Source organism: Aotus nancymaae, unplaced genomic scaffold, assembly GCF_030222135.1.
Source record: "Aotus nancymaae isolate 86718 unplaced genomic scaffold, 86718_ANA_hifiasm-v0.15.2.pri h1tg000062l, whole genome shotgun sequence".
Lineage (NCBI taxonomy): Eukaryota > Metazoa > Chordata > Mammalia > Primates > Aotidae > Aotus > Aotus nancymaae.
Genome location: NW_026988476.1, coordinates 22,197,422 through 22,269,510, shown reverse-complemented (window position 1 = coordinate 22,269,510; position 72,089 = coordinate 22,197,422).

The window sequence follows — 72,089 nt, the reverse complement described above, 5'->3', positions numbered from 1 at the left end:
TTAGCCAGGTTTGGTCGAAGCTATTCAGGAGGCTAAGGTGGGAGAATCACCCTAGCCCAGGTGTTGGAGGCTGCAGTGAGCTATGATTGCACCGCTGGACTCTAGCCTAGGCAACAGAGAGAGACCCTATCTCAAAAAAACTTAAAAATTAGCTGGGCATGGTGACACACACCTGTAGTCCCAGCTACTCAGGAGGTTGAGGAGAGATTGTCCTAGCCTAGGTGTTGGAGGCTGCAGTGAGCTATTATTATACCACTGCACACCAGCCTAGGCAATAGAGCGAGGCTCTGTCTCTAAAAAAAAAAAAATTAGGGGACATGGTGGCACAAACCTGTGGTTCCAGCTACTCAGAAGGCTGAGGCAGGAAGACCACTCTAGCCAAGAAGTTCGAGGCTACAGTGATCTATGATTACACCTAGGCAACAGAGTGAGACCCTGTCTTGAAAAAAGAAAGTTTATTTATCAAGGAATTTTGGGACTTACCAAGGTCAAATGTAAATCACAGAAAATGTCCAAAGTTAATCATTTTAATTCTTCTCTTAAGGCAGAAAATTGTGCTTTTTTTTTTTTTTTTTTTTTTCCCAGAAAAATGCCAAGTAGTTCTTAAAATAAATGAACAACATGAAATGTGAAAAAAATTAAAAGCTTAATAAAACGATGTAAAATTTTTCTCTTGGTCACTTTGCAAACCAGGGACCTCCAGTCGGTGACACCATGCCTGGGCCTTGCTTGGCCATGCTACCTGCTTCAGGAGACAGCCAACACATTTGGCCCACCCCAGTCGAGTCTGGCTTGTGCACTGGTTCCTGAGTTCTCTTCTAGCATCCAAGAAGAATGAGGATGCTGACAATCAAAGAGTATGCAAGGTGAGAAGTTTTATTGAATGATGAAACAGCTTTCAGCAGGAAGGGGATGTGGGAGTGGTTCCCCTACCCTAAGGCAGGAAAAGTTCCCTAATATGGCTGAGCCTGGGGCTTTTATGGCTTTGAAATAGGGAGTGCATGCTGATTGGTTTGTGAGTATGCAAAAAAGGTTAAGGGGAAGACACCACTCAAAGGTGAGCATGACAGTGTGGAAAATCAATTAGGCAAGGATAGGTATATGTAAAATAGGTGAAGGGTGGGGATTGATCAGAGTAAAGTGCTCCAGATGAGAAGACAGGTTCTCAATGTGGTCCGAGAATTTACCCAGAACTGTCTTTGGCTTGAAGGTGGGGTTTCACTGGGGACATGTTCTTATCTGCCTAGGCATTTGGCTGCCTCCTGCCTCTATCAAAAGGACAATATTATATCAAGTATATGTTCAACAAAGGAAAATATTTTCTATAGCTGTGCTCTACCTGGCTAGAAAACATAAATTCAGAAATAGGCCAGTGAGCATCTTTAATAGTCTTTACAGATGTCCCACGGTTATGAGCCACTTAGGTTCAAGTGAGCTATCCAAGCAGCAAATGAACCTGGTATAACACAAAAGGCAGGCCAGAAAATGTGGAGGGTGGCTGAGCACAAGCCATATTACATGTGTCTGCTGATAACTTCTCAGATTTTTTTAATGTGTGTGCGACTGCGTATTCTTAATCTGGTCCATTATGTAATGATATTCCTGTCTTTCCCTATAGTTAGACTTACAATGGTATTTTGATTTGTTTGTGGAAACTAAGAGCTAAAATACTTAGAAATTTAATTTGGCTCTCAGAATCTTCCATACAGGCATAGCAGTGAAATGCAAAGCACAATTTAAGCATCACAGACACTTGGCAGTTTGAATTACACCTCTGCTCAGCACTCACTAAGTTTAAGGAAGCACCTTGACCTGTCTAGGTATCTATGAAAGGAAAATTAAAACTCAGGATTCCAATTCACTGTGCAAAAGGAAAAAGATTAAACTGAAAGATGAGCCATGCAAGAAGCTGCCTTTTGTTTTGTTCCTAAGCAGATAGCTACAGATAAAAGATTAAATATATCCACAGGTAGTTACTCTATACTCATCTTTTCTTATGCAAAGTGCTGATTTACTGAGTGTGAGATGAATACATAGTTGACTCTTCTCCTGCCTGCTCCTTTTATCTTGCAACATGTGGATGACCATACCCTCCATCTTTCCCCTTCAGCCTGCTTTTCCCCTTCAAATACTGAAACCCTCAAAACCATCTTTGAAGAAAAGTGCGGACCACAGGTTGTTTCTGTGATTCGATGTTTTCTTCTGGGGATGTCCTTAACCTTGGCAAAATAAACTTCTTAATCGATTGCGACCTGTCTCAAATACTTTTTGGTTTACTGATACATAAAACTTGACATTGTCTATGTTTACACATCATCCACCTGGAAGAGATAACATACGTTGGTTAGTTGAACTTTTCAGAAAAAAAAAAACGTGCTGGTTCAATATAAAATAAAGTTGGGCGAATAGTAAATATTGCCCTGTTTACAGCCATGTCTGTAATCATGCAATGTGTACTTTTCATCCAGACTCCTAAAAAATGTCTAAGTGAATGTATTAGTCTTTATCTCATAATAGTAAATTTACTGTGGCAAAGGAATACTTTTTAAAATTAGCTTGTTAGTATTTCATTAGTATTTTAAAACTTCTTTGGCTTTTAAAAAATTAAATGATCCAAATATTATAATATTAAAAGCAAAATGCAAGAATTTTCGTGCTTTCCCTCCAAGTTTAGGAGCAGCTGTCCTCCTCCATGGTTGCCCCCTTGATGGAATTGTAAGTTGCCTGCCTATCTTTTCTTTTTTCTTCCGTTTCTTCTTCAGACTCTTCCTTGGCTTAGCACATCCTCATTCCCTTCCACATCAGGGATAAACGCATACAGGGAAGTGGGTGTGGAGAAGGAGGGACCATACACCTCATACAACTCCTCTCCCCATTCTTGGACAAGCTCTTCACCAACATCCCTCTCCACTCATAGAGATTCCCCAGTCTTTCCATTCTCTTCAATCCCCAAATCCCACCTTATTTGGGTTGTTGCCAATTTTTCTTGGCAATTACAAATAGAGCTTCTATAAACATTTATGTACAGGTTATTGTGTGAACTAAGTCTTCATTTCTCTATGATAAATGGCCAGGAGTGTAACTGTGGGGGTATGATTGTTGCATGTTTAAATTTTAAAGGAAACTGCCAGATTTTTTTTCGGAATGGCTGTAACATTTTGCATTCCTACCAACAATTTGCTTTCTCCACATCCTCTCCAGCATTTGGTGTTGTGACTATTTTTTGTTTTAGCCATTTTGACAGACATGTAATGATATCTCATTGTGGTTCATATTTGCATCTCCCACGCAACTAATGATCTTGAACATCTTTTCAGGTACTTACTTGCCATATGCGTATTTTCTTTAGTGAAATATCTATTGCCTTAATATGGTTTGGGTCTGTGTGTCCATCAAATCTCATGTTGGATTGTAATCGCCAGTGTTGGAGGTGGGGCCTCATGTAAGGTGATTGGACCATGGGAGCGGTTTCTCATGATTTAACACTATACCCTTGGTGCTGTCGTCATGATAGTGCATGCTCGTGAGATTTGGTTGTTTAAACGTATGTGGAACCTGTCCTCCTCCCTTGCTCCTGCTCTAGCCATGTGAAGTGCCTCACTCCCCCTTTGCCTTCTGCCATAATTGGAAGCTTCCTGAAGCCTCTCCAGAAGCAGAAACCACTTAGCCTGAGGAATTATGGGCTAATTAAAACTCTTTTCTTTATGAATAGTCTCAGGTATTTCTTTATAGCAGTCTCAGAAGGGACTAACACAGCCTGTAGATTGTTTGCTTTTTTACTATCGAGTTTTGAGGATTCTTTATACGTTCTAGATACCAGTCTTTGTCAGATGTGAGGTTTGGCAATTTGTAAATATTTTTTCCTGGTATATGACTTGTCTTTTCTTCATCTTACCAGGACTTGATGGAACAAAAGCATTTAATTTTGATGAAGTTCAAATTTACCGATTTTTGCTTTTGTAGATTTTGTTTTTGGTCACAAGTCTAAGGGATCTTTGCCTAGCCCTAGATCTTAAACATTTTTGCCTATATTTTTGGAAAAGTTTATAGTTTCATGTTACCATTTAAGTACATAACCCATTTAGAGTTCACTTTTGCATAAGGTGTGAAGTTTATGGCATTGTTTATTGTGTACCTATAGATGTATAATTGCTTCAGCACCATTTGTTTACAAAGCCATCTTTTCTCCATTGAGTTGATTTTTTATCTTTGTCATAAATCAATCTGGGCATATTTGTATGGGTCTATTTATGGGCTCTCTATCCTGTTCCACAGATCCATGTGTCTAACCCTCCACTAATACCACACAGTCGTCATTACTGTAGCTTTATAGTAAGTCTCAAAATCAGGTAGACTGATTTCTCCCATTTTATTCTTCCTTTTCAAAATTGTTTTAGATATTCTAGTGCTTTGTCATTTCCTATAAACCCAAAAATAATCTTACCTCTCTGTATAAAATACTTGAGATTTTGATAGAAATTGCACTAAACTGGAATATTAATTTGTGTAGAACTGACATCTTTACTAGAGTGAGTCTTCTAATACATAAGCACAGAATGTCTCTTCATTTATTTAGATCTTCCTTGCTTTCTTCATCAGTATTTTATGTAGTTTTCAGTACTCGCATCCCATACGTGTTTTGTTAGATTAACACCTAAGTTTTTCTCTTTTTCTGAATGATTATAAATGTTGTTGTGTATGTTTGTTGCTAATATATAGAAGTATAATTTATTTTTGTATATTTATCTTATATAGTAAAACTTTACTGAATTCACTTATTAGCTTTAGGAGCTTTTTGGTAGCTCCCTTGAGATTTTCTGCATATATCATCTGCAAACATGGACAGTTTTATTTCTTCCTCTCTGATCTGTACATTTCTGTTTCATTTTACTTTTTTGTCTTAATTTACTGAGTAGGAAGTTCCAGCATTGTGCTAAATAAAAGTGGTGATAGTAGGCATCCTTGCCTAGTTCTTAGGGAAGAACTTAGGGGGGAAAAGCACTCTGCCTTTCACTACTATGTATAATGATGTTAAGTTGTGGGGTTTTTGTAGATGTTCTTTATCAAGTTAATGAAACTCTCCTCTACTCCTAGTTTTCTAAGAGCTCTTTTCCCCCTAAAGATCATATATTTGTGAAATAATTTTTCTGCATCAATTGATATCTTGGTTCATTTTGCGTTGCTATAAAAGAATACCTGAGGCTGGGTAATATATAAAGAAAAGAGATTTATTTCACTCACAATCCTGCAGGCCGGGAAGTTCAAGAGCATTGCACCACATCTGGCTGGCTTCTGGTGGGAACCATGTGCTGGGACAAAACATGGTAGAGAGGTGGAAAATTGAGCAGGCATGTGCAAAGTGATCACATTGTGAGAGAGGCAGCAAGAGAGAGTCTAGGAAGCCAAACTCCTTTTGACAACAACCCACTCTCTGGAGAGTGAGAATTTATTCACTCCCATGGGAAAGCATTAATCTATTCATCAGTGACCCACCTCAATGACCCAAACACCTTCCACTAGGCCCCACCTTCCAACAACACCACACTCAGGATCAAATTTCACAATGAGTTTTAGCAGAAACAAACCACATCCAAACCATAACAAGTGATATGAACATGTGATGTTTTTTCTTTCTTAGCATGTTAATATGATGGTTTTCACTGATTGACTTTCATACACTGAACCAGATTGCATCACTGGAAGAAACTCCACTTGATTATGGTGATTATATTTTCTATATATTATGTATTATGGTCACCTTTTTATATGTTGCTAAATTTTGTTTGCTCATATTTTGAAAGCAATTTTGCATTTATAATTATATTAGTCTATTCTCAGGCTGCTAATAAAGACATACCAGAGACTGGGTAATTTATAAAGAAAAGAGGACTCACAGTTCCACATGGCTAGGGAGGCCTCACAATCATGGTGGAAGGTGAATGAGGAGCAAAGTTACATCTTACCTGGTGGCAGGCAAGTGGGCATGTGCAGTAGAACTTCCCTTTATAAAACCATCAGATCTCATGAAACTTATTAACTATCACAAGAACAGCATGGGAAAGACCCACCCCCATGATTTCATTACCTCCCACTGGGTCCCTCCTGTGACGTGGGGATTATTACAATTCAAGGTGAGATCTGGGATGGAGCACAGAGCCAAACCATATCAATAATCATGAAGAACATTGGTCTTGAGCTCCACCTCTAGAGGCAATTTTTTTTCCCAATAAGTACTTCCGGGTCTTCTCTATTATTTATTGCCAAGTCAAAAAATAAGAAAAAAATGAATAGAATTTATTTCACAAGAGAGCCAATTCAAACTTAAAAATCCTGAGGTATGCATCGAGACTGATAGCATGCTCAAATTCATATCTAAAGTAAAAATACAGTATCATTTTGTATTATTGAAATTTATTTTGATAATCTTACGTTAGCTTCTAAAACACATCAAATGCTAACAAAAATTTACTTAAATTCTCATTTTTGTGTTATGCTTGACTAATAAACACACCAACCAATCTACCTGATATGATTTGGCTCTGTGTCCTCACCCAAACCTCACCTTGAGTAACTTCCTAGAGTTGAATTGGAACTTCCTAGAGACCTGTTGAATGGCTTTGACCAAAATGCTGATAGTGATATGGATGATAAGGTCCAGGCTGAGGTGGTCTCAGATAAAGATGAGAAACTTGTTGGTAACAAGTAAAGGTCACTCTTGCTATGCAAAGAGATTGGTGGCATTTTGCCCCTGCCCTAGAGATCTGTGGAACTTTGAGGTTGAGAGAGATTATTTAGGTTATCTGGTGGAAGAAATTTCTAAGTGGCAAAGTGCGCAAGATAAAACAGATAAACAGATAAAACACAGCACAAATGTTTGGAAAATTTGCAGCCTGACAATGTGATAGCAAAGAAAAAAAAAAAAAAAAAAAAACATGTTCTGGGAAGAAATTCAAGCCTGCTGCAGAAATTTGCATAAGTAACAAGGAGTTGAATGTTAATCACTAAGACTACGGGGAAATGTCTCCAAGGTGTGTCAAAGACCTTTGCAGCGGCCCCTCCCATCACAGGCTCGGAGATTTAGGTGGAAAAATTGGTTTTGTGGGCTGGGGCCAGGAAAGCCTGCTGTATGCAGCCTAGGAAATTGGTGCCCTGAGTCCCAGCCACTCCAGCTGTGGCTCAAAGGGTACAGCTGGGGCCATGGATTCAGAGAGTGCAAGTCTCAAGGCTTGGCAGCTTCCACATGGTGTTGAACCTGTCAGTGCACAGAAGTCAAAAATTGGAGGTTCAGTAACCTCCACCTAGATTTCAGAGGATGTATGAAAATGCCTGAATGTCCAGACAGAAGTCTGCTGTGAGGCAGAACCCTCATGGAGAACATCTGTTAAGGCAGTGCAGAAGGGAAATGTGGGGTTGGAGCCCCCACACAGAATCACCACTGGGGCACTGCCTAGTGGGGCTGTGAGAAGAGGGTCACTATCCTCAAGACCCCAGAATAGTAGAGCCACTGATAACTTGCACCATGTACCTTGAAAAGCTGCAGACAATGCTAGCCTGTGAAAGCAGCTAGGAGAGGGGGACTGTACTCTGCAAAGCCACAGGGGTGGAGCTTCCCAAGACCATGGGAACCCACTTCTTGCATCAGCATGACCTGGATGTGAGACATGAAGTCAAAGGAGATAATTCTGAAGCTTTAGGATTTGACTGCCCTGCTGGACTTCAGACTTGCAAGAGGCCTGTAGCCCCTTCATTTTGCCCAATTTCTCCCATTTGGAATGGCTGTATTTACTCAATGCCTGTACCCCCATTGTATCTAGGAAGTAACTAGCTTGCTTTTGATTTTACAGGCTCACAGATGGAAGGGACTTACCCTGTGTCAGATGAGACTTAACACTGTGGATGTGGACTTTTGAGTTAATGCTGAAATGAGTTAAGACTTTGGGGGACTGTTGGGAAGTCATGATTGGTTTTAAAACATGAGGACAGGAGGTTTGGAAGGGCCAGGGGCAGATTAATATGGTTTAGCAATGTGTCCCCACCCAAATCTCCCCTTGAATTGTAATAATCCCCTTGTGTCATAGGAGGGAACTGGTGGAAGGTAATTGAATCAGGGGTTGGGTTTTTTCCTATGCTGTTCTCATGATAGTGATTACATTTCATGACATTTGATGGTTTTATAAAGGGGAATTTTCCTGCACATACCTGCTTGCCTGCTGCCATGCAAGATGTAACTTTGCTCCTCATTCATGGTATTAGTCTGTTTTCATGCTGCTGATAAAGACATATCCAAGACTGAGAATAAAAAGAGGTTTAATTGGATTTACAGTTCCACAGGGCTAGGAAGGCCTCAGAATCATGGCAGGAGACAAAAGACACTTCTTACATGGCAGCAGCAAGAGAAAACAAGGAAGAAGCAAAAGTGGAAATGCCTGATAAACCCATCAGCTCTCATGAGACTTATTCACTATCACAAGAATAGCACAAGAAAGACTGGCCCCCATGATTCAATTACCTCCCCCTGGGTCCCTCCCACAACACGTGGGAATTCTTGGAGATACAATTCAAGTTGAGATTTGGGTGGAGACACAGCCAAACCATAGATTCACCTTCCACCATGATTGTGGGGCCTCCCCAGTCACGTGGAACTGTCCTGTACCAAACTGAGGGATGGGCTGCTTATTCTCATGACCCAATAACGAGATGCAGATGAACTGGGAAAGGAGGGAGTTTTTATTTCTGTAACCGGGGTTACAGGGAGAAGGTGCAGAAAATATCACCAGACCAACTCAAAATTAGTTTTCCAGAGCTTATATACCTTCTAAGCTTACATATAGATGTAAGTGTGCATTCATCTAAAATCATAAGTGAATGACCTTTTAAAATCTATAAGTAAGATCTGAGTCCTGAAGACCTTCCTCAGTAAATTTTCTTAATCTAAATGGGTCCAGGTGCTGAGGTGATTACCCTTACCTTGTCTCCTGCTAAATCATGAAGGTTTGGAGAGTTCCTTCAGATTCCCAATAAATTTGTTTGTGGAGGCCTTGGAAGTGTCTTCAGATCCCCAATAAAACTTGTTTAATCCTAAACAGGTCCTGTTAAGAATTCCTTTGTTATCTTGTCATGATTTAAGGCAGGGGAAAGGCCTAGGCAAAACTCTTGGTGGGCTTTTTGTTACATTCTAGCCTTTGTATAAGGACGCTGGCTCTTTTAGCTTTTTGTTTGTTTGTTTGTTTGTTTGTTTTGACACAGAGTCTCACTCTATTGCTCAGGCTGGAATGCAGTGCCATGATCTCAGCTTACTGCAACCTCTGCCTACTTGGTTCAAGTGATTCTCCTGCCTCAGCCTCCTGAGTAGCTGGGATTACAGGTGCCTGCCTGCATGCCCAGCTAAGTTTTTGTATTTTTAGTAGAGACGGGGTTTCACCATGCTGGCCAGGCTGGTCTTGAACTCCTGACCTCATGATCTGCCCGCCTCAGCCTCCCAAAGTACTGGGATTATAGGTGTGAGCCAGCATACCCAGCCTAGCTTTTAATATTTAGTTAAACCAGTCGGTACTGAAACAGTTGTTACAGAGGCTTGCATTAGTGAGACCTGGTCTGCCACAGAACTGTGAGTCCATTAAGCCTCTTACCTTTACAAAGTACCCAGTCTTGGTTATGTCTTTATTAGCAGCATGGGAACAGACCAATACACTACTAATCCAGTCTAACCCCAAACATGAGTGAGGAAAGCTAAGCAGATTTGGGACGTAGGGACATAGTTCCCTAGCAGGGCCAATTTTTATGTTATCATTGTCAAGGCTATTTAATTTTTAGTCCCTCTTTCCATATGGGGCACGCACATTCAAACCTGATTTTGTAAGGCCTAATGCTTAAATAACTTTGTGCCCTTCATCAAGAAAACATATTTTAAAAATTAAGTACAGAGTTTTGAAAGGTGCTTGTGTAAATAAGGGGCCCCAAAGCTTCAGTTTCATTGGGGTCACAGTAAACACGCCTCTGGAAGACTGAAAACAGATCACGTGCTCCAGATGGTGTCTTAAAATTTTCCTGATGGGGCCAGGTGTGGTGGCTCACACCTGTAATCCCAGCACTTTGGGAGGCTGAGGTGGGTGGATCACCTGAGGTCAAGAGTTCAAGAACAGTCTGGTCAAGATGGTGAAACCCCATCTCTACTAAATACAAAAATTAGCTGGGCATGGTGGCAGGCACCTGTAATCCCTGCTACTCAAGAGGCTGAGGCAGAGAATTGCTTGAACCCTGGAGGCGGAGGTTGCAGTGAGCTGAGATCGTGCCACTGCACTCCAGCCTGGGCAACAGAGCAACTCTGTCTCAAAAAAAAAAAAAAATCCTGATGGCCAGGTGTGGTGGCTCATGCCTGTAATCCCAGCACTTTGGGAGGTCAGGGTGGTAGGATTGCTTGAGCCCAGGAGTTCAAAACCAGCCTGGGCAATATAGCAAAATCCTGTCTCAACAAAAAAGTTAAAAACTTAGCCTGGCATGGTAGTGTATCCCTGTGGTCTCAGCTACTTGAGGGGCTAGGGTAGAAGGATCGCCTGAGCCCAGGAGATAGAGGCTGCAGTAAGCCATAATCGTGTCTGTCCACTCTGGTCTGGGTGACAGAGTGAGGATCTGTCTCAAAAAAAAAAAAATGTTTCCTGATATGGGTTACTTTTCTGCCAGATAGTTATTAAATATATCTTATATTATTAAGTATCTCAGCCTTTTTTTTCTCTCAACTACTGTCAGTTTGATTGCTGATCTTTTAAAAATCAAATAAGAATATACTCAGAGCTTTTATATTCTGACTATATTGCAGAACAGTATCTTGAGTGAAGTTCTCTCGGGTCTTTCTAATCTATAGATTTTTTTGTTAAACAGTTTAGGAACTTCATAGCTATACTAGTAAAAGTAAACAATGCATACTTGACCAAAAACTATGATGAACTTAGTGTCATCAAACACCTTTTTAGACAAGCACAAATTATCTTGATAAAAATTTTTTTCCAAGCTTTTATTGTAGCAAAATTGGTATACAAAAACCTGCATATAATTATGTAATTTGGAGTTTGGACCCATGTGTTACCATCACCACCATCCAGGTAATAAGCCTATCAACCAAGCCACCTCCAATCTAATGTATAATGTTGAATAACCTGCCCTGTCACGGCAGTGGGCAGTGAGCCATGGGCAGTAGAGCCAGGAAGTAGATTATCACCTTCTAACCTCAGCGTGGCTGGTAACTTTTTATCTGATGCTGTACTGTGAAACCCCCATCCCAACTAGGCAATTTTGAAAAACAAAATTAACCACTTTGAAGGCAAACCTGGCTCTGCATCTCTGGGCAAATTGCTTGATTTCTCTAAGCTCAGTTTCTTCATCTGAAAAGTGGGGATAATAACATACTTCCTCACAGGTCAGCTAGCAGGTTAAGTGAAGTAGTATACAGCACATGTTGGCCCTCATGATGGGAAGCAAGTTTGTTTGGATTATTGTTCTCTGAGTTGTATAGGAAAGATAATAAACTTTTCTAATTTTCACATTAACGGCAGATAAATTTGATGCTCTGGACAATGTAATGCTTTCTTCTTGGTCATCTAGATACAATGAATTTCAGCTGTTATCTTCTTCAGGCCATTTCCTATTTTCATATTCCTCCAGCCAGGGCTATCCCAAACTATAATTCCAACAGACACTTTCTCAGGAAGCTCAGTTTTTACATCTCACGAGGCCTCTTTGGAATTGTGAAATTCTGCCAAAATTGCTCAATATTTGGCATGCAATAGTTTACCATGGGAGTGATGTCATCCTTAGCCTTTAAAGGTTTAGATGAATGTATTCTTTAAGCAATTGTGGATTGCCTGTCTGTTGTATGTGAAAAAATTAGGTATGAAAATGTCATCTATTGAACAAGATAATATGAAAGAAATGGCAGTAGGACTATGTTTAGGTGGCCAATGGAGACCTTTTTGAGGAGGTGACATTTAAATTGAATTTCAATGATTAAGAAAGGGACCAACAAAAGCAAGATCAGTGAAGAGAACATTCCCAGAAGAGGAAAGCACCAGGTGAAAGAACTGGACAGAGGGTGGGAGTAGCTCGGTATGCTGCAGGCCAGGGGGATTGGAGAGGAGAGGACTGCAGAGCTGAGGGCGCCCAGGCAGAGAGGTAGCAAGGCCAGAGCTTGTAAGAGTGAGGAGTGGGGGCTTAATTCTAAGTCTGAAGAAGAGCCACTGGGGAGTGATAGAATCTGTTTGCTGTCTGACCACCCGATGTTGCCTTATTCATGGTTGAAGTTGGTTCCCACCCATCTAGCCAGGGCACTACCCTGGACGAAAGTGGTGGGCACATGTCTGGGTATCTAATTTACCAGTCCACATTGTCACTGGATCCCTTCTCTTTGGCCTAAAACTGAGATGAAGAGTAGGAAGGCATTAGCTCTTGGTTAAAAAAGCCCTCCTGCCTGCACTGCCCCACAGCTTCATTAAAAAGAAACTCCAACTGGGCTTACAAAAGGGACAAAACATATATTGTGGGGGTCATTAGCAATGTTAACTCACTTTGAACTGCTCATGGGCAGAGCCATGACTTTCCTCATACACAGGCCAGTGCCTGAGCCCATCAGTCTCCATAAGCATTTGTTCTTCATTTGATAAATGAATAGATAGTTGTATTTTAGAGTATGATATTCATTCATTTAACAGATATTTACTGGGTACCTAATATCTGCCTGGCACCATTCTAAATTCTGTGATAGAGAACTGAACAAAATAGACAAATATGTCTGCCCATGAAGATTACATTCTAGTGAGACATGGGTGTGTCATGACTTTTACATATTCCTGGGTATCCCAGGTTGTGGTGGTGGTGCTGCTGCTGCTGCTGGTCTGCATCTGTGTGTGTTTATGTGTGTGTACATGTATTTCTTGGGGAACAGGAGGTTTATAGAGGAGAGAATAGTGGATATTAATGTAAAAAAAGTTGACTTTCAGAGAAGCTAATAATAGCCAGCTGAAAGCAGTGGAGCATGCTGTGTATACTTTCAGCCCTGTATGCTCTGATTGTAGAACAGAGGGAGCACTAGAGTCTGGAGTACCATAGAGTACTCCACAGAGCCAGCATTCAGGTGGCCTTGAGGACAGCATTTTCAGTGTCATCTGAAGGTCTAGCCTGAACAGAACCTGAATTTCCTTGTATCAGCTAGGGCTCTTAGATGCCAATCATGAACGAGAACCTGGCAGGGTGCAGTGGCTCATGCCTGTAATCCCAGCACTTTGGGAGGCTGAGGTGGGAGGATCACTTGAGCCCAGGAGTTCAGGGCTATAGTGAGCTCTGATTGCACCACTGCACTCCAGCCTGAGTGACCACAGTGAGATCCTATTTCTTAAAACAAAACAACAACAAAATAAGAAACTTCTATAGCTAATTAGAGCAAAAAGAATATTTACCGAAGGATATTTGGCACCTTAAAGAAACTCTAGAGAGCCAGAGAACAGTGATGGAGACTATACAGCAAGAATGCCAAAACTGCCTGCAGGACTGCTCCATGGACGCCAGAAGGCAGCACTGAGTACAAATCCTGCCGCTCACACTGCTGACACAGGGATCAGACACCATCAGACTGGCAGCTCACTGTCTCAGCCCTACCCTTGCCACAACTGAGTTTCCAAAACTTTTCTAAAATTCAAGAATAACACAGAATAGAAAAGAATTATCACAGACCACGCTTCCATATAACTACCACCCAGGTCAAGAAATAGAACTTTAACCACAGCACCCTGGAAGTCCCCTCCCATGCCCCTCCCATGCCCAGTTCCCACCCCTATCCCTATCTCTCCTCAAAAGCAGAATAGCTCTTCCTGTCATTCTCTTCCGAGTAGAAAATCTTGTCTCTGATTGGAGCAGCCTGGAGAATGAGTTTCTGACATGTACTCCATAGAGACAAAGATTTAAAATAATTTCCTCAAGGATAGAAAGGGTTTTCACAGGTTTTGAACAGCTTTACAGTATCACAAACTGTTATCATATTCTCCAATGGGTAAATAAACATTTCAGCCTTGTTAGGGTTGAACCAGGTGATATTTTAAATTTTATAGGTTAAAAGTGGTTGAGTATCAACGGTTTCTTGTGGTTTAACAAGAAAAGAGTATCAGCCAAAGCACAGGAAATGGAAAGGCATCTGAAAGAGCTGAATCAGGAAGTGCTCAGGAAAGATGAGAAATGCTTGAAGCCAGCCTCAGTTAGTAATGTGAGGCTTTGAACCTGTAAGTTACCTAGTTTATTACCTCTAGCATCTCTCGCTTCTATATGAGAAGTTTGTGGAACCCAGAGAAGTGGTCTCTGTGTGCATGTGTGTGTTGCTTAGTAGTGAGCACTGCAAGAGAAGGAACACTGGGAGGAATTTTAAAGGGACTGGCTGTGAAACCTCAAGACAGGAAGGAAGCAACGCAGCTTGGTAGGTGCCAGGCCAGTAGAGAACTGTCCAAGCAAGACAGAGCTACAACCTTGTTTGGGGCCTTCTTTGAAGGCAGCAGGGTGGGTTGTACTACATTTTGTAACTTTTCTAAGTGGCTGTGGTTAAAATACACATCCTTAATTCAAGCAAATCATCAGGTGGCACAAAGACAGGCTATGATTACATTCAGCTCAACATTGCTTAATAGAGGAAAAATAGAAATGACCTAGATGTTCAATTATGATAGATTTTTAATATAAATTATTTATCCATGTAATGGAATGCTAACTAGTGTCTAAAAATAGTATTGTAGAAGAATATTTAATGATAAATAAAGCTGTGGAGGAAGCAGTAGTCTAATGATTGAAAGTTTAGACACCAGAGTCAAAATGCTCTGAGTCTTGGCTCTACTACTTACTAGCTGAGCTAAGGTGGGCAAGTTCTTCACTTGAGAGGTTAGAAGGCTTGTTGTAAGTAAAGCATGCAAAAGAGTTTCTGGAACATAAGAGACACTGTGTATGTGTCAACTATTATGATGATTATTGCTGTTGACTGAATGTTTGTGTTCCCCCAAATTCATATATTGAAATCCTAGCCCTCAATGTGATGGTAGTAAGAGGTAACTAGGTCATAGGTAACTACCTATGGGAGGTAATTAGGTCATAAGGACAGAGCCCTTGTGAATAGGATTTGTGCCCCTAGAAGATGAGACAGAAGAGCTGGTTTCTTCTCTGCCGTGTGAGGATACAACCAGATGACCATCTGCAAATCAGAAAGCGACTCTCTCCAGACACCAGATCTACCAGTATCTTGAGCTTAGACTTCCAAACCTCCAGAACTGTGAGAAATGAATGTTTATGGTTTAAGCCACCCAGTCTAGGATATATTTGTTATAGCAAGCCAAACTGACTAAGACAATCATATTCTTAAGGAAACCAACAAGGTTTAAAGACATAGTATAAACTATTTAATCATGTGTATTTACTTTTGTTCTCTTACAAAATCTCACTTAAAAAGGCTGGGCATGGTGGTTCACATCTGTAATCCTAGCGCTTTGGGGGGCTAAGGCGGGTGGATCACTTGAGGTCAGGAATTCAAGACAAGCCTGGCCAACATGGTGAAACCCTGTTTCTACTAAAAATACAAAAATTAGCCAGGTATGGTAGTCTACGCCTATAGTACTAGCTACTCAGGAGGCTGAGGCAGGAGAATTGCTAAACCCAGGAGGCAGAGGCCCCAGTGAGCTGAGATCATGCCACTGCACTCCAGCGTGGGTGACAGAGCAAGACTCCATCTCAAAAACAAACAAACAAACAAACAAACAAAAAACTCACTAAAGGAACAATAAAGGAATTCAGAAATCAAAGTTCATGAGGACAGAAGGAAAATGGAGATGCAGCATATACATGTTTTGGCCAAATGCTAAATGAGTGAATGTTAAAATCAATGTTTGTCCAAAACCAAGGGGAACATGAAATGGCACCATCATTTGATTAAATTTCTGGGATATAAGAATAAATATAAAGTTTCAATTAAATATTTCAATTTTATTAGGAAAAATTTTAGTAATCAAATATTAGAAATTTGACATTGTTGGACAGAAACCCAATTTTCTCAGCATTGTCAGCTGTGGGATGGTCTGAGGGTAACTATATTGCACATTGGCAATACTAAGGTCATTGCTGGCTTTTAACTGAGGTGGGTAGAGTGGAAGATTTTAGTGGTAATAGCACTAGTTGCAGTAGCAGTAGTAGCAGTATTTTGGCTAGCTCTGCCAGTGTGGGATAATTACTGATTGTAATGCTAACACTAAGTTACCGAGTCGTTTTCCCTCTCTAATAGTAACTGCCTAAAGCAGAGAGGTAACTCCTCTTTGGTTTCTGCAATTAAAACTTAAATGATAGTGATAATGCAATTTCATTGAGGCAAATCGCTTCCTTAGAAAGATGCTTAAATATTTTTAGAAATAGATTTAATATCACTGCCTTCCTTTCTTTTTCTTTTTTTTGGGGAGTAGGCGGACAGATAGGCATTGGATGGTTTATCACCTAAGAAGTTTTTTCCTTGTATCCTGATCTAGAAATGTGGCAATGGATAGATGCAGTTGGTTTTGAAAGTTAGAAAAATCCTCCTTAAATTTCCATTTGTATCTCAATTTTTACTGTATGCTCTCTAATTCCAGCATCTATCCTGGAATAGAAGGATAGATGGATCTTTACAACAGGTAACATACAAAAGATACTTGCCCTCTCAAGAAACATCATTTTGGTATACTCTGCAGCATATTCCAAAACCCAAGCTGCTTTTTCTGCAAACAACTGTTGGATTTTGGATCTGCTAGATTGATAGGAAAAAAAAGTTCCTGAATTATAATCTTCTCTGTGTCATTTACAATGTGCTAATTCTGTATTTTGTATTTGACACTTGGACATGCCATGTGTGACCACTTGGTGAATTAATGTTAATTATTGTTGACCTCTCCTATTTCACTTGGCTGCCAAGAGCCTTCTGGATCTCACACAGTTAAAATCACATTAAACCTAACTGAGGAGACATTTATATAATGGAAAATTACTGAAGGAAAGTGTTAGGCAATTAATTGTCAGCGACAGTGTGACAGCCATGATGGAGGTTATTGGTGATTCAGGAACCACAAGCGTCTGATGTGTTGGTCATTGGCTCAGTTGTGTGTTCAGACAGTAATGGTAGCACAGAGCAAGGTAATAGGAGTGTTAGAAGTGGAGAGTGAGAGAGTGGGCCCCTCGCCTCAATCTTCATCTCAACCTACCTGAATACAAGGGATTTGGAACTGCCTTGTCTACTCATTCCACTTGTTGATTTAAGATGGAATGAGAGCTGTACAATGTTAATGAAGCTGTTTGAACAAAAACAAATCTTAATACTGATTTTGTATGTAACATTGCCAGCCTTGCAGGACCAAAATTCACCAACTGATATGCTTAGCTTTTCGGTAAGAAACTTTTGTACCTGGAACTCATAGCTTTAGCAAATTGCCAACAATATTTTCTGTTCAATTATTGCAAGTAGTTGGTAGTACATGGCAAGTTTCCATTTAAATTGTTGGCCTCTTTTTATAGACTCAGAATTATAAAGTGTTTCAATTAAGGAGTCTGGGGAGTTTTGCTATTTTGAAGTGTTAATACTAGAAAAATTTATTAATTAGTAGAAACATTTCTCCTTTTCTTCATGTTTTTTACTTTTGATTGTGTTTGGATAAAAGATGATTTATGATGCATGCTATAGACCAGGATTCATTGTTTTTATTTTCTTGTAAACATTTTAGGTGACAAAGTTGATATTCTGCTTCCTTCTCATTTTCACAAGATGTGAGCAATTTGAAAACAAAACGTTTTCTTTTTTTTTTAATCTGAAAAGCAAACTTAAAAGATTTATTATTGTGTATTTGGGGACTATTTGCACCACCAAGATAGACAGAGCTATAAATACAAATGTATAAATACAAAACTATTAATATATTTGAAAAATCAAGAAGAAAAAACAAATTTCATAATAGAAAAATGACAAGAAATATAATGAATAGGCATTTTAAACACAGGAAGAAATACAGTGCTCATTACATATATGATGATAGGTTAAACCTGTACTAGTTTGTTATAGATGCTGCTACAGATTTCACAAACTTGGTTGCTTAAAACAACAAGCATTGGGCCGGGCGCGGTGGCTCACGCCTGTAATCCCAGCACTTTGGGAGGCCGAGGCGGGTGGATCACGAGGTCAAGAGATCGAGACAATCCTGGTCAACATGGTGAAACCGCGTCTCTACTAAAAATACAAAAAATTAGCTGGGCATGGTGGTGCATGCCTGTAATCCCAGCTACTCAGGAGGCTGAGGCAGGAGAATTGCCTGAACCCAGGAGGCGGAGGTTGCGGTGAGCCGAGATCGCGCCATTGCACTCCAGCCTGGGTAACAAGAGCGAAACTCCGTCTCAAAAAAAAAAAAAACAAGCATTTATTTTTTTTTGGAGGGGGGGTTGACCAAGTTAGGGTGAAGTTTTTTTTTATTATTATACTTTAAGTTCTGGGGTACATGTGCAAATCGTGCAGGATTGTTACATAGGTAAATATATATATATATATGTCATGATGGTTGAAAATAAAACATTTTCTTAAAAAACTCAGCCCTAAATGAAGTGAAATAACTGAAAATTAATAATCCCTACAAGTTATTTTGCCTAATGTTACCAATGTCTGTATACCAAACAATTTTACAAAGATGAGAATTATAAGTAAATTTCTATTAGTCTACCTTACATTATTATTTAAGTTCTCATAAACATTGTCATTTCAGAAGGATATATTTTATTTCACAAAACTCTCCTGTGAATGCATCTTCTCTGGCTATTCTAATTAGCATTAATCTGTTTTCTTGTTAATTTAACTTTTCACAATCATGAATTGTTGCAGCATTTTGCTTTTGAGAAATTGAGAGAACTAAGAGAATTTCAATATATAACTGAGAGAATTTCAATATACAAAGTACATAAGGAAATCTTCTACTTCAAGTTACATCTACCTATTTTAAAGTGAATATTCAGATATTAACAATAAGTCTTAATAACTAATTTTGTTTATATTACCAAGATTGGTAACTTCATTTGATATGGTGATAACTTGCCACCTGATCATTGATCATGCATAGATCTAGAGGTGACAAAAATTATGTTGAAGTAGGTGTTTGGTTTTCTGACTTTCAAAAGCCAGGGGGTTAAAGCCAACATCAAACAGTAAATTTTGATAAATAGCAAAACTGAAAGAAAACTTCAGCATGTCTCTAATGAGATTTGCTGAATAGAAAATTCTGGATAGGAAATAGAAATGGGGTATGGGGCGGGAACTGGCATAGCAATGTAGAGGAATTTACGACCTAAGTGCCTGCAGAGGATGCAAGAGGAGAAACAAGTCAAGTAGCCCCTTGGAGTCCCAGAGAGAATCAGATCTCAGAGGCACTTGCAGAACTGCAGAGACAGTGAAGAGGTGGGAGACTGACAGCAGGGAGAGAGGGCAAAGTGTATTTATGTATTATGGGCAAAGTCCCCTGTTCTTTGCCCACCCTTCAGTGAGACACATATTCTCTATGTGTCTATGGGTTCTAATTCCTACATCTCTTCAGGGACCTTTTTAAAGCACAAACTTTTTCTCTTCTTGTATCTTCAGCCTCACCCTTTTTTGCCTCCCACATCTCCACTGCTGCATGTTCATGATCATCCCTCCTCCAGCTGCTGCCTTTTCCTGCAGGCTCACTCTATTCCACCCTGGACATCATCCTTCTTTCTTCATTTCTCCAAATTTCCACTAACAACAGATTGGGGCCTGCTACAGACATTTTCAGAAAGACTGGAGTATTACGTGCTAATCGCAGCTCAAGGAAGGAAGCAACAATTGAACCTCAGACATTACTATTGAAAGATTTTTGAAAAATGTATATTCCATCCTCTGCCCCAGAACATTTCTTTTGGGCCCTACCTACTCTCTTCTGTTGTGTCCTTTGAGCTGCTCCCTCCTTCTTCTTACTCAGTCATCTGAGGACTACTTCCAAATTCACATCAAGTATTATAGCTCACTCCCTCACTTCGAAATAAGGTTTTGATCATTTGCATATGTAAAAATTCATTTTTGGCTCAGCGAAACAAGGAATTATTTGCTCTATGACTTTATTGTGAAAAAAAAAGAGACAAAGAACTGGCAGAAGCTTTGAAACAGCAGTTGTTCTTTAATATAATCCAGGATCAAATTCTTTAGGCACAGATTCTACCTACAGAGACCCCAGGGGTATGGGCTGTTTCCTTCTTATAAATGATTATCTTACAAACATCAGAAGTTATTGTAATTATGTTTGCTCAGCTGTTTCCACTGCTTGCCCTGGTGCACCATTGCTAGCAAAGTTGTGTTAAAAAAAAGGTAATTTTTTCTCAGGCCTCATAACTTTTTTGGTTAACCTTAGACTTTCTTCATTTCTAAGAAGAGCTTATAGGGCTTTTTTTAAAAAAAGTGGTAAAAAAAATAAAACATTAGATTTGCCCTCAACACATTTTAAGTGTACATACAGTATAATATTACTAACTATAAATGCTATTTTATAGAGCAGATCTCTAAAACTTTTCCATCTGCTCTTACTAAAACTGTGTATCCATTGAGCAGCAATTTTTCCATCTCCCAATCCCTGCCAGCCCTGGAAAACACCATTCTACTTTCTGCTTCTGTAAGTTTGACTACTTTATCAATAATTCATAAAAGTGGAATTGCCAGATGACAATGCTCCTGTCTATAATCCCAGCTACTAGGGGGTGCTGAGGTGGGAGGATCGGTTGAGCCCAGCAGTTGGAGACAAGCCTGGGCAACATAGCAAGACCCTGTCTCTAAATAAAATAAAATAAAATAAAAGTGAAATCATATAGTATTTGTCATTCTGTGATGGGCTTATTTCACTTAGTGTCCTCAATGATGCAACCATGTTATAGTACATGACAGGAATTCTTTCTTTTTTATGACTAAATAATATTCCTTTGCATGTATATAACACATCCTCTTTATTCATTCATCACTCAGTAGACATTGAGGCTGTTTCCACCTCTTGTTGATTATGAATAATCTGCAATGAACACGGGAGTGCAAATATCTCTTTGAGATCCTAATTTCAGTTATTTCAGATATACTCCCAGAGGCAGGATTGCTGGATTATATGATAGTTCTATTTTTAACTTTAGAGGAAGCTTCATAATGTTTTCCATAATGGCTGTACCATTTTACTTTCCCACCAACACTGCACAGGATTCCTAATTTCTCTATGTTTCTGTCAACACTTGTTATTTTCTGGATTTCTTTTTTATAATGGCCATCCTCACAGGTGTAAGGTGGTATCTTATTATGGTTTTGATTTGCATTTCCCTGATGATTAGTGATGCTGAACGTTTCTTCATATACCTTTTACCCATCTGTATGTCTTCTTTGGAGAAATGTCTATTCAAGTTCTTTGCCCATTTTTTATCAGGTTTGTTTGTTTTTGCTATTGAGTCGTAGGAGTTCCTTATATATTTTAGATATTAACCCCTTATCAGATACATAGTTTCCAAATATTTTCTCCAATTGGCTTTCTCCAATGCCTGGCTTTAGGAAATGGACAGTGGCCTGAATTGGTCGGAAAAGGCTCTGGCCCAAGGGATGGCCTGTGGACACTATCAGGCTCCCGGTGGTGCCTCTGTTGTTTCTACAGCAGGATTCTGCTCAGCAACCCTTAAACCAGTGACCCTTCAGGGTCCTCTTGGATGTGCCCCCTTCTCACTCAGAACCGTAGTCTTTTGCAACCTTCAGGTATGTCTTCTGCCTTCCAAGTATTTCTCCAATTAGAGAAAACATTTGCTGGTTTTTTTTTTTTTTTTTTGGCTATTGCAGAAGCTTTTTAGTGTAATGTAGTTCTGCTTGTCCATTTTTGCTTTTGATCCCTGTGCTTTGGTGTCAGATGCAAGAAATCATTACCAAGACCAATGCTGTGAAGATTTTTCCCTATGTTTTCTTCTGGGAGTTTATAGTTTTGGGTCTTATATTTAAGTTTTAAGTTAATTTTGAGTTGATTTTTGTGTATGGTGTAAGATGAGAGCCCAATTTTATTTTCTTTAAAAACATGGCCATCCATTTTTTCCAACATCTTTTGATGAAGAGACTATCCTTCCTCCACTGTGTAGTATTGGCACCCTTGTCAAAGATGGTTTGACTATATATGCATGAGTTTATTTCAGCTCTCTATTTTGTTTCATTGATATTTATGCCAGTTCCACACTATTTTTAAGATTGTAGCTTTTTAGTATATTTCGTGGTATATTTTGAGAACAGATAGTGTGAGACTTCTAGTTCTTAAGAACAGAAAGAACAGTTTGGGTTTATAGAGGTTTTATGTCTGCAAATGGAAGTATTTTTCTAGTTTTATATCTCTTCCATTGAGGATATTCACTCAAAATTCTGTTATCTTTTGGCCAAATATTGCTAGAGGTCTGCTCTGATATCTTACCCTTCCTAGGGTGGATAAGCTAATGACACCCCCATACTGTGGATTTAAAGGGTCTTAGAGATCACATATACTCACTTTTTATTTCACTGATGAGATATTGAGGCCTATGGAAGTAGTTATTTGGTGGTTAGACCCAGAGCTAGAACCCAGGATTCCTGGCCGTAATTCTATTATTCTTTCCACTCCTTAAAATAAATACACAGGAGGAGAGTTAGGGAGGCAGAAGACATACCTCAAGGTTGCAAGATAGTACAGTTCTGAGTGAGAAAGGGGACACATCCAAGAGGACCCTGAGGATTAAGGGTTACTGAGCAGAATCTTGCCATAGAAACAATAGAGGCACCACCAGGAGCCTGATAAACTGTCCACAGACTATCCCTTGGGCCAGAGCCTTTTCTGATCAATTCATGCCCCTGTCTGTTTCCTAAAGCCACGTATAACTTCTGGGCAAGGGGGAAAATTCTGAAGAAGAAGCCACCTCTTTAGGGTCTATGAGCTTAGATTTAGGGCTTCCTTCTAATCGATATTGTTCTTGCCAAGCCCTCAAAACCAGAAGCTGTGGCCTCAGAGACAGCGATCATCAAAAGAGAAACAAAGGAGGCAGGATGAAATGCTGCATTTTCTCCGTCAGGCAACAGAGGGAGGAGGAGCCAGCAGAGGAGGTAAGCGGCAGTTAGAGAGGTAGGATTTAAACCAGTAGGGCTGAGTGTGGGAACCTAAGAACCTCAAGAAAGAGTCAGACATGACAGACGTGGCAGAAATCAGAGGCATGGGTTGTGGAAGACTGAAAACGGTTGTTCCTTCAGGAAGAAATTCTGTGTGTGTGATGGTTGTAGAGCCAGATTTTGAGGAAATAAGTGAGGAAGTGGTGAGAGGCAGCAAGTATGGACTGCTTCTTTCAAAAGCTGATGTTGAAAGGAAGTAGAGGGACAGCTGAGAAGGGTGAAGAGATAATCTTGGTGTTTACTAATAACAGTTCAATATATGATATTTGAAATTTATATGATACATGAGCTAGGACAGCCCTTGAAGGAAGGAGCTTGGAGAAAAACCTTTAGTATTAAAAAAAAAGGTCTCTGGGAAGGGGCACAGTTGGTGGATTAGAAGCTGCTCATGTGCACTGTTCGCTTAAAAAGGAAACAAAAGAGCTAGTAGACACTGAAGGGCTTGTGAACACTGACCCTGCAGACTGATCATCTGAGAAACTACATCAAGGCAGCAGGGGGACACAGATAACAGAGAAAAGCAAAGCCAGGCACCAGCCTGTCTGGGCTCTGTGCAGAGCCAGGAAAACCTCTCCAACACGGGAAAGGGTGAGTGAAAGCCCCCTGGGGGATTCACTCTCTCCACAGACACCATTGTAAGACTGGAAAAGGTAGAATCCTCCTGGCTCTGCCCCCCCTACACCTTTCCATTGCACTTCTAGACGGAGGCAGAGAGCCACTTGGACATTTTGCAGGGGCAACTCTTGAGTCTAAGGGAACCTCTGCCTGCCTTGGGCCCCTGAGCAGAGCAGCACTGGTGCTGTAGCTCCAATAGAGGCCACAGTCCTGGTACCTAGGAGCAGTAAGATTGTTCCACTTCCTCTCACTAGATGGGGCTCATTACCAGCTTCCAGCATAGTGGTCCTGCTTCTGTCTGAAATTGGCCAGGAGCCACAGCCACTTGTCATCCCAGAAAGCACCCGGATGTCAGGACAGGTGACCCCTCTCACCCCTGCCACTGGAAGCCAGATGGGCAATGACTGCTAGAGCTTCTGGACCGGTGGCTCTGCTTCTGTCTAAACTCAGCCAGCAGATGCAGCCTCTCATTGATCCGGGAAACACCCAGAGGACAGATTGGGCAATTCCACCCACGCTGACCTCTCATAGCCAGATAGACCATACCTGCTAGTGCTTCTAGCTCAGTGGTCCCACTTCTGCCTGAATTCTGCCAGCAGGTGCAACCCAGTATTCCTCTGGGAAGCACTTGGACAGCAGATTAGGGCCAACTCAGCAATCATATGGCCTGTGTGACAACTGCCACCCCTGCCTAAGGGAGCCCCATGGAGCAGAATACCCAACAACAACATGAACAAAAACTAGGTATGGAGACAGTAATCAGAGGAGGCTCTAGGCTCCTTCAAGACCCATGAGCACACTAGAATTGAAGCCAGTAGACTGAACCCAACTTATACCACAATCAAACCCCCAAAGCCATCAAAGAAAATAAAAGCAATAAAAAAAAAACCTATCCAAAGGACAGAAACTTCAAAGACTGTGAACATCAACCCACATGGATGAGAAAAACTAGCACAAGAAATCTGGCAACTCAAAAAGCCAGAGTATTTTCTTACCTCCAAATGACTGCACTAGTTCCCCAGCAATGTTTCTTAACCAGCCTGAAATGGCTGCAATGTCAGAAATAGATGTCAGAATATGGATAGGAATGAAGATCACTGACATTCAGGAGAAAGTTGGAACTCAATCCAAGAAATCTTAGAAATACAATTACATGAATAACAACCTACTCCTGAATGACTTTTGAGTAAACAATGAAATTAAGACAGAAATCAAGAAATTACTTCAAACTAATGAGAAAAATGTGCAACATACCAGAATCTCTGAGACACAGCTAAAGCAATGTTAAGAGGAAGTTATTAGCACTAAACACCCACACCAAAAGATTAGAAAGATCTCAAGTTAGCAACCTAAAAATCACAGCTAGAGCAACTACAGAAACAAGAGCAAACCAGCCTCAAAGCTAGCAGAAGACAAGACGTAACCAAAATCAGAACCGAACTGAAGACAACTGAGGTATGAAAAGTGATACAAAAGACCAATGAATCCAGGGGTTGGTACTTTAAAAGAATAAGTAGGGCCAGGTGCGGTGGTTCACGCCTGTAATCCCAGCACTTTGGGAGGCCGAGGCAGGCGGATCACAAGGTCAAGAGATCGAGACCATCCTGGCCAACATGGTGGAACCCTGTCTCTACTAAAAATACAAAAATTAGCTGGGCGTGGTGGCGCGCACCTGTAGTCCCAGCTACTCGGGAGGCTGAGGCAGGAGTATTGCTTGAACCCAGGAGGCAGAGGTTGCAGTGAGCCGAGATCGTGCCACTGCACTCCAGCCTGGTGACAGAGCAAGACTCTATCTCAAAAAAAAAAAAAGAATAAGTAAGATTGACAGACTGCTAGCTAAACTAACAAAGAAAGAGAGAAGATCCAAATAAACACAATCAGAAATGATGACAAAAGGGACATTACTATTGGTCCCACAGAAATACATAGTTGTTTCCCCTAGAAACTACTATGAACACCTCTAGGCACATAAGCTAGAAAGCCTAAAAGAAATGGATAAATTCCTGGAAGCATACAACCTTCTAAGACTGAACCAGAAGAAATTGAATCCCTGAGCAGACCAATAACAAGTTCCCAAAATTGAATCAGCAGTAAAAAGCCTACCAACCAGAAAAAGTACAGGACCAAACAGAATCACAGCTGAATTCTACTAGATGTATAAAGAAGAGCTGGTACTATTACTATGGAAACTATTCCCAAAAGTTGAGGAGGAGGGAGTTCTCCCTAACTCATTCCATGAGGCCAGCATCATCTTGATACCAAAACCTGACAAACACAACAACAAAAAGAAAACTTCAGGCCAATATTATTGATGAGCATACGTGCAAAAATTCTCAACAAAATACTAGCAAACTGAATCAAGTAACACATCAAAATACAAATTCGCCATAATCAAATGTGCTTTATCCCTGGGATGCAAGGTTGATTCAACATAAACAAATCAATAAATGTTATTTATTGACAACATAAACAGAACTAAAAACAAAAACCACGTGATCATCTCAATAGATGCAGAAAGGGCTTTTGATAAAAGCCAGGAGGTGGACTTTGCAGTGAGCTGAGAATTACACCACTGCACTCCAGTCTGGGTGATGGTGCAAGACTCTGCCAAAAAAAAACCACACACAAACACAAAAACCCTTTAGTTCTAAAACCCTCAACAAAATAGGCATTGAAGGAACATACCTCAAAATGACAAGAGTCATTAGAACAAACCCATAGCCAACATCATACTGAATGGACAAAACCTGGAAGCATTCCCCTTGAGAACTGTAAGAAGACAAGGATGCTCATTCTCACCATTCCTATTCAACATAGTCCTGAAGTCCTGGCCAGAGACAGTTTAGTCCTGACCTAAACTGTCTCTGTTTGCAGACAACAACAATATAATTTTCTACCTAGAAAACCCCATAGTCTGTGCCCAGACACTCCTTGGTCTGATAAACAACTTCAGTGAAGTTTCAGGATACAAACATCAATAGCATTCCTTTTTTTTTTTAATTCAAGTTTTATTTTAAGTTCAGGGGTACATGTGCAGGATGTACAGGTTTGTTACATAAGTAAATGTGTGCCTGGCGGTTTGCTGCACAGATCATCTTATCACGTAGGTATGAAGCCCAGTATTTATTAGCTATTCTTTCTGATGCTGTCCTTCCCCCAATACCACCTGACAGGCTCCAGTGTGTGTTGTTTCCCCACCACGTGTCCATGTGTTCTCATCATTCAGCTCCCACTTATAAGTGAGAACATTATGTTGTTTGGTTTTCTGTTCCTGTGTTAGTTTGCTGAGCATAATGGCTTCCAGTTCCATCCATTCCCTGCAAAGGACATGATCTCATTCCTGTTTATGGCTGTATACTATTCCATGGTGTATATGTATCATATTTTCTTTATCCAGTCTATCATTGATGGGTATTTGTATTGATTCCATGTCTTTGTTATTGTGACTAATGTTGCAATGAACATATTCATGCATGAATCTTTATGATAGAATGATTTATATCCCTTTGGGTATATACCCAGTATTGGTATTGTTGGGTTAAATGGTACTTCTGCCTCTAGGTCTTTGAGGAATCACCACACTGTCTTCCACAATGGCTGAACTAATTTACACTCTCATCAACAGTGTGCAAGTGTTCCTTTTTCTCTACAACCTTGCCAGCATCTGTTGTTTCTTGACTTTTTAATAATCACCATTCTGACTGGTGTGAGATGCTGTCTCATCGTGGTTTTGTTTTGCATTTCTTTAATGATCAGAGATGTTGAGCTTTTTCTCATATGTTTGTTCACATGTATGTCTTCTTTTGAGAGGTATCTGTTCATGTCCTGGAAGAGATACAACAAAACAAAAAAATAAAACTTCAAGTCAAAATCCCTGATGAACATCAGTGCCAAAATCCTTAGTTAAATACTGGCAAACCAAATCCAGCAGCACATCAAAAAGCTTATTCACCACAGTCAAGTTGGCTTCATCTCCAGGATTCAAGGTTGCTGGTTCAATGTATGAAATCAATAAATGTGATTCATCACATAAACAGTGCTAAAGACAAAAAACATGTGATTATCTCAATAAATGCAGAAAAGGCCTCCAATAAAATTCAACATCCCTTCATGTTAAAAATTCTCAATAAACTAGGTATCGAAGGAACATACCTCAAAATAATACCAGTCATTTCTGGTGAAACCACAGCCAATATCATACTGAATGGGAAAAAGCTAGAAGCATTCCCCTTGAAAACTGGCTCAAGTAAAGGATGCCCTCTCTCACCATTCCTATTCAACATAGTATTGGGAGTTCTGGCCAAGACATTCAGGCAGGAGAAAAAATAAAGTGTATTCAAATAGGAAGAGGGAAAGTCAAACTGTCCCTTTTTGCAGGTAACATGATCCTATATCTATAAAACCCCATCGTCTCAGCCCAAAAGCTTCTTAAGCTGATAAGCTACTTTGGCAAAGCCTCAGGATACAAAATCAATGTGCAAAAATTGCTAGTGTTTCTATACACCAAAAACAGGCAAGCAGAGAGCCAAATCATGAATGAACTTCCATTTACAATTGCTAAAATAAAAGGGATAAGGTACCTAGTTACACAGCTAACTAGGGAAGTGAAGGACTTCTTCAAGGAGAACTATAAACCACTGCTGAAAGAAATTCAAGAGGACGCAAATCAGAAAGAACTGGCTAGCCATATGCAGAAAATTGAAACTGGACCCCTTCCTGACACTTTATACAAATGGAAATTCCATGCTTGTGGACAGCAAGAATTTGTATTATTAAAATGGCCATACTGCCCAAAGTAATTTATCGATTCAATGCTATTTCCATTAAATTACCATTGACATTTTTCACAGAATTACAAAAATCTATTTTAAAACACATATGAAACCAAAAAGAGCCTAAATAGCCGAGACAATCCTAAGCAAAAATAACACAGCTGGAGCCATCGTGCTACCTGACTTCAGATTATGCTACAATAACCAAAACAGCATGGTACTGGTATAAAAATATGTATATAGATCAATGAGACAGAATAGAGAACTCAGAAATAAGACTGCCCGCCTACAACCATCTGATCTTTGACAATCCTGACAAAAACAAGTAATGGAGAAAGGATTCCCTATTTATAAACGATGCTGGGAGAACTAGCTAGCCATATGCAGAAAATTGAAACTGAACCCCTTCATTATACCTTATGCAAAAATTAACTCAAGATGGATTCAAGTCTTAAATATAAAACCCAAAACTATAAAAACTACCCATAGACATGGCCAAAGATTTCATGATGAAAATGCCAAAAGCAATCACAACAAAAGCAAAAATTGACAAACGGCATCTAACTAAAGAGCTTCTACACAGCAAAAGAAACCATCATAAGAGTGAACAGATAACCTACAGAATGGGAGAAAACTTTTGCAATCTATCCATTTGACAAATGTCTAATACCCAGAGTCTACAATGAACTTAAACAAATTAGAAGAAAAGCATTTCTATACACTAACAACATCCAAGCTGACAGCCAAATCAGGAACATAATCCTATTCACAATAACCACAAAAAGAATAAAATACTAGGACGTAAAAGATCTCTACAACAAGAATTACAAAATACTGTTGAAAGAAATCAGAGTCCCGAAATAAAGCCACACACCTACAACCAACTAATCTTCAACAAAGTCAACAAAAACAAGCAATAGAAAATAGACCCTCTATTCCATAAATGATGCTGGGATAATTGGCTAGCTATATGCAGAATTGAAACTGGACCCCTTCCTTACCCCACATACAAAAATCAACTAAAGATGGATTAAAGATTTAACTGTAAAACCTACAACTATAAACTATAAAAACTCTGGAAGATAACCTAGAAAATACCATTCTGGACATATGAATGGTCAAAGATGTCATGACGAAGATGCCAAAAGCAAAAATTGACAAAAGGAAACTAATTGCCTAATTAAATAGCTTCTTTATATCAAAGGAAACTATCAACAGAGTAAACAGACAACCTACAGAATGGGGAAATATTTGCAAACGATACATATGGCAAAGGTCTAATATCCAGCACCTATAAGGAACTTAAACAAATGTACAAGAAAAAAAAACCTCATTAAAAAGTGGGCAAAGGACATGAACATTTTTCAAAAGAAGACAAACGTGTCCAACAAGCATATGAAAAATGCTCAACATAAGTAATCATTAGAGAAATGCAAATCAAAATCACAAGGAGATACCGTCTCACACCAGTCAGAATGGCTACTATTAAAAAGTCAAAAAAATAACATGCTGGCAAGGTTGGAGAGAAAAGGTAATGCTTATACATTGCTGGTGGGAATGTAAATTATTTCAGCCATTGTGGAAAGCAGTGTGGCAATTTCTTAAAGAACTTAAAATAAAAGTGTTATTAGACTCAGCAATCCCATTTTTTAGTATATCCCCAGAGGAATATAAATTATTCTGCCATAAAGACACATGCATGTGTACGTTCATCACAGCACTATCCACAATAGCAAAGACATGGAATCACCTTAATGTCCACCAGTGGTAGACTGGATAAAGAAAATATGGTACACATACACCAGGGAATACAATGCAGCCATAAAAATGAATGAGATCATGTCCTTTGCAGCAACATGAATGGAGCTGGAAGCCATAATTCAAAGCAAACTATTTCACGAACAGAAAATCAAATACCACATGTTCTGTCTTGTAAGTGGGAGCCAAACATTGAGTACACATGGACACAAAGAAGGGAACAATGGACAGTTGGGCCTACTTGAAGGTGTTAGGGGAGGGGGAGAGGATTGAAAAATTATTTATCGGATACTATGCTTATTACCTTATTACTGGGGTGACGAAATAATCTATACATCAAACCCCTGTGATATGCAGTTTACCTATATAACAAATATGCACATGTACCCCTGAACCTAAAATAAAAGTTAAAAAAATGTAAGAATGAAACAACAATGGAAACAATAACAAGTCTATACTGGCATAATTATAAAAGTGGGGACAGGAGATGCATTCTTTTAAGTGGTGATCTTCTAGCAATAGCCATGTCTTAGGCTTGGCCAAAGGACCAGTATATCAGAGGACAATTTCATCATTCATCTTGGATGCTGGGAACCCTGCTCAGTTCTCCTTCCATTCCTCAGGCCATTGATAGCTCCTTACTTTTATAACCGAGAAGTTTAGGAGGCACATTTCCTAGACTGCCTCCTCTCCTCACAAGCTTCAGAGGACCTGGGAGAGAGTGGAAAATCTTTGCGTATCCTGTTATTAATTTGAGCTCATCTACCCTTTAGTAGAAGATTGGCACCTTCCTTTTTATTTCCACAAGGGTATAAATAAATTAAAATTTAGAATGACATTTCTGAAAGATTATCAACTCCTGATATAAGTCATGTAAGGGATGGTCAGCAGCTGAATTCCCAATATATGGAGTGGAAGAGATGAGGGGAAAGTTAAGCATTGGTCTCTCAGCTCTTATACGGTCTTAGAAATGAAATGAGACTGGAGTTGGCCGATGGGACCTGTCAAACTTCCCAGTGTGGTGGCCTCTGAGTTCCTTGCCTTGGAAATTTCAGGAAGAATATGCTTCAGTTTCTGTTGCAGCCTACCAATTGTGTCTTACAGTGTGCCCTGCAAAGCAATAGGAATGCTCTCTAAGAAAAACCACTCTACTGAGAGTTGAGCTTTCACATCAAAGAGATGGGATCAGCAGATGGAATTTAGAAGACTCTGCTAAACCTAGATGTGTGACATGTGCTGTATTTCCTGATGGGGCCAGTAAAGGGTACAAATAGATCCATAGTATTTGGCGTAGTGACTCAATGGCTGTTTTTTATTTTCTTTTTTTTTTTTTTATAGTAGATACTAATTTAATTGTACATTTAAAAACAACTAGAATATAATTGGATTGTTTATAACACAAATGATAAATACTTAAGAGATTGATACCCCATTTTCCATGATGTGATTTTTTTAAAATTTTACTTCAGGTGTATACTATATCCAGCATTTCTCCCCATGTTATCCTTCCCCACCCTCTGCACCCCCTGCTGTCCCTCCCCTACCTCCCCCAACTGCCCCCAGTGTGTTATGCTCCTCTCCCTGAGTCCACGTGTTCTCATTGTTCACACCCACCTATGAGTGAGAACATGTGGTGTTTGGTTTTCTGTTCTTGTGTCAGTTTGCTAATAATTATGGCTTCCAGATTCATCCAAGTCCCTACAGAGGACACAAACTCATCATTTTTTATGGCTGCGTAGTATTCCATAGTGTATATGTACCACATTTTCTTTGTCCAGTCTATCATTGATGGGCATTTGGGTTGGTTCCAGGTCTTTGCTATTGTACACAGGACTGCGATGAACATACGTGTACATGTGTCTTTATAGTAGAACGATTTATATTCTTTGGGTATATACCTAGTAATGAGATTGCTGGGTCAAATGGAATTTCTGTTTCTAGATCCTTGAGAAATTGCCACACTGTCTTCCACAATGGTTGAACTAATTTACACTCCCACCAACTGTGTAGGAGTGTTCTTATTTCTCCACATCCTCTCCAGCATCTGTTGTCTCCAGATTTTTTTTTTTTTTTTTTGAGACGGAGTTTCGCTCTTGTTACCCAGGTTGGAGGGCAATGGCGAGATCTCGGCTCACTGCAACCTCCGCCTCCTGGGTTCAAGCAATTCTCCTGCCTCAGCCTCCCGAGTAGCTGGGACTACAGGCATGCGCCACCATGCCCAGCTAATTTTTGTATTTTTAGTAGAGACGGGGTTTCACCATGTTGACCAGGATGGTCTCTATCTCTTGTCCTTGTGATCCACCCGCCTTGGCCTCACAAAGTGCTGGGATTACAGGCGTGAGCCACCGCGCCCGGCCTGTCTCCAGATTTTTTAATGATCACCATTCTAACTGGCATGAGATGGTATCTCAATGTGGTTTTGATTTGCATTTCTCTAATGACCAGTGATGATGAGCATTTTTTCATATGTTTGTTGGCCTCATAGATGTCTTCTTTTGAAACATGTCTGTTCATATCCTTTGCCAACTTTTGAATGGGGTTGTTTGTTTTTTTCTTGTAAATCTGTTTTAGTTCTTTGTAAATTCTGGATATTAGCCCTTTGTCAGATGGGTAGATTACAAAAATTTTTTCCCATTCTGTTGGTTGTCAGTTTACTCTAATGATGGTTTCTTTTGCTGTACAGAAGCTCTGAATTTTAATTAGATCCCATTTGTCTATCTTGGCTTTTATTGCCATTGCTTTTGGTGTTTTAGTCATGAAGTCCTAGCCTATGCCTATGTCGTCGATGGTTTTGCCTATGTGTTCTTCTAGTGTTTCTATGTTATTAGGTTTTATGTTTAAATCTTTAATCCATCTGGAGTTAATTTTAGTGTAAGGTGACAGGAAGGGGTCCAGTTTCTGCTTTCTGCACATTGCTAGCCAGTTTTCCCAACACTGTTTATTAAACATGGAATTCTTTCCCCATTGCTTGTTTTTGTCAGGTTTGTCAAAGATCAGATGGTTGTAGATGTGTGGTGTTGCTTCTGGGGCCTCTGTTCTGTTCCATTGGTCTATGTCTCTGTTTTGATACTAGTACCATGCTGTTTTGATTACTGTTGCCTTGTAGTATAGTTTGAATTCCAGCAGTGTGATGCCTCTGGCTTTGTTCTTTTTGCTTAGGATTGTCTTGGCTATGCAGGCTCTCTTGTGATTCCATATGAATGGCTGTTTTTTAATCAGGCAAAGCAAAGGGGGCCAGGAATGCCAGGACCACGTGCCTGATACTCAAAAGACAACTGTTTGACCTTCTGAGGGGTAGTGGTAGAAGACAGGGCCAGGTTAGCTACACACTAGGCTGTCAAGTTGTCAGTCACTTTTTAGTCTTCCTTTATCTTCCCCTCTGGTGGTACAGCACTGGGCTTAGGGCCCAGAGTTCCAGACTCAAAGTCTGGCTCTGACATTAGTTGTATCTTGCACAATTTTTTCAACATCCCATAACTCTGGTTTCCTTTGTAGTATCCTTTCTGGCCCTGCTCTCACCTCCAAATGGAAGGAGAGTGTCATGGTTAAAATCCCATGTTCTGGGGTCAGATTGACCTGAGTTCAGATGCTAGCAGAGCCATTAACTAGCTACGGGCCCTTGAGTGGAATTCCAGACCTGATCACTAGATCAGCTGAATTAAAATGTTTGTAAGAATGCCATTCCTTCTTAACAAACTTTCCATAGAATGTTTCATAGGTATTCTAAAATGTGAGAGCCACTGTCTGAGGTTCTTTCTCCATCCCTTTCCATGAATGTGCCAAACACACCATGTTCCATAATAATATTAGATTCTTGTCATAAAATCTGAATTTGAGGTTTTAAAACAAGGGATTGTTGTTGTTTATTTTTGTTACTAATTTTGTCTTATGTAGGTAGGTGAACTCTTTGGAGAGAAGAATTCAAAAGGTCCTTGAATTTGGAAAGAAAAAAATGGTTTCTTTTCACTAATCTCAAATTGAAATTAAACATCCCAGTATGAGCACAGATAACACACTCCAGGAATTATAGCAACCCCTGAGATGCTGTCACCACAGGAAATACAGGTATTCTCATAGCACATTATAGTCATTGCAGACATCTTGAAAGATCATAAACCCTCATTGCTACTTTAAAATGATAGTAGTTATAAGTTATAAAGAAGCACCTATGTTGTATCACAATTTTAAAATTATTTTGCTAGCAATTTGAATATCATCTGTTTCCATTGTAGTCTCTGTTTTTTAAAATGCGTTTAAAACTATGATGCAGAGAAGGGATCCGTAGGCTTGACCACTTTGTCAGTGGGACCCAGGGCACAAAAAGCTTGAGGATCTTTGTAAAGAGGGAGTGTTCGACTCAACACACACTCCAACATGCAGCTAACTTCTGCTTCTCTGTTCTCCTTGCTAACCCAAATAAACCACTAGAGGATAACATTTCAAGTGGGGTGAAGAAGATACTAGAGATAGGAGTGGCCCTGGTAATGGGAGTTTTCCCCTAAATCTTAGCTCGTTTACTGCACTGCCAGCTCTGGGAAGGGGCAAGGAAAAACGTGTCTCATCTGTTTACTCAAGCAGGTGCTGACTTCCTCCTCCTTGGGTTTGACATGTCAGGAACCCACATCCAGCAGTCCTGGAGGTCTTTAACATGCGATTTAATTGTTCTTTTTTTGTTTATTGTTTTGTGGCTTAACCTATTTGAGTTCAGTTTCCATCTTCATAATTGAAAAAATCCTCCTGACTTAGTTGTAACTGTATTTGGCTCTGTCCCTAGCTTCTGGGTATATCTCATTTTCATATTTTATTACTCACATGATATTTTTGTCTGCTTATTGCTTACAAAAAAAAATATTCCTCCTATCCCTAATCTCTCTGCCAGCTTGGTAACAATTATTAAGTTCAATCATTTGTTCAAGGTAACAGGAGCAAAAGTGGGATTCAAGCTTAAGTTTGTCTGATTATAAAATGAGTTTTCTACTATACCAACCTTCCTCTCCAACTTGAGGTAAAAATGTTTTCCACATGAATTTGTCTTTGACATTATGATAAAAGTCAGTGAATAGATTAATTTAGCAAAATTCACTTTAAACATCTTTTGTGGGTCAAATTCTTTCTCAGAATTACTACTAGAAGTGATGTTTTGGTGGGGCACAGAGGCTTATGCATGTGCTCCCAATGACTCAGGAGGCTGAGGTGGAAGGATAGCTTAATTCCATGAGTTTGAGGTCCAGTAAGCCACGACTGCACCAGTGCACTACAGCCTGGGCAACAGAGTGAGAACCCGACTCTATTTTATTTATTTATTGTTTATTAATTATTCATCTACTTAAATTTATTTCCATCATCTCATTTTGTATCTTTTTTAAATTTTAACTTTTTTTTTTTGAGACAGAGTCTTGCTCTGTTGCCCAAGCTGGAGTGCAGTGGGCAATCTTGGCTCACTGCAACCTCCATCTCTCAGGTTGGAGCAATTCTGCCTCAGTCTCCCGAGTAGCCTGGATTAGAGGCATTTGTCACCATGCCCAGCTTATAAAATTTAACTTTTATTTTAAGTTTGTGGTACATGTGCAGATTTGTTATATAAGTAAGCTTGTGTCATGGGGGTTTGTTGTACAGATTATTTCATCACCCAGGTATTAAGCCTCACTTATTAGTTATTTTTCCTGATCCTCCCCGTCCTCCCACTCTCCACCATCTGATAGGCTTCAGTGTGTTTTGTTTCCTTCTGTGTGTCCATGTGTTATCATTTAGCTCCCACTTACAAAGTAAGACATGCAGTATTTGGTTTTCTGCTCCTGAGGTAGTTTGCTAATGATAGTGGCCTCTAGTTCCATCCATATTACTGTAAATGACATTGTCTCATTCTTTTTTAGGGCTGCATAGTAGTCCATGGTGTATATGTACCACATTTTCTTTATCCAGTCTATTTGGGCATTTGGGTTGATTCTATGTCTTTACTTTTGTGAATAATGCTGCAATAAACATATACATGAATGTGTCTTTATAATAGAACAGTTTATATTTCTTTGAGTATAAACCCAGTAATGGGATTGCTAGGTCAAATGATATTTCTGTTTTTAGGTACTTGAAGAATAGCCACACTGTCTTCCACAATGGTTGAACTAATTTACACTCCCACCAACAGTGTATAAGCATTCCTTTTTCTCCGTGACTTTGCCAGCATCTGTTATTTTTTGACTTTTAATTAATAGCTATTCTGACTGATATAGCTATTAATGGTTTTGACTTGCATTTCTCTAAAGATCAGTGATATTGAGCTTTTAAAAATATGCTTGTTGGCTGCATATAAGTCTCCTGTTGAAAAGTGTCTGTTCATGTCATTTGCCCATTTTTAATGGGGTTGTGTGTGTGTGTGTGTGTGTGTGTGTGTGTCTGTAAATTCGTTTAAGTTCCTTGGAGATGCTGGATATTAGACCTTTGTCAGATGTGTAGTTTGCAAACATTTTCTCCCATTCTGTAGGTTATTTGTTTACTTTGTTGATGGCTTCCTTTGCTGTGCAGAAGCTTTTTAGTTTGATTAGATTCCATTTGTCAATTTTTGCTCTTGTTGCAATTGCTTTTGGTGTTTTCATCATGAAATCTTTGCCTGTTCCTATGTCCAGAATGGTATTGCCTAGGTTGTCTTCCAGGGTTTTTATAGTTTGGGGTTTTACATTTATGTCTTGAATCCATCTTGAGTTAGTTTTTGTATATGGCATAAGGAAGGGGTCCAGTTTCAATTTTCTGCAAATGGCCAGCCAGTTATCCCAGCACCATTTACTAAATAGGGAATCCTTTCCCAATGCTTGTTTTGTCAAGTTTGTGGAAGATTAGATAGTTGTAGATGTATGATCTTATTTCTGGGTTCTTTATTCTGTTCCATGGTCTATGTGTCTGTTTTCGTACTAGTATCATGCTAGTAATCCCAAGTAGCTGGGATTATAGGCACATGTCACCATGCCTGGCTTATAAAATTTAACTTTTATTTTAAGTATACAGGTACATGTGCAGATTTGTTATATAGGTAAGCTTGTGTCATGGGGGTTTGTTGTACAGATTATTTCATTCCCTATTCTGTTCCATGGTCTATGTGTCTGTTTTTGTAGTAGTACCATGCTGTTTTGGTTACTGTAGCCTCATAGTATAGTTTGAGGTCAGGTAACATGATGCCTCCAGCTTTGTTCTTTTTGCTTAGGAATGCCTTGGCTATTCAGATTCCTTTTTGGTTCTATATGAATTTTTAGATAGTTTTTTTCTAATTCTCTGAAGAATGTCAATGGTAGTTTAATAGGAATAGCATTAAATCTATAAATTGCTTGGGCAATATGGCCATTTTAATGATACTGATTCTTCCTATCCATAAGTGTGAAATGTTTTTCCATTAGTTTGTGTCATCTCTGATTTCTTTGAGCAGTGTTTTGTAGTTCTTGTTGTAGAGATCTTTCACCTCCCTGGTTAGCTGTATTCCTAGGTATTTTATGGTTTTTTTTTTTGGCAGTTGTGAATGGGATTGCATTCCTGATTTGGCTCTCATTGGTGTATAGAAATGTTAGTGATTTTTGCGTACTGATTTTGTATCCTGAGACTTTGCTAAAGTTGTTTATTAGCTTAAGGAGCTTTGGGCTGAAACTATGGGGTTTTCTAGATATAGGGTCATGTAATCTGCAAACAGGGATAGTTTGACTTCCTGTCTTTCTATTTGAATGCCATTTATTTCTTTTTCTTGCCTGATTGCCCTGACCAGTACTTCCAATAGTATGTTGAATAGCAGTGGTGAGAGAGGGCATCCTTCTCTTGTGCTGGTTTTCAAGGTAAGAAGTGGTGCCTTATATTACACCTCACATGTCTAACCTGCCTACCCTAGGCCCCTGTAAAATAAATGCATATTTTATAGTGACTTCAATGCAATGTAAACAAAGAAAGATTAGGCTTGAGGGTGGCATTTGCCTTCAAATTGGTTGAACTCCAGTGAAGAAGATGCACATAAAATGAAACAAATATTTTGCAAACCAGAGTTAGATATGTGATACCATCAGTTCAAGAGATGAGTAATGGCCACAGAGGAAGGACCAGGAATTAGTGGGGGTGGGTAGAGCAGAGAAAGAAGGCTCCCTCCTTGAAAGGAGGGAGAAGCATTGAGCTATGACTTGAAGCATAAGAATTTCTCAGAGAAGAATGTGTATGTAAGTGATCTATGAGTTCACAGTCAATGCTGAATCCTAGAACACTATAAGATTTCTGTGATGACCTGGATGTGCAGACTCTGGGCTAGGTGCTCAGAATACAAGAGGAAAGCCACAAAGTTCCTGCCCTCACAGCACTTACAGTTTGGGGGATGCAGACCGACAAGGGTTTGCAATGTAGAAGGATGAGGGTAAAGTACGGGGTGTGTTGGCCCCGTCTCAGGCAGCCAAAGACACTGAAGATGGGATCTGATTGTTGAGTGGGAATGAGCTAGGAAGAATGGGGGCATATGTCATTAGAAGTCTTGACGTCAGTGGATACCCATCCTGGGGACTAGCGATGATGTGACTTATTTAGAAAGCTGCAAGTTGTTTGCTAGAACATTTCAAAGTAGGCTGGAGCCAGATGACAAAGTGGGAGAATACGTAGGGACAGGATGGAGATGGGCCTCGAAGAGCACAGTGAGAAGCTGGACTGCCCAAAACCTTTTCTTGCCTTTGACATTAGTGTAAATGTGAAGAATTCCCATTTGGTAAGAAAGATTAGAGGCTTGTGACAAAGGACCCAAGTTGCCACTCTCTTCCATTTCTTGGTCATCATCCAACCCATCCTCCTTCAGCTCTGCCTCACAAAGCATTCTGAGTTTCTGTCCCTTCTACATTATTTGTTACACGCAGTCCCCAAATTATGTTAATCTTTGCACCATATATATATTTTAATTATTTTATCTTAGTTTATTTTTTTAAGTTCTGGGGTACATGTGCAGGATGTGCAGGTTTGTTGCATAGGGAAACGTTGCACCATATTTCTTATGCATGAATAATCTCACAGGAATGGCCTCCTGGAAACGACCAGGCAAGTGGCTTCCTTCTCCCTCCCCTAATCCCAGCTCCCGTGGCATTTCTTCCTTTTTCTCTTTCCTAATCTTCTCTGAGCTGACGTGGAGACTACTCACCTCTGCCCTGTGGGCATGGTTTGCTTTGGTTCTTATCTCACCACAGCATAGCTTGGCAAGAGGGGAAGGAGAGGGAACTGGAGACAGTAAACATCAAGGACTCTCCTCTGCCCCTGCCTCCCTGGCCTCCCACACCAGGTCCTGTCTTCTTGCGCCCTCAGGTCTCTACTTCCTCACCGTGGGTGATAGAGGGACCGCCCTGGTAACCTTGGTTTTCAGCTTTCTCTCAAATATCCAGGTCTGCCACTTCATCATGAGGTGTGCAAAGGGCCATTGCTAGAGCATCTGTGTGTGGATTTCATCTTTCTTTATGAGATTTCGATGAAAACAGAATGAGGTGCAGAGGAGAGCCTTGTAATTCCAGGTTGGCCTCCCTTTATTATCGTAGATGAATTAGTACCCTTTTCAATGAAAGCTTGCTTTGAGGATAGAAAGTAAGAGAAAAGCTCTGTGATTATCACTTGTTCCCTAATGGGAAGGTAGCAAAAGTTTTCACAGCTACAGGCAGCCAAGCCCTGGGGCCACTGGGAGACAAGGGTAACAGGGGTACACCCCAGAGTTAAGCAGAGACCCTTTTCTCAGCCTTTCTCATGATGACAATTTCCCCCCCAGCTTTTAGTCCTAAAGGATCAAATCTAGAAGTGAATGCAGAAATGTGGCTATAAAAGAATGCTACTACCACCTTAACAACAACAAAATTTCCTCCCAGCCTAACATAGGTGGGTCCCGCCAGTGGTCCTTGTGGTCGACCACTGGGGGGCAGAAGAGGATAAAAGTTTTCCTTAGAAGGCACCTTGTGGAAGGGAATCATTGGTCTCCCTGGTGCTTCTCCAATTCTCTCTCTGTGATCTCTTTCAGGCTAACTTTCAGAGGAGGTTTTAGAGGAAATTACAGTTTGATCTTCCGGGCAGGAAGGTTATGTAGGGCACTGGTCCTCAAATGTGGTCCTCAGATTCCTGGGGGTCACTGAGACCTTTTCAGGGGTCATGTAAGTCAAACTATTTTCAGAATAATACCAAGATAGTGTCTTTTTTCCCTGGGTTGATACCTGCACCAATGGTGCAAAAGTGATGATTAAATCTGCAGGTAGCTTAGCACAAATCAAGATACTGGCACAAAACTCTTCTAACAGTCATCGTATTCTTCACTATCACACATTCACAGTTATATATTTATATTTAAAAAGCCAGTTTCACCTAGGAACGGCCTTGATCAAGTGGTCAAAGTTACTGATTTTATCGAATCTTGACCCTTGGGTTTATTTCCTTTTACTATTCGATGTGACAGAATGGGAGTACACACAGAACAGTTTTGCTGCATACTGAAGTATGATAGTTATTCCGAGGAAAATCACTTCTGCAGCATATACAAGATTTCCCCCCTTTTGGGGAACACTATTTTTACTTAAAAAAAAAAAAAAAAGCTAAAAAAGTGACTGACAGACAAATTATGGTTTTTCAGACTTCAGTATTTGGCAGATATTTTCTCAAAAAATAAAGTGAACTTATCCCTTTAAGGAAAACTAACTACGGTATGTATGTCAATGACAAAATTTGAGCTTTCAAGTACAACTTGGAAATCAGAAAAGTTGTATCTACCACAGTGAGCATCACAAGTTCTCCATATCTGAAGACTTTTCTGATCAATCTGATGGTGATATTAATAAATTTGATATTTTATATATTATATAATTAAATGTGTCAAAGTGTCAATGATTAGCATAACTCAGCAAATGACTATTTTACCCTACACATAGTGAAAGATCTATCCAAAGTGTAAGATAATAAATGGATTTTAATATAACAGAGTACAAAAAGTTCATTGATATGGTTTCAGATTCCATATTACAACTAATCTTTTAATAACTAACATTTTGGTAGTTTTTTTTTTAATTAACCATAAAAATATCTGAAAAGCTGTCGAAATATTCCTTCTTTTTCCAACTACTTATCTGTGTGAGGCTGGATTTTCTTATGTCAGTCGAAACACTATATTGTAGCCTACTGATATATGAGACTCTGCTAACCACTAACCACTAATTCTACCATGTTTTGAATAAACATTCAGGAAAGTAGGTGTCTTTATTTTTTCCCCTGTCATTTAATTACTGCAAATAAACATGACTTCCTCCTTTGTCTACAAATGCTCTTCTTTTGAAAACAAAATATCTTGACCAGGATAGTTTTACTAGGTGACCTATGCTTTGCTAACAGCAATATGATCATATCACTTGTATTGCAAATGTTTTTAGTTTACAAATACTACACATACATTCCACTCAAGTACCCTGAAGGAAATGAAATCAAGATGGAATTTGCCCAAGGGTGTGTAGTAAACAGAAGCAGTGTCACTAAAACTCTGTTTTTATGACTCAAGGTCATTTGCTGCCCCACCACACTGCTTGATCTGGAAAGTGGCTCCCTCTAGGCAGTTTGCCAGAAGAGAGGGAGAAGAAATTAAAGAGCCCAAATAACTTTACATTTGGTAAAAAACAAATCTGTCAGTTGGGCCTGGTGGCTCACTCCTGTAATCCCAGCACTTTGGGAGGCTGAGGTGGGCGGATCACCTAAGGTCAGGAGTTCAAGACTGGCCTGGTGAACATGGTGAAACCCTGTCTCTACTGAAAAAAAAAAAAAAAAAATATATATATATATATATATATATATATATATATATATACACAAAAAAAAAAATTAGCTGGGCATGGTGGCAGGTGCCTTTAATCCCAGCTACTCAGGAGGCTGAGACAGGAGACTTGCTTGCACCCAGAAGGCAGATAAAGCAGTGAGCCAAGATCGCACCATTGCACTCCAACCTGGGTGACAGAGCAAGACTCCATCGAAAAAAACAAAAAAAAACCTGTCTCTCTTAGGCAGGAGTGAAGAGGATGAGATTCTTGTGTGTGGTAGGTTATTGGTCTGAACTACATACCAACAATTCAGATTTTGTTTTGTTTTATTTATTTTTTTTGTTTGTTTTTGAAATAGGGTCTCTCTCTGTTACACGGGCTGGAGTGCAGTGGCATGATCTGGACTCACCGCAGCCTCGACCTCCCAAGTTCAAGTGATCCTCCCACCTCAGCCTCCGAGTAGCTGGGAAAAAAGACGCCGCACCACCACCCCAGCGAATTTTTGCAATTTTTGTAGAGATGGGGTTTAGCCATGTTGCCCATGTTAGTCTCTTAACTTCTGGACCCAAGAGATCTGCCCACCTTGGTCTCCTGAAGTGTTAGGATTACAGGCATCAGTTGCACCCAGCCAAACAATTCAGATTCTTTTTTTTTCAGACTGTCTCGCTCTGTCGCCCACGCTAGAGTGCAGTGGCGCGATCTCGGCTCACTCCAACCTCTGCCTCCCGGGTTGAAGCGATTCTTGTGCCTCAGACCCTCGAGTAGCTGGGATTACAGATGTCCGCCACCACACCCGGCTAACTGTGTGTGTGTGTGTGTGTGTGTGTGCGCGCGCGCGTGCGTATTTATTTTTAGTAGAAACGGGGTTCCACCATGTTGGCCAGGCTGGTCTCGAATTCCTGACCTCAAGTGATCCGCCTGCCTCGGCCTCCCAAAGTGCTGGGATTACAGGCGTGAACCACCATACCTGACACATTTGTTACATCTTTGTTTCAAGTATTAGTAGACAAGTGGGACAAAATCGAGGGTGGGAAGCTGTACATAGAGTGAAAAAGGCGGTTGATTTTTCAGGAGTTAAAAAGTAGTTTACAGAATCTGTCACCGGCGTCTCTTCCTTGTATTCTGTTTTCCCGTTTCACACATCTCTTTCCTAAAGAGTTGGCAACTTTAACAATATTTACGTTTGCATGGCCCCTTTCAATTTTCAAAGTATTTTCACAATTATTGTCCACTATGCCTCAGACAGAGCCTTCCCCACTATGAGGACAGCTCACAGAGTAGGTACTATTGGCTCCTGGTGCCTTGGCAAGAGAAGTGTTTCAGGAGCTATGCGAGCTCATTCTAGCCTAGTCTGGGTGATGAGCTGGTAGGATGGGGAGAACCTACCCCCACTCAGCCGCCCACAGCACCAGCACCACCCTCCACATGGAGAAGAGGAAGCACCAGAACCCAACGGTCTCCCAGACAAAAAGCCCCCAGAGTTTCTGATTCAGTCAGTTAAGGGTGGGGCCTGGGGATGTTCATTTCTATCATGTTCCCAACAGATACTACTGGTCTGGGAACTACACTTTGAGAACCACTGCTTTAATTCATACCATATGTTTGCAGAATTGGCCCACAAACTTGTTTTATATTAGGTGACACCTGATAAAAGAAAAACTTCATCTGAATTAAATTTAAAGAAGTTTAATTGAGCAATGAACAATTCACGAATGGGGCAGCCCCCAGAATCAAGGCAGATTCACAGAGATTCCAGCGCAGCCACGTGGTGGAAGATGATTTATAGACCAAAAAAAAAAAAAAAAAAAAGGGGGGGGGGAATGATGTACAGAAACCGGAAATGAGGTGCAGAACAGCTGGGTCGGTTACAGCTCGGCATTTGCCTTATTTGAACACAGTCTAAACACTCAGCACTGTGTGAGTGGTTGAAGCATGGCCGCTGCGATTGGCCAAGACTCAGCTATTGTTACAGGTGCATACTCCTAAGTTAGGTTTTCAATCTTGTCTATTAAGCTAGGTTAGAGTTCATCCACAAGGACTCAAATATGGAAGAATGGAGTCCTCCTCAGGCCATATTTATTTTGCTTTAACACCCCTCTGTCCGTGAAGGAACCCACAAAGAGCCCTTTCATGAAGAGCCTGTTTTGCTGTTGAGGAAGATAAATAGGAATAAGTGATTGTCCAAGGTCATGCTGATAGAAATTTGGTAGAGTCTGAAATAGGCCCATGATCTTCTGATTCCTAACTGAGGGTAGTTCCTAAGGCTATTAGTCTTTCATAACTTTCTTTAATAGCAGACAGGGATGATTAGCAATTGTTATTTGAGAAGTGCCTAAGAGTTGATGCCTGGGTTGGCCCTTGCGTTCATAACTGTGAAAGTTAACCCATCACATCTTTTTTTTGAGACAGAATCTTACTCTGTCACCCAGGCTGGAATGCAGTGGTCTGATCTCAGCTCACCACAACCTCCACCTTCTGAGTTCAAGCAACTGTCCTGCCTCAGCCTCCCAGGTAGTTGGGACTACAGGCACACGCCACTATGTCTGGCTAATTTTTTTTTTTTTTTTTTTGTATTTTTAGTAGAGATAGGGTTTCCCCATGTTGGCCAGGCTGGTATCGATCTCTTGACCTCGTGAGCCACCATATCCGGCCCCCCATCACAACTATTTTATGGTCAGGGTCCCAGATTTAATACACCTCTTTACCTCTGCAACAACCTACACAGTGTTTCCTATGTTCTAGGTGTATTCAATAATACATGTTGGCTGAGCACAGTGACTCACACCTGTAATTTCAGCACTTTGGGAGACTGAGGCAGGAGGATTGCTTGAGATCAGGAGTTTGAGTCTAGCCTGGGTAACAAAGCGAGACCCCATCTCTAAAAAATAAGTCAATACATCTTTAGTTGAATCTTTTGCTAAGCATGACCTAATAGCAAAGAAAAAAGAATCCTCCCTATTTTTATCCATGACACATTATAGGAGATAAATATGTCCTTCAGTATACCCAAGTGTCATCAAGGATAGAAGTACATAAAACAGTAGCCGGGTGTGGTGGCTCATGCCTGTAATCCTAGCACTTTGGGAGGCAGAGGCAGGTGGAACACAAGGTCAGGAGTTCAAGACCAGCCTGGCCAAGATAGTGAAAACCCTGTCTTTATTAAAAGTTTTTTAAAAATTAGCTGGGCATGGCAGCGCATGCCTGTAGTCCCAGCTACTTAGGAGGCTGAGGCAGTAGAATCACTTGAACCTGGGAGGTGGAGGTTGTGGTGAGCCGAAATTGCGCCACTGCACTCCAGCCTGGATGACAGGGCAAGACTCTGTCTCAAAAAAAAAAAAAAAGTACATAAAACATTAAATTTCAGTTCTTCAGAATTATATCCCTAAATGCTGTTGGGTTTCCAAAGATAGTGGATTTCATCGCAATTTAATTTTAAAAAATGATGTTTACACTAAACACATAACTGTGCTGGGGTTGTAAGTAAGATCTGGTTTGCAGGAATTTACTGTCTAGTGGGAAGAAGCAGAGTGCTTGTAATTAACTACAGTATTACATGAAATAGAATGTGATATCTGTCAAAATAGAGATCTACAGTATAAAGAGTTTACAAAAAGGTCAGAGTTGGCTTTCACTTAGGAGAAGGAATGAAGCATTTGTGGAGGAAATGGTATCTGAACAGGGCCTCTAAAGGTTAGGTGGATCTTGCCTGTTAAAGAGAAAGAAACTTCTGGGCAGAGAAAATCACATGGGAAAAGAGACAGGCAGGACACACAGAGCTCACTTGGGAGTAGCTACTTTTCCATATGGACTGGGCAGGGCACGCCATGAAGTGTGAAATTCAACTGGAATGTCACTGGGAACGGCCAAGGCGGAGAACTACGGAATAGTTTTGAGCCAGGGGAGATATGATCAGGGTTGTGCTGCAGAGAAGGTGGCTGCAGCAGGGAGCAGTGTGGAGGACTGGGGGAAGTGATGAGAAGAGAGAGATGAAGAGCTGGAAGCCAGTAAGAAGGACACTTCAGAATGTGACATGAGTGAGAGAGTGGGTTTGGGGTCCTCTGTGGCAAACTTCATTTTGAAACCAGTTTCACTCGCTAGCCCTGCAATTTAGGCTTTAAAATAAGACTGTCTTTGGACTTTGATTTTCTCACCTGTGAAAGAAGAGTGTCGATGCTAGCTGAAGTCGGCCATCTCTGATGGTCTGTGATTCTGAGCATCTTGTTTGTCATCTGCTATAAATCCAATTCTAGATAGCCAAGGTCACTTTCTCATCCTTAAAATTTGCTAACATGAATTTGCTGCTGTTTGCAATTGGAAATCCCACTAATATGGACATGATTTGGGGCAGGATTGGGAAGATGAAATTATTGAGTTGAATTTTATTCCAATTCGCCTTACTTAAAACTTATTTCAGTTATACCAACTTTTCAAGCATGGTTGAAAAGAGAAAATTTATCTTGCTAATTTTACTAACTCAAAGGACAGGAAGTATGTTTCCAACTCTGAACATGTGGTAGGTTACTTAGGTTACTTCTTATAAACACAAGGGTTTTACATCAGGGGCAGAGGCCAGATTTCATGACTATAACTGGAAATCTTAGGGAACAGATGAATCATATAACCCATCACTTCGACCGGAAAGCAAATGTATCCTACTATTAGCGTTTATCTCAAAATGCTTTGGGAAATCTCAGGGAGCTGGAGGCACCCTTAGTTCAAGCCATGTGTGGGATGTGATGGTCTGGCATAGACTCCAGCCCAAAGACCAAATATTACCTTTTGTTCTTTCCTGGAGGATGGGAAGGCTATGGACAACAATGATCTGGCCATGGGGAAGATTCAGTGGAATAAAAACAAATCATCACTGGCCACCAGGAAGCACCAGGAACTCTCTAAATAGAAGGAGTCCTCACAGATCTTGGGTGGGTGAGGTTAAAACAATAGCTGGTGGGGGAGACAGGCGTAGAAAGGGACACCCAGCTTTACTGAGGCTCACAACCATGGTGAAGGAACTAACCAAAAGAAATATGAACTTTCTGCTGCCCCAAATTTCAAAAGAAATCACTTTGGGGCTGGTTTCCTGTAGTGTCCCTTAGGGAGGTTTTTTTTTCTTTTGAGCCGTCCTTGGTGATTTCCTCATCAGCTGCCCCAGCTCTCTAGTATCCACTACGAGCAATGTCATCTGCATAAAAATGTGGAGAATGTAACCAACTATTCACTCCATGTCCAAAAGGCCTCTGTGATCTATGAGGCTGCTCGTGCAGCCTGCTGCACAAAGAACCTCCAACCAGAAGCCTGGAGCATTAATTGCTGCCGTAGGAAGGAGGGTGGAGGGACATCTGCAGCCCAGTTCAGGTCCTCAGCTGCGGCTTTGAGGGAATTTTAGGCACACTCTGTTAGTTGCTGGACCCTGGGACATAGGATTTGAGCTGGATTCTTTCTTGCTTTCTTGTGCTTTTTAAACAATTTAAATTAATTAATTAATTACTTTTTGTTTTTTGAGATGGAGTCTTGCTCTGTTGCCTAGGCTGGAATGCAGTGGCACAATCGCAGCTCACTGCAACCTCTGCCTCCCAGGTTCAAGCAATTCTCCTGCCTCAGCCTCACAAGCAGCTGGGACTACAGGCACACACCACCTTTTAAAACCATCCTTATATCTCTGCATTTATTTTTGTCCTCTTTAGTGTTTCTAAATAAGTCTTTTTTTAACCTTTAAAACTTAAGGATATTTCCAAACATGGAAAAATTAGAGAGGATAGTGTGATGAACCTATGCCACCTAACTTCGATATCCAACCAATTTGTTTCACTTATTTCCCTTCCAATTTTTTTTTAGTTATGTTAAAACACATCTCAATTATCATGTCATCTGTAAAATCTTCAAAATTTATTGCTAGCAGATAAGGAGTTTTAATAAATAACAGTACTACTATTATATATAACAAAACTGGTAATTTTTTCATCTCATGTAAAACTCAGTGATCCACTTTCTTTAATTGTCTAAAATATAGTATCTTTTTTGAAATTGGCTTGAGTTGGAAGCCAAATAAGATCTAAGCAAAATACACATTAGTTCCTCTCTTCTTTTCATGCTAGTCATTTGTAGAAGAAATCAGATAATAAGTTCTGTAGAATTTCCCATAACCTAGCTTTGGCTTATTGCATTCTTGTGGTGTTTTCCCAAGGAGTCCTTTTGTCCAGATGGTGGTCTTTCAATACCATTTCCCAGTTTTTTATGATTACAGGGTTTTTACTTATTTGATTTTATATTCGTATCTTATTGTTCCTATGCTGAAAAGCTCAGTTTCTATATTAACATAATCACTTATCAACTTTAGCTTTCAACAGATATGTAGCTTAAAAATAATAGATTATTTAAAGTAAGACTACTTGAACATAGGTTAAGGTTTCTTTGCAATAATTCCATGGAGGCATTGTCTATTTTTACATCCCTAAGGATATTTACTATAGTTCCTTTTTGCATTGATGTTTTCCTTTATTTTATTTCTTGTTTCTGTTTTCACTTTTCAGGCATAGATATACCTTGGCTGTTGCTTCAAATATAAATGATTCTAAAACATCAGAATAACTAGTAACAGTAAGATAGATTACTGAAATAAGCACATAAGATCAAAGAAATTAAGTAAAAAATTTATAATCTAACATTTGAATTGAAAATATCACTATAAACTCATTTTTATCTTTTAAAATAAATTTTAAAATGCATATTTCATTGCTCTGTCCCTTGAAAAAGTCTAAAAGGAATGACAACTCAGTAGTAATTAACACGATAAACATCCGGATTGTGGTTTCCAAATCCTATTCCCCACTAACAGGAACTGTAGCTCTTTGGAAAAATGCCTGATTCCAAGTCTAGGGCAGAAATTAAAAGGTGAGTCTGGGACATTGTTTGTGTCAAAGAAGAAACAAGCCTTTCAAAATGGGGCTGTAGTTATCCAATGGGTTCTTCCTGCCCACTGCAGAGGCAAAACCCAGTCACTGAGACCACAGTATTGAGGTAAAGAAGGAGTTTAATTCATATGAGGCCAGTCATGTGGAAGAACTGGAGCTTTCATTCAAATCAGTCTCCTAGAGGTTCGGAGGTTAAAGTTTTTCAAGGATAGATTGGTGGGCATGAGGCTAAAGAATGGGAAATGTTGAATAGTTGGGGATGCAGTCATAGGGGTCTGGAAAATGGTCCTCATGGCCTGAGTCAGCCTCTGGTTGGGGGGCCACAGGGCCAGTTGAGTCACGAATCTTGGTCTGGGTAGAGTCAGTCAGTTGCCATAAATGTAAAAGTCCAAAAACATCTCAAAAGGCCAATCTTAGGTTCTACAATAGTGATGTTTTCTACAGGAGTAATTGGAGAAGTTAGAAATCTTGTGACCTCTGGAACAATGGCTGGTTATTGTTTAACTATGCCTATCTCTTACCAGAATTCAGGTAATCCTAATAATCCTAATCTTGTGGTCTTCCATTATTTTTACAAAAGCAGTTTAGTTTTGGGAATGGCTGTTATCATCCTTGCTTTAAGGTTAAACTATAAACTAAAATCCTCCCAAAGTTAGCTTGGCCTATGCCCAGAAATGACAGCTTGGAGGTTAGAAGCAAGACGGAGTCACCTATGCCAGATTTCTCCTACTGTCATAACTTTGTAAAGGCAGCGTTAGGGTCTTATCAAAAAGACTCAAGAATTGCCATTAAGTGGCTCCCACTGGCCAAACATGGGATAATTTGAGTGCGAGGAAGAATTAAAACACATCAGATAACTAAAAATTAATGAGTATATAATGACTTTTAAAATTCCTCCTTGGTCATCTTTGGAGGTTGCTAAAATTACTCGAAAATGTATTGAAAAGGGAAATATAAAGGACTTATTCTGCCTTTCTTGTATGTACTGTATTTCAGGGTAACTACATTGTTGATGAGGGAAAACTCTTTATAGGATAATTCCAACCAATATATGCAGAAGAAATGATAGAATTAGAAAATCTTTGGCTAATAAAGGTTAAAAGTTGATGAAGAACTTCATAATGGAAATATTATACTTCTCTCATCTAAACCCACTCACCAATCTTGGTATCATTAAAAGTACAAGTGGACCATATAATGATGCTGTGCAGTAGAAAAAACATATCACTACTTAGGAAGTATTCTTGCCTAAAAATCTTATCAAGCCCGTAGGTTTAACTATAGTTTACAGAAAACAAAAGAAATAGAATAATTTAAATAAGACTATGACGATGCAATAAACCAAATCCTGAATGAGATATTCTACAAACCAAATGATCCAGTTTCTCCAAAAAATAATTACATAAAAAGAGAGGGATAAATTTTTGGAGAATAAAAGATACTTAAGAGATGGAATAACCGATGTGTAGACCTAGTTTGGATCCTGATTTAAACAGACCTACTATAAAATACATCTTTGAGATAATCAGAGAAATTTGCACATAGACTTAGTATTCAGTTACATAAAGAAGTTATTTTAAGTTGTATTAATGTAATAATGGCATGATTGCCAGTTTTTAAAAAGTTCCTATTAGTAAAAGATGAATACATATCGAAGTATTTACCAGTGAGTTGATATAATATCCAGGATTTGCTTTAAAATACTCCAGAAAAAAAAAAAAAAATAGGAAGAGGAGAGGTAAAAAAGGAATGAGAATAGCTTTTTTAAAATGGCAGACTGTTGATTAATTGTTGAAATGGGGTAATAGGTGCCTCTGAGTTCATTATACTATTATATTTCTAAGTTTGCAAATGTCTATTTTTAAAAAATAAACAAAAAGGTTTTCAGAAATAAAGAAAATAGTAAATTTTTGGTAAATAATTAAAAATTTAAACTATAAATAAGCATAATTTAAAAAACAATGAAAAACTAAATCTTAGTAATGATAAGGTATGGCAAAAAAGGAAACTGAATATTCAAAAATAATTTAAATGAGAAAAATTATCTTGTGAAGTAACCATCTTTTCTATAGGATGATTTCTCTGTATATTGTCACTACCAATTATCTAGAACCCAGGAACCCTCTTTTCCATATGACTCTGATAGCATACAGACAAATTCCAATTTTTTGGACTTCTTTGAGGTGTTCCTTCTGTTTATATTTGTAATGTCATCACCACTTAATCCATGCCATTATGAAATTTCCCCATGATTAATATGATTTATGGATTTCAGTTTGTTTAAAATGGCAATATATTAGATTTCCTTTTCCCGATGACACTAAAGGAGGCACCCAAATTGTGTCTGAATCACAGTGTAGGCTGGAGTACAGCTCATTCCTTCCAAGCTGGGCCGTTTCCTCTCCATTGGTGGATCCTGGCTTTGTCACTCCATCCCCAACACCAAATTAGGAACTCACTTTTCACTCAAGCCTATTACTTATTACAGTGACCAACCATCTACTTACTACAGTGCCTATATGCAGAAATGAATTTTTCAGTTTATGAAAGCAAGCCCATTTCACAACATAGCTGACAACTAGCCTGATTCAAGAATTCCAGCTCTCCCAGTACAGACTTCTCCTTCTCTTCAGAGGCAAATGCTGGGAGTTGGGGCAGGGCGGGAACAACTAAGCCTTGTGCTCTGCCCTGAAGGTCAGCAGATTGAATGTGGCCTTGTGTGTGTTGTGAATGTACAGTACATGACATCATGCATATTCAGTGGGCTTTTCCAACCACCAGTCTCACTAATGATCAAAATTTCTTTTTAGAAAGGCGCCCCTCTTCGGCTTTTGAGACTATTTGACTATCTTGGTGCTCTTACCTCCTTTTCTGTCTTAGCCATGATTCTTCATCCTGACTTGTTCCTTTTTCTCTCTCCTCTCCTCTCCTTTCTCCTCCTCTCCTGCTCTCTCCTCTGCTTGCCTTTTCTCTCTTTTCCTTTCCCCTCCCCTCCCCTGTCCTCCCCTCCCTCTTCCTTCCTCCCTTTTTCCCTTTCAATTTCCATACATTAAAAGAATAGAGATACCTGACCTCACCTCTCAATTTTAGGTGGGTAAATTTAAACCTATACCACTTTCACTCAAGTTCCAATTCTATACCTTCCATAGACTCTAAGATATTTATTTATTTTTTATTTTTATTTATTTATTTTTTGAGATGGAGTCTTGTCTCTGTTACCCAGGCTGGAGTGCAATGGCACGATTTCAGCTCACTGCAACCTCCACCTCCCAGGTTCAAGCAATTCTCTTGTCTCAGCCTCCCAAGTAAGTAGCTGGGATTACAGGCATGCACCACCATGCCTGGCTAATTTTTGTAATTTTAGTAGAGATGGGGTTTCACCATGTTGGCTAGGCTGGTTTCAAACTCCTGACTTCAGGTAATCCACCCGCCTTGGCCTCCCAAAGTGCTAAATTACAGGCATGAGCCACTGCGCCAGGCCAACTGTGAGATATTTATACTCATATATCCCATTATTAAATCGAAAGTATTAGGTTGGTGCAAAAGTAATTGCGGTTTCTGCCACTGAAAGAAATGGCAATTTCTTTAATTAATTTGCATCAACCCTAGTAAAACTTATCTCCCAAAAAGATTCCCCTCCCTTTTCTTTGACTTTGTAGATGACTTCCATTCTCCAGACTTGGAGCCACGTAGTCATCGTTAATTCTTTCCTTAATCATTTTTTTGAGCTAGGCAATGAATTCTGTCCCTTCAACCTTTGAAACACATCCTAGCCCATTCCTCCCTCCATTTTTGCCAGCACCGTGGTGGTCTGGGCCCTTGTCACGTGAATTATAATAATGGGCCCTGTCATGCTTCTGCCCTCTATACATTTTTTTTCTTGGGTCTCCTGGGCCCACCTTCAGCTGGATGATTCTCACTTGAACACTGCTTAACCTGCCTTGATACACCTAAAACCTGTGCATATCTAACTAAACCTCCTCTGCAGGAACCCATATCCTTAGGCTGGCATTTGAAACTTTTCTTTCTTTTTCAGTTTGGACTCATTTCCCTTTTATTAAAGTCCAAGTTATCATTACATGGTTTGGTATTCAGTAAAGGAAAACTTGTTCAAATAATATGTAACATCAGTATTTCCAGGTGACTGTTTACACTTAAAGTAGCAGCATCAATAAATCCTTGAAAAGCCCATCCATGGGGTTTACACGCTGTCAAGGCTCAGTTCATCTGGAGTGGAGATGCCCAATTCATTTAAAGTTGGTCTAAGTTCCTGGATGAAATAGGGGTAGATTTTCTTATGAGGTCCAGCTTTGTCCTTAACAACCTCTAGAATGTGAACTGCACTAGCAAAACCATTTAACTGTCTGAATGCTCACAAAGCAGCATCAATGATTTGGGTTCTGGAACCAGATCGTAGCCAACAAGTGTTTTCACCCCTTTATGCAGTTCCCAGGCATCTATATCTGGCCTGTTGAAGTATATTACCCAATAAGTGTCAAATTCCTCATGCGTCTCATGTGACCCATGGGAATAGCAGTGAACTGACTGGACAGCCGTGGCCTGGTGGGGGTCGCAGTGGGTGGGGTGCAGGAGGCATCCAGGGCCAGAGAGCTGCGCCCAGTAAGCTGGTGATGGTGGTGCACAGGCTGAGGCTAGAGAGAGGCCAGGCATGAGCTTGTGGGCTGCTCTGGAACTGGTGGGTTGAAATTTTCTTAATCACTTCCACCTGATCTGCCCAACCTTCTCTCCATTCAGGAGAGTTTCTTCCTGACTCTGTATACATAATTTTCATTTCCTGTCCAGACTTCTTGCGCTTTCATTCCCTGTTAGGATGCCACTCTGCCTTCTTCCCACCCTATCTAGGACCTTTCCATTCTCCAAGTCCATACGAAAACCCTCTTCCTCCAGAAGGGATTTATGGATGAAAGGACTAGATATCTGGTTTTGCTTTAAAGTCATCTGGTGGGCAATGGAAAAAAGTGTGAGAGCTATAAGTGAGACGACCTCAGCCACGTGTTGATGTGTTAGCTATATGGGGGCTCACTATCCCATTATCTCTACTTTTGTATTTGCTTGAAATCTTCCATAATGAAAAGGTTGTGTGTGTGTGTGTGTGTTTTAATGAAGGAAATAAACTAGAAGTGTGGTTATGAAACCTGATGTTCTATACCAGCAGGACTCAGCAGCTGGGGAGGATTCCAGCAGAATGGAAAGTTGGTCTTAGGAGGGATGGGAAAGAGGAGGCTGGCGGCCGAGTAATTTCCTATAAAATGGACTCCACAAGCGTGAGGATTTGCCTCCATTCTGTTTATTGCTGAACCCAGCATATGGAATATTCCTGCCCCTCCATAGTATGTATTGAGTGAGTTTATTGAGTGAATCAATGAATCTACAAATCAAGGTAGGGCTGAGAATATCCTGCAAATCCATTCTGTGGGAGAAGAGGGAAATGACCATGTTTCTACTGGGCCCTGAATTTGCTCAGTGTGCCACAAAAGTATCGATAAAGGTTATCAGACAGCTCATCCATTCCAGAGGTCATCATTGTGTGTATCCCTTGCTTTCCATGTGGATAAGGCAGAGAACAAAGAAGTCTCTGCCCTCTGGGCTTATACACTAGTGGAGATACAGACAAGAAAACCCATTGTTAAAGCCTATTGTCTGAGAGATAAATGCCAGGTGAGGTACTTAGTGCTATGGGAGTACAGAAGAAGCTTCCCCAACTCTGGAAGCATGGGAAGCTTCCCGGAGCTGAACCCTGTTGGCTTTGTGAAAAGGGGAGGGAAAGCTTGGAGAGGAACAAATGGAAGAAGTTTGCTATGGGTGGGTTATTGAACAAAGGGGATGGGGTGGGGTGGTTGTTGAAGTATCAAGAGATAAGACTAGACCAAAAGGCAGGAGCCAGATGCTACAGGGTCTTATAGGTCATTTTAAGGAATTCGACTCTTTTCAGGCTACAGGGAGATGTTTAAAGTTTTGGAGCAGCTGCAGTGAAAGATCTCTTTGGCTAACGTGTGAAGAATAGATGGGCAGGTGAGAAGAGCGGAGCCTGGAGACCGCAAGAAGAGTCAGAAAGCGGTTGCAGTGGTTCTGGAGAGTGAGGGGAAGCTGACCCGTGAATAGAATGGGATACATAAATTTTAGGGTGGATAACAAGGTCCTTTTTCAAATTATGAAATGAGGAAATGAAATAGATATCTATTTGTATGGGTTTTACTCTCACTCTAACACAAGTTCTTTCTCCCAAATAGCTTTTATTGGGAAAATAAAGAAATGTCTTTAAAATTCTTCCACTGTATAGGGAGTGACTGACTTAGGGAAGGAGGCAGTGTGGAGAAGGGAAAAGAATGGTGGCCTGAGAACTAGGAAACCAGGATTCAGTCTTGAAGTGCCGTTCTGATTGCTCCACTACCTTTGTGTTATTATCCATACGTTCTTCCATTTCTTTATGTTTATGTTTCTTGATTGTAGGCTCATCTTTGTGGTTGAGATTTCCTGTTAGACTCTTTCCATCTGTTTGCATGGTCTTTTTGGGAGAGACAAGAATTGCCCTTATGATTTGCATTCTGACTTGCTTTCAGGAAGAGGGAGGATAGGATGTGTCACCTGGCAGGGCCATTTAGTGGTTGCTCTGTTGGGTGTTGGTACTCCCCACTCCTTCCTAAGGTCACCGGCCACCTGTTACCCTGTCTCTGACCTACTGTGGCCCGGAGGCAGACTCCCCATCACTGCTGCCTGGTAGCTGCTGTTTTCACATCTACACCCTGTCGGTTGCCTCGGACCCCTTTCTACTCCAAGTGTATACAGCCTCCAGGCATAGCCTACCTTTCTCATTGCTCTCCTATAAGGTTGGCCTTTTCAGGCCAATCTTCTTGGGCACAATGGCTTATGCCTGTAATCCCAACACTTTGGGAGGCTGAGGCAGGCTGTCACTTGAGCCAGGAGTTTGGGACCAGCCTGGGCAAAATGGTAAAACCCCATCTCTATAAAAAATTAGCTGGGCATGGTAGCACTCGCCTGTGGACCCAGCTACTTGGGAGGCTGAGGTGGGAGGACCACCTATGACAGTACTACTGCACCCCAGCCTGGGTGACAGAGCAAGACCCTTAAGAAAGAAAGGAAAGAAAGAGGAGAGAGAGAGAGTAAGAGAGAGAAAAAGAAAAAGAGAAAAAGGAAGGAAAGAAGGAAGGAAGGAGGGAGGGAGGGAAAGAAGCTGTGGCTTGTCCCTGTAATCCCAGCACTTTGGGAGGCCAAAGTGGGCGGATCACTTGAGGTCAGGAGTTCAAGACCAGCCTGGTCAACATGGTGAAACCCTGTCTCTACTAAAAATACAAAAATTACACTGGCATGGTGATGCATGCCTGTAGTCCTAGCTACCTGAGAGGCTGAGGTGAGAGAATCACTTGAACCCAGGAGGCAAAGGTTGCAGTGAGCTGAGATCATACCGCTGCACTGCATCCTGGGCAACAGAGCAAGACTCCCTCTCAAGAAAAGAAAAAGCAACCTCTCCAACTTTTATTCCTTAAATTATCTATAGCCAAATTCTTAATCTAGTTTTTAAGTACAACTATTTCTAGAAATTTGGAGGAAACTACAGCTTGCACATGGTCTACCATTTTGAAATAAAAGTTTCAGTTCTGGCTAGACTAGCCAGATATCTCAGAAACCAACCCTCTGACGGTCATTGGGATTAGTGTCTATTCACCAGTTTGCTGTAAGCAACATAAAGAGAGGGTGTGCAAAGTTTGGAAGAAAGGACAATTTATTTTCTTAAAGCTGATTTCTTGTTAATGCCTATGTGGGAAGTAAGAAGTTTACATCCAAATGAATATAGTTTTGGTCATTGGGAAATGGGTCAATAAAGCACACTCAATGTCCAAAAAGTATCTCTAGTTGCGTTTTGGAGTTTGGAATTATATAATCCCCCAAATGACAACATTTCAGTCTCCTGGGTTTGGCAGGGCCGCTTTTCTAGGTTGAGAAGCAGTTTGGTTCCAGGCAGCTGGAGGACTGAAGGGCATCTGAGTCCAATCCAAGTGAGGAGGAGAAAAGCTTGAGAAGGAGGTAGCCAGGTACATGGTCACAGCTGGGCAGAGGGCAGTCCTCCAGGGCAAGCCTCAGTCTTTTGGGCTGTTGTCAGTGCAGAGAGAATTTGGAAGGCTCTGGGATTCTCCTTAGGCTCTGGTGGTGAAATGGAATTTGGGCTTTGATCCCTTGGGGAGAGGCAGACTCTGTTGAGACAGATTCCAATGAGAGGATCTCTATTTCATAGAAGGTAGAAAAAATGGTTATTCCTGAACAATTAAAAACTTTGGTTTTTCCTTCTTTTTTCTTTCCTTCTTTTCTTCTTTCTTTCTCTTTTTTTTCTTCTTTCTATCTCTCTCTTTTTCTTTCTTTTGGATAAATGTGTCCATCTACTCAGGTTCACTGTAAATAGGAATTAATGATTTAAGAAATCATTACTTTGCTTCCCTTCAAGAAGCTGTGTAAAGAGATTCAGAACCACTTAGTCATTTTTAAATGTGTGTGGTCTATACAAGGGTGGGTAATTGGGCATGAAGGGATTAATTATGATGCTTAAACAATGTATTCACCTTTTCATATGTTTTTGTAAAATTTGTAAAAGTAAAACCAAGATCCCTTTCTACACCGATCTCCCCTCCATCAACATCCCTCCATCTCATGTGGCATTTAGTGGCCCAGGGAACTTTGGGATGTGGCTAAAGGGATTTCAAATTAGGAATATATTTAGTTTGGGTTTAGTATATTTATGATATAATAAAAAAATACAGTCACACATTGATTAATGAGCATATGATGTTCTGAGAAATGCATCAGTAGGCAATTTCTTTATTGTATGAACATTACCCAGTGGTGTACGTACACAAACCTAGGTGGTATAGCCTATTGCTTCTAGGCTACAGACCTGTACGGCATGTTACTGCACTGCAGGCAACTGTAACATAATAGTAAGTATTTGTGTATGTAAACGTATCCAAACAGAAAAGGTGCAATAAAATGTGGTAGAACGGATAAAAAATGATGTATCTTGATAGGGCACTTACCATGAATGGGGCTTGCAGGACTAGAAGTCGCTCTGGGTGAGTCAGTGAGTGAGTGGTGAGTGGGTGTGAAGGCCTAGGACATGACTGTACACCACTGCACACTTTATAAACACCGCACACATAGGCTACACTCAATTGATAAAATAATACTTTTCTTGCTTCAATAATGAATTAACCTTTGCTTACTATAATTTTTCTACATTATAATTTTTTAATTTTTAAACATTTTGAGTCTTTTTTAATGACACTTAGCTTAAAAGACACATTGTATAGTTGTATGAAAATATTTTCTTTCTTTATGTCCTTATTATATACGATTTTTGGTACCTTTTTTTTTTTTTTTTTTTTACTTTTTAAACTTGTCTGTTAAAAACTAAGATACTAACATGTTAGCCTAGGCCTACACAATGCCAGGAGCATCAAAACCACTGTTTTTCTCCTCCACATCTTGTTCAACTGGAAAGTCTTTTGGGTCAATACATACTTGAAGCCGTCATTTCCTCTGGTAATAATGCTTTCCCTGGAGTACCTCGGACCTGCCGGTTTTACGGTTAACTTGTTTTTAAACAAGTAGAAGGAGTACACTCTAAAGTTATGATAAAGAGTATAATATAGTAAGTACATAAAATAGTGATAGAGTCATTTATTATCATTAGCAAGTATTACATACTCTGTGTAACTGCATGTGCTATACTTTCACGTGACTGGCAATGCACTACGTTTGTTTACACCAGCATCACCTCGCCCATGTGAGTAATGCATTGCTTTATGGCATTATGATGGCTATGATGTCAATAGGAATTTTCCAGCTTTATTACAATCTTTTTTTTTTTTTTTGAGTCTTGCTCTACTGCCCAGGCTGGAGTCCAGTGGAATGATCTGGGCTCACTGCAAACTCCACTTCCTGGGTTCAAGTGATTCTCCTGCCTCAGCTTCCCAACTAGCTTGCATTGGTGACATGTGCTACCATGCCTGACTAATTTTTGTATTTTCAGTAGAGATGGGGTTTCACCGTGTTGGCCATGGTTGGTCAGACTGGTCTCAAACTCCTGACCTCAAGTGATCTGCCTGTCTCAGCATCCCAAAGTGCTGGGATTACAGGTGTGAGACACTGCACCCAGCCAGCTTCATTATAATTTTATGGAAGCAGCATTGTGAATACAGTCCTTCCTAGACTGAAATGTTGTTATGCAGCACATGACAGTATATATTTGGTTTCAGCCCCTGGCTCCTGGCACATGGCTCCTAATACCATTGGAATCTCTGGAGTGAAAAGAGTGTCTTTTGTAAATGAATGAGATGACTGGTGGTTGGGAGCCTGTAAACAGCCCTTCTCCCGTACCTCAACCTATATATCTCTTCCATTTTTCTTTTGTCTGTATACTTTGTAACATTATTTTTAACAAACAAGCAGGTGTGTTTCTCTGAGTTCTGTGAGCTGTTCTAGCAAATTAGTTGAACCTGCAGAAGGGGTCTTGGGAATCCTGATTTTCAGCTGGTCGGTCAGAAGCACAAGTAAAACAATTGAGGGCTTGCAACCGGCATCTGAGGTGAGGGGAAGCCCTGTGGAACTTAGCACTTGGCATGTGGGATCTGATACTCTCTCCAGGTAGATAGCATCAGAGTGGAACTGAGAGAGGACACCCAGCTGACGTCTGCTGGAGAACTGGCTGGTGTGTGGAATTTGGTTTTAGAAGTATCGTATTGAGTGGTATGTGAAAGTAGAAAACACACTTCATTTTTCTTTCATCTTTATAATATTTACATAGTTTTCAGGCATTTCTGGGTATAACTATTTTTAGCTATTTGAATGTAAGAAGTGCTTCCAAGAATGCCTCTCACTTTTTTAAAAAATCGAGAGATAACTCATGTACTGTAAAATTGACTTTTAACATATACAATCCGGTGGTTTTAGTATATTCAAAAGGTTGTGCGACGATCACAACTAATTCTAGAACATTGTCATTACCCCTACAAAGAATTTCATTAGTGGTCACTTCCCGTTTTTCCTTCCCCCACTACCAGCTTCTATCTCTTAATCTACTCTTATTTTTTGTCTCTATGGACATGCCTATACTGGACTTTTCATATAAATAGGTGTAGTGGCTCATGCCTGCAATCCCAGCACTTGGGGGGCAGAGGCAGTCAGATCACATGAGGCCATGAGTTTGAGACCAGCTTGGGCAACATAGTGAAACCCCATCTCTACTAAAACTGCAAAAATTAGCCAGATGTGGTAGTGCATGTCTGTAATCCCAGCTACTTGAGAGGCTGAAACATGAGAATCCCTTGAACCCAGGAGGTGGAGCTTGTAGTGAACCCAGATTGTGCCATTACACTCCAGCCTGCATAACAGAGCAAGCCCTTTTGTGTCTGTCTTCTTTCTCTTAGCATATTTTCAAGATTCATTTATGATAGACCATCAGTCAATACTTCATTCCTTTTTACAGTTGAATAATATTCCATTTTGTTTCTCCATTCATCAGTTGATGGACACTCGAGTTGTTTCCAGAAATAGGCTCTCTGACCAACGTGTTAACTAATCCAATGAGAATGTCTAGGGCCAGAGGGAATATCATACTATGAACAAGGCCCAGGGTGCCTGGTGTCAGAAGTGTAAGGGCTGTGGAGAAAGAGTGAGCTTGAAATACCCAGAGTCAGAAGCTGTCATGATGGAAGAATGACTGAATCTATCTTTTCTCTCCATAGAAAATGAAATTACAAAACTGTTAAGTGAAGAGATTATCAAAATATTTACAGTTCTCAAATGTAGAAAAACATATGATAGAGGTGTCAGATGTGTCAGTTAAGATATCTTGTTTTTCTGGATTTTAATATATTTTTGGTAATTATCAGTTTTTTCAAAATGTATAACTTATGGTTTATCTTTCTTCTTCTTTTTTTTTTTTTTTGAGATGGAGTTTCACTCTTGTTGCCCAGGTTGGAGTGCAATGGCATGATCTTGGCTTACCTCAACCTCTGCCTCCTAGATTCAAGCAATTCTCCTGTCTCAGCCTCCCTAGTAGCTGAGATTACAGGCATATACCACCGTGCCTGGCTAATTTTGCATTTTTTTTTTAAGTAGAGACAGGGTTTCTCCATGTTGGTCGGGCTGGTCTCGAACTCCTGATCTCAGGTGATCTGCCCCCGCCTCAGTCTCCCAAAATGCTGGGATTACAGGCTTGAGCCAATGTGCCTGGCCTATCTTCCTATTCATAATAAACATTTTTTAATCTAATTTATATTTGTAATTTTGCATTATTTTTCTTTAAGAATGCCCCGCAATCATGTATATAAAAGCCCCTCCAAACCAGGATCCACCTTGCTTTCAGGCAACAGTTTCAACCCACTTTCCTTGTGGTAATACTCAGAGGCACTTAGAAACTATGTGAGGGGTTTCCTCTTTGGGAATTACATGGCAAGCTGCTCATTTCATTGCTTTCCATTCTTTTATTGTAAGTCATTTACTTTCTCAGCTTGGAGCACTTTCAGGAAAAACTAGCTCATGCAACACCTTCATTAAATGTGCAATATCTTGCAGCATTGCTATGGTTGGTTGAATATTATTCTGCAGAAATTCCCTCTCTCTACTTCCCTTCCCTTTAGAGTAGAGCCTACTTCCTCATCCTTCTGACACTGGGCTTGGCCGTGTGTCTCGCTTTGGCCAGTGGAAACTAGACAGAGAAGATCATGGTGGCAGTTTGAGCTTTCTTCAGGGTCTTCTCTTGTCTACCCTATTGGGAACTCATGCTCTGGTAGCTGGTGGTCCTTCATTGTGAGTCCCAGAAGAAGATACACAGGAGAGACCTGTATCTTGAATCCAATGTTCAGCATAAAGAAGAGAAACTGCTGCTGACCTGCAGACCATGAGTAAGAAATAATCATTTGTTATTCTGAGCCACTGAGACCTGGGGGTTGTCTTAAACCTAGTAGAATTGCAGCAGGGGCTGACTACTACAGTGATACATTTCTAACCTGAACAGCAGAACTAATATCACTTACCTCCCATGAGGCAGCTAAGCTTGAACCCAAAGCTCAAACTTCCAGGATCTGACAGCAGCTCTCAATACAGTACCTTTCCAGGTTCCCACTTTAGCATGCTTCCACCTTACAAGGAAAACTATGTCTGGGAAAATGTCCTGTCTCCTTTCCCTTCCTCCTTCAGCCATAATTATAAATACAAGGTAGTTCATGGTTTCCAATCTCTATAATCGTATTTTTGTCACTGCAGTTAATCTCCAGGTACAGCCCACTACACTTCCCCTAATAAATCCTCTATTCTTTAGCTTCAGTTTGGCAACCCAATCAAGCGTCTAAAAATATCTGGAGGATTCTTTGACCAAGCAGTTACATTTTCAGAAATCTAGCCTGAAGGAATACTCATGCAAATATATAATACATATAAGGTTATAAAATAAAAGAAACAACCTAAGTGTCCAACCACAGAAAATTTATTAAATAAATAAGGTATAATGGAATACTCATGCTGCGTCATTAAGAGTGACACAGTAAAAATGTATCACTTGACACAGAAAGGAGAGTGTTGTCAAGAGGAACACATAGTATAAATTCATTTGTGAACGAAAAAGTGTATATTATATATATATATTTAGAAGGATATATGCTGATTTTGTACAGTTGTTATATCTAGTTGTTAGAATTATGGGTCATTTTTATTTATTTCATTTTTCTCATGTTTTTTCTTCTTTTAAAATCATATTTTCTAAAATGCCACATGTTTAGCTTTTGTAATAAAAAGTAAACAGAAAAATGTATTGTTACTTTTGCTCCTCACAACTGTTTTAGATGAATAAAGAGGGTTTCTTATTATGAAGCTGTCTACTTTTTTAGAGAAGAAATCATTTCAAATCCAGTGATCCCTATCTGAAATAAACAGCAGTAAAGAAACAAAATTAGGCTGGTCCGAAGGTAGTGAGTTATCTCAGTTGATTGTTCACAGTCAGTTACAGATCAAACTCCTTGTTCTACTCTTTCCCCGCTTCTCTCTACTGCACTTGACTAGTCTTTTAAAATAAATAAATAAATAAATAAGAAACAAAATTAGGCCAGGCTCCGTGCCTCTCACCTGTAATCCCAGCACTTGGGGAGGCTAAGGTGGGAGGATCAATCACTTGAGCTCAGGAGTTTGTGACCTGTCTGGGCAACATGGTGAAACCCCATCTCTACAAAAAAATACAAAAGTTTAGCTGGGCACGGTGGCATGTGCCTGTAGTCCCAGCTACTCTGGAGGGCTGAGGTGGGAGGATTGCTTGAGCTCAGAAGGCAGAGGTTGCAGTGAACTCTGATTGTGCCACTGCATTCCAGCCTGGGCAATGGAGCAAGACTGTCGCAAAAAAAAAAAAAAAGAAAAAGAAGAAAAGAAAATCAATAAAACGAAAAGATAAAATATAGGGAAAGAATTATAACAGTGCAAATAACTTGAGATAAAATGGTTGAACGATCCCAAGTTTTAAAAGATCACAGGCTAAGACTGTGCTGTTTGTCTAAACAAAGGTGGTTAAGGCCAAGAGAGCTGGACTTCTTTACAGCAGGAACTTCCTAACCGGACTGAGTAACTCTGGAAAGCAACAGACCCACAGGCTGGACCACTGTGGATCAGAACAGATAAACTAGTGGAGTGCTGGAAGGGCTCTGGATCTCTTTCTGGCTCTGTATTCAGTGACATCAGACTGGTAGCTTAAAATCAGCTACAATGAGAGTACTGACAACATGAAAATCAGCAAATGATGCAAATCAGGACTCTCTTTTCCATGGAGAATTGGTTGTTAAACATTTATGTGAGACAAACCATGTAAACCTTCCAGGGAATAATCCAGGAACCATCAGAATCCTGGCAGAAATTCAAAGTTACACAAACACTTTCCCCAACGGCTTCTCCTCACTGACCCCACCCACCACAGTGCCCGAGGACTCCCACCAAGCCCACCTCCCCAAACCCTGCTCTTTATGCCCCAGTAAAAGCTCCTCAGGGGCTCTGAATCAGGGCCAAAAATAGGGTATGTTCTCAAGGAGAAGCAAAATAATGAATACAAATATGACTTCCACCATGCACAGGCCATGCCACCTCTCAGCACAAAATGACACTTCAACTCTCTATCCCTTTGAACTTATAAGGAAAATATAAAGGGAATTTAAAGTGCTCTTAATGGCACTTGAACTTGCAGAAGAGTACATCTATCTAACTTCCTTTATGTTTTTTCTCTAACATCCGTAGCTCTATCTTGAGTAGAACTGCAGATGTTCTCTTGTTACTTTTGTTGTTGAATATCTGGAAAAACAGCTCAGCTTTCAAAGTAGAATCGTTATAATAATTCCAATTAGAATATAAAATCTTTCACTTTTTCCAAGACATCAACTCTTCCTGTATTATCATAAATTCTCTCCCCATCTTGGCTGCACTCTTGTTATAAAGTAGGTTCAAGTGATTCCTTCTTCTGATTGGGTTTTGGTAGGAAGAGGCAAAGAGGGTGGGGGCAGAGAGAATGAGTAGGCAGCTACGATAAAATAATATCCTGTTTTATTGTCCACTTGACATGGTTCTCATGTTTTATGCTGGTGTCTGGAAGTCTTGCATCTCTGTATGACTCTGTCAGTGGTATCTGTTTAACATCTACTTTTTTTTTTTTTTTTGAGACAGTCCCGCTCTGTTGCCCAGGCTAGAGTGCAGTGGTGCAATCTCAGCTCACTGCAACCTCTGCCTCCTGGGTTCAAGCTATTCTCCTACCTCAGCCTCCCAAGTAGCTGGGATTACAGGTGCCTGCCACTGTGCCTGGCTAATTTTTTTTTGAATTTTTTGTAGAGATGGGGTTTCACTGTGTTAGCCAAGATGGTTTCGATCTCCAGACCTTGTGATCCGCCCACCTCGGCCTCCCAAAGTGTTGGGATTACAGGCCTGAGTCACTGCACCTGGTCTAACATCTACTTTTAAGAACAATTGCAGGGAGGAAGAGGGGAAGGGTTGAAAAACTAACTATTGGGTACTATCCTCAGTACCTGGGTGAGGGGATTAATCATAACCTGAACCTCAGCATCACACAATATACTCAAGTAACAAACCTGAACATGTACCTCCTGAATCTCAAATAAAAGTTGTAATTATTTAAAAAAAGAACAATTAAATATTTAATGTAATGACTGGCATATGTAGAGAGAAACAAGAAAAAGAAGCACCAGGTTTTGGGCAATATCTTTTAAAAAAAAGAAATTGTACTTTGGTGAAAAGCAATGCTTTAATAAAATTATCCATGCATATTAAAGAAAATTTACGCTACATAGAAGCATTAAAAAAATAAAATAGAAATCACCAGAATCTCATCATCCAGCCACAATGGCTGTCTCCATTTTGATCTGATTCTGTCTTATAACTATTCATGCATGCATATCATTATTCAAATCTAGAGGAGAAGGTATAAACAGACAGCTTTTGGGGGGAAAAAAAGTCTGACGTGTTCTATTTGGCCTAGGCAATGTATTTTTAATTTAAATTAGTTCTTGACATGCAAAAATTAAGAGATGTCACATTAAATCTAGACACAGGGTTTTTCTTGAAAAACTGAACCTACATTCTGAAATGGCTGGAGTTGAGGAAAGGTGACCACTCTCAGAGAGGGACAGGCTCGCCAATTTGCTGTAGTCTCATTGTGTCATTGTAGTTTGTTTTATTTGTTTATGCTACCTGCTTGGCTGCTGTAGGTATTTATGTTTGATGCCCCTGTAGAGTTTTGCTTGTGTTTTTAATCCTTGCACTCTTTTATATATGCAACTTTATATTCAGGTGCTTTCTCTGAGCAATATATTGTTAATGTTGCCATATGTTGCCCCCTGATTATACCATTGTACCTGGTAGTACATATCAAGTACTTAAAAGTATAAAGAGGAACATAACTATTATTTGGAATATTTTTCTTCCAATTGCAAATATCTTTTTAAGTGGTGGAAATAATACAGCACACAATCTTATATCCAGCTTTTTCACTTTTTATTGTATTACAAACATGCTACTCATCAAATATATACAATGTAGTTAAGTCTTTTCCCCATGACTGGATACTTAAATTATCCTTTTTCTTTTCTTTTCTTTTTCTTTCTTTTTTTTTTTTTTTGAGATGGAGTCTCACTCTGTCACTCAGGCTGGAGTACAGTGGCACAATCTCAGCTCACTCCAACCTCCACCTCATGGGTTCAAGCGATTGTCCTGCCTTGGCCTCCCAAGTAACTGGGACTACAGGCACGCACCACCACGCCTGGCTAGTTTTTTTTTTTGTTTTTTTTTTTTAATTTTTAGTAGAGACAGGGTTTTACCATGTTGGCTACGCTGGCCTTAAATTCCCGACTTCAAGTGATCTCCCTGCCTCAACCTCCCAAAGTGCTAGGATTATGGTGTGACCCACTGCACCCAGCCTAGATTATAATTATGCTATGATGAATATTTCTGTGCTTTCTATATTAAAGATTTTTCTCCTAAGGTATATTCCAAAACATGAGCTATGCAGTTGAAGAATACAAACAATTTTAAGGCTTTTGATGTATGTTGTCAAATTGTATCCTAAAAGGTTATCCAATGTTCTGATTTGCATGCTCACCTGCATTGTGTGAGAGTATGTTTCAGGACACATTGACAGAATTAACTCTATATATATACACACACACACACATACACATATATACACACATGTAGTTATAATTGTATATAATGAAAACACATATGTATATATGTGTTACTGATTTGATACAGAATATGGTACCTTCTGGGTTTAGCTTGCAGTCTTTTCCGCTCCAAAAGCCCAACCTTGCCCTTTGAAAGGACCAGAACAGCAAGGATGGAGACTCACTGATTCAAAAGGATGGCCCAATGCAGGTAGAGGCAGGTGTTGAGGCAAAAACCCAGAATCCCCCATGTCAGACAGAACCAGAGGCAGAGGCTGGGAGCAGAGACACCTGAGGACAGGATGAGGCAAAGAATTCGGGGCCTCAAAAGTCAGTCCTGCGAAAACCAGGAAGGTTCACACCACAGTCTAGGATCCAGACCTCACAGCTAAACCCAAAATAGCTAAACCCACAGGATCCAGATTTCTCATCTTCTAGTGTACAACATTTTCAGGTCTTAAGTCCTAATGAGGCTTATAGTCTGGGAGGCCACTTTAAAATTTCTGCCACAGGCAATTTCTTTTTCACTATCAGCTCTTTCTCCCTAGTTCATTCCATCAGCTTGAAATTCTTCTTAAAAAAGGATTTGTCCAGAACCGAATGTCTTGAATAGGAATCATTTCTTCAACTCACAGAAGCATGTAACCAGTCTAGAAACCGAGTACCACAGACCTGCACGGGCAGCCTGCATTAAAACTACCCAAGAGAGGAAGGAGAATGTGGCCCAATAGACTGGTGCCAAGGACAACCTAAAAAGTGGCCAGTGCTCACTGCCTGGGGCTACTTATTATCAACATGGAGTGAAAAATCTCTTCATATTTTTTTTTTGTGAACATTTTGTGAAGTCAATGTTTGAAGGGCAAAGGGAAGTATGAGTATCTGAAACCTCATGTGAATAAATGAGTATACTTAGCTACAGCAGTCTGTAATCAAACTTGAAGAGAACAGTTGTTTCTAGGTAGAATATGGAATCTTTTTCGTTAAAGGCATTTTTATTCCTTTCCACCTCTGGGTTTTTGGATTTGATACTAGTGTTTTTATTGCCTGGTAAACTGGGTTGGGGAGGATGAAAGTTAGAGCTATCTCTTACTAGAAATATGTTAATATAGGTATTGATCTCTACATCAGTGTTAGCAAATCTAGCCAAATTCTAGCCTGTGTTTGTACAGTCTGTCAACTAAGAATAGTTGTTAGATGTTTGGAAGGTTGAAAAAATCAAAAGGAAATAATTTTTTTACATGTAAAATGATATGAAGTTCAAGTTTTAGTGTCCCTAAGTCAAGCTGTATTGGAACACAGCCATGCCCTTTTGCTTATGGATTCTCTGAGGCTGCTTTTGTGCTACAGTGGTAGAGTTGAATAGTTGCAAAAGAGACCATACAGCCCGCAAAACAAAAAATATTTATTCTCTGCCTTTACAGAAAAAATGTGCTGACCCCTGCTCTAATACATTTAGAGTCAGAGCCTTATGCAATTTAACACCCTTACCAGGGTTTCTATCATGACGGGAAGATACAAGAGAAAGACATCCATCTGACTTGAAATTAAGTATTGAGCTTATGTTTGTTAAATTTGTAGATGCTGTTAAATCAAGCAGGATGAAGATGGAGTTGTTAATGGAGTGTCAGAAAAGGAATTAAAAATGAAGATGATAAATGATTAAGTGAGCATTTAGGATCTAAAATGAAATGCTACAGATACAAAACGAGGAAAGCCAGAGAGTAAGTATGGCATGAATATTCTGATGAATGTTGTCAAATTGTGTTAAATAGCAGTGTCACACCCTCAAGAGAAGGAAACCTGAGCAAGCTGTGGGACTTCGCTCAACATTGAGGTTGCCCTTCTTGGTTTGCGTTGACTCATCAGTTAATCTCAGTGTTGGTGTATGGATTTTGGAGCTCCATGCTCTAAAGAAACTTGAAGCTGAGTGTCCTACAAAGACATAAATGGGGAGAAATAGATACATGAAAAATGGTCAAATGTGCTGGTGTATTTAAACATCAAAGCCACATGGAACAAGGACTGGATGTGAAAAGGCTTGTTTTCTAATGCCTGGCCTTGCCACCTTCCAGCCATGCACTTTAACCTCTCTAGGCTTCCTTATCTATGAAACAGATAGTATCTCTTTAAATGATTCTTGAAGGAATTAAATGAGATACTATGAAAAGAGCTTTGTAAACTCTCAAGCACTGTGCAAATGTGAGATACTGTTGTTTTTGGAAAGCCATGCTCTGACAATGAATACTTTTAGTACTGAAGAATTATCCCAAACAGTTGTGGAGTTTGTGCACTGCACGAAGGGTTGCAACCAGGAAGGCCAATGGGGCCTTGTAAAACAGCTCTGGCTCAGGCTGGATTTGTCAGGAGGAGAAGCACTTTCTTCTCAAACTAAGGCTTTGTTTGCTTGTAAGAACATGTACCCACCTAGAGGAGGTATCTTTCTCCTTCATTCTTATAAAGGTGCCGGGTAGGTTTTACATATTTACATATAAACATACAGCAGTGTTATATATCTCAATGATAATCAAACATTAGACTACTTGAAGTAATAATAGAATGTCCATTTTTGCAAAATCTTTTAAGACAAAATGGAAAACGCCCTCAGTGTCTGCCAGTTAAATGTCTACCTGATACTCCTGGTTCTCTGATTCTGCCATTCATCCTGAGATTAAAAGACACCCAGCCTTCTAAATGGCTTCCCTGTGCTTCACTCACAAGGAAATAAAAGTTTCTTTTTCTTTTTCTTATTATACTTTAAGTTCTGGGGTACATGTGCAGAACATGCAGGTTTGTTACATAGGTATACGTGTGCCATGGTGGTTTGCTGCATCCATCACCCCGTCATCTACATTAGGTATTTCTCCTAACACTATCCCTCCCCTAGCCTCCCATCCCCACTAGCCCTCTCCTAGCCCCCCACTCCTGACAGGCCCCTGTGTGTGATGTTCCCCTCTCTGTGTCCATGTGTTCTCATTGTTCAACTCCCACTTATGAGTGAGAACCTGCAGTGTTTGGTTTTCTGTTCTTGTGTCAGTTTGCTGAAAATGATGGTTTCTAGCTTCATCCATGTCCCTGCAAAGGACATGAACTCATCCTTTTTTATGGCTGCATAGTGTTCCATGGTGTATATGTGCCACATTTTCTTTATTCGGCCTATCATCAATGGGCATTTGGGTTGGTTCTAAGTCTTTGCTATTGTGAACAGTGCTGCAATAAACATATGTGTGCATGTGTCTTTATAGTAGAATTATTTATAATCCTTTGGGTATATACCCAGTAATGGGCTTGCTGGGTCAAATGGTATTTCTATTTCTAGATCTTTGAGGAATTACCACACTTTCTTCCACAGTGGTTGAACTAATTTACACTCCCACCAGCAGTGTAAAAGCGTTTCCTTTTTTTTCCCCATTCATAAAACTTTTATTCCACTTATATGAATTTAATACATGTGTTCTTGACAATTTTGCTTGTCTTATGAAAATTTCATAAGACGTTAAACAAAGCTAGCCATCATCTCAAGTTATTTCCCTGTTAACTATTTTTACAGCACATGCGTGTTAGGCAAGTATCAAAAAAAAAAAAAAATCACAAAAGCAAAAAACCTAAAAAAAAGTTAAATACATGGGTTTTTGTTTTACTGCTGTGCTTGATATACATGAAATAATGAATACCAAGCAATTCATTTTTACTGCATCTTTACTTTTACATTTGTTCTTAGGTTGCCTAAAACATTTAAATAAAAATAAAATGAGTGTAGCAAAAATAACGAAAGCTAGCAGCAGGTAACTTTACAAATAATGGAATGTGAACATTTCTGCCCTTAGCCAGAGTAAAATGGGTTGCAACTTTGTCTAAAGGGACACTTCTGCAGCTGTAGCACTGAGTATTCCACAGATAGACATGGTTTATCATGTGGTACCCATGGGATATCTGTTTCTACCACAGCTTTGTAAGTGCTCCAGACCTTAAAGTACCCACAATTACTACACCTGTGACTGGAACCAATGATCCCTTTTATTCCCCACCAGGACAAACCAAAATGTAGGCAGTTTTCTTTGCTTACACATGGAAGCAGTTTTAACACTGGCGCTTGTGAAGCCACAATGTACCAAAAGTACTATGCCAAACATTTATAACTTGTATAAAAATTCCATATCCCGATATTGGCCACTTCAAGATGAAAACAGATTAACTCCCTAAATGTTAACTGGATCTATTCCCCTAATATTAAACATCAAAACCACATGGGAAATATAGAAATTCAAAAAGAAATAACATAAACCTGTCATAAATCATAAACTATTTTTCCGCATCCTCTCCAGCATCTGTTGTCTCCTGGTTTTTTAATGATCACCATTCTAACTGGTGTGAGATGGCATCTCAATGTGGTTTTGATTTACATTTCTCTAATGACCAGTGATGATGAGCTTTTTTCATATGTTTGTTGGTTGCATAAATGTCTTATTTTGAGAAGAGTCTGTTCATATCCTTCGCCCACTTTTTGATGTTTTTTTATTGTAAATTTGTTAAAAGTTTCTTTGTCTTAAATTTGTATTTATCCAAACATCAAACTGCACTATATTATCGATGGGATGGTAAAGATAAGTAAGAAGAAAAATAAATAGGGAATATTTAAAACTCTTTGGAGTCTTTATAAATGTTTTGTGTTCTGTGCATATATCTTATTTGCACTAATGTTTATTGATTAATCTATTCAGCTTTTTAGTCTAGTCCATAAGAAGTGCTTCCAGCATTAGCAAGAGGCTGAGTGATATAATCTGTAGGCATTGGTAGTGATAATGCTGCCTGTTCTGAACTAGGAGTTGAAATAAAAGCCAACAGACGAGCTATTGGCTTGAGCCAGATGTAACTTCCAATGACCTGGCATGTTGATTTCCCTTCCATTTTCAGAAAGGCTGTGGAAATTGTTGCTGAATATTTCTGGGCTGAAATAATGGCTTCCCTCACAAATACTTTATGCAGAGGACTGTACTTTCAACACATTTTTGCAAAGCAATGACCTTGTTTTCTGTCTGACTTTGCACCGAGAACTGTCTGTTTTTTTTCAGTAATAGCAAATGGCTTACAAACTAACTACTGCTTAAAATCCATGTGAGATCTGATGGGAATATCAAACACTTTAATATAGAATAGTTTATATTATAAGTGCCTTTCTATATTACATAGTCTTTTATTAACCCTTGTAATAACTCTGAGAGACACAGACAAATATAAGCTCCGTTTAACAGATGAAGGCATACAGTTGAAAATAAGTTAGATAATGAATTCAGGATCACACAGTAAGTCAGTAA